Here is a 70,507-nt window from a genome sequence, read left to right on the forward strand (position 1 = left end):
CATCGTCGGCGGAGAGCTGGGGGCCGTGGGGAGCCCTGAGCGGGGCCGCGCGGGTCCGGGACTTCAGGTGCTGAGCGCGGCGGGACCCGCGGTGTCCGGGGACGGAGGGCGGAGCGGGCGGTGGAGGGGGCGGGGCGGCGCCTGGATCCGGCTGTGCGGGACGCACAGTGTCGGTGGCCGGGCGGGGCGGGTCGCGCGGCTCGGGGTCTGACGTGGGACAGTGCGGGGTGCGGCGGGGGCACGGGGGCGCGTGCGGCTCGGGGTCCGACGTGCGGCGGCGAAGGGCGGAGGGCGGGGCGGCGCCGGGGACGCGCAGGGCGGGGGCGGGGCGGGTGGGCACGCGGCGGGGCCGCGGGGCAGTGCAGGGGCGCGCGGGGCCGCGGGCGCGCGGGGGTGGCGGGCGCGGCGCCGCCCCTCCCGGCCGGGGCCGCCTGCGGATCATGTGGTGCGGCGGGAGGAAGTGCCGCTTGTTTTCTTTCCTGCGGGCGCCGGGCTCCGGGCGGGGCGCGCGGCTCCGAGACCCCCCCGGGGGCGGCGCGGGCCGCGAGCGCAGATGAGGCGCCCCCGGCCCCGCTCCGGCGTCCCGGGCCCGATGGCGGCTCCGCCGTGGGACCCGCTCCGCAACGACTCTCTGCCGCCCACGCTGACCCCGGCCGTGCCGCCCTACGTGAAGCTCGGCCTCACCGTCGTCTACACCGCGTTCTACTCGCTGCTCTTCGTGTTTATCTACGCGCAGCTCTGGCTGGTGCTGCGCTACGGCCACAAGCGGCTGAGCTACCAGAGCGTCTTCCTCTTCCTCTGCCTCCTCTGGGCCTCCCTGCGGACCGTCCTCTTCTCCTTCTACTTCAGAGACTTCGTGGCGGCCAACGCGCTAGGCCCCTTCGTCTTCTGGCTGCTCTACTGCTTCCCCGTATGCCTGCAGTTCTTCACGCTCACGCTCATGAACCTCTACTTCACGCAGGTGAGCGGGACCGCGCGGCGGGGGGCCCTGGGGGGCGCTCACCGAGGGGCCCGGCGCTCACCTAGGGCGGAGGGCGCTCACCTGGGGCGGGGGCGCTCACCTAGGGGGGAGGGCGCTCACCGGGCGGGATGCTCACCTGGCGGGGAGGGCGCTCACCTGCCCCCCCCCCCCACCCCCCCCGCCTCGCGCGCTGCGCCAGCTGCAGGGCTTATGGCTGCGCGGGGTGGTCGCGGAGCCCAGAGGGTGGGCGGAAGGCACTGGCTCTGGGGTCGCCCGAGTCCTGTCCTACCTGTAAGCCGTTCTCCTTCACCCCACCCCGCCCATTCCCAAATGAGGCGACAGAGAGAGAAAGTGAGGGCCTGCCCTCATAGCCACCGGTGGGTTTTGGGCCCGCCCTGTCTGGGCTCAGGGGCCGCTTCCCGCACACATTAGAAGGCGGCTGCCAGGGAGGCTCGACCTCTAGACTGACTCCTCCGTCCTGTCATCCCAGAGCACCTGACCTGAGCCTGGAAAGGTCATGTGCACGCTGGCCTCCAGATTGGGGTCAGACGCTGATATTTTTGAGTAATAATGACAAAACGGGACTGCCCCATTTGGGATGAGATGTTTTTGATCTCCAGCTTGGAGCCCTGCTGAATGAACTAGAGCTTCGGACTTCATTTCTCAGGGCTGCTGAACAGTCTGGGGGTGACACCCAGCTCCCCAGCTGCTTCCAGGGGAGGTCAAGGCTTGCTGTCTGAGCTGGATGGAGAGGCCCCAAGAAGAAGCCATAAAGTTTACCGGGGCTCTTTTATGGGCACAGAGGAGCTAGTTTATGAGGCTTATTTTTAATAAGCTAATGGGAGAACATGTGAACAGACTGGGCTGCTGTGACTTAAGGAAAGGATGGTGATTGTAAAGTGCTTTGTAAATACCATGGCAGGTATTGCAAAAAGGTTTAATTACACAACGCCCTCATCATCATCTCTGATTCTCATTAGCTTTCCAAGCCCTGAAATGTCCATTTTCACGAGGACTCTGCCGGTGTCATCTGGTGAGGGTAATTGAAGAGCTCTCTCACCGACAGACGCCCGATGCAGGCAGGCATTCTCCTTTTTTAAGTGTCCCTGTTCTCTAAAGAAAATGTCTTTACTTCAAAAAAAGAAAGGCAAGAAAAAATAGAGAAGGATTGCTGTGCTGTGGGAGCCCTAGAGACAATCGGCAGGAAACAGGTCTGGCTCCAGAATAGCTGGGTACTAGTTAGTAGCCATGATAGTCTTATAAAACAGCTCTGCGCTCACAGCCTTCTGATAAGACTGGTGTAGCCACATATTTTTCCAGTGCTCGAGTCATAGGTATTATCTGTCAAAAAATTACCTTTGAGCCCAAAAGCTGGTTACTCAGGCAGTCCTCAGCTCCACTGCTGACACTTTAGCTTTTTAATTGGATCCAAAAGGGTAGTTCCAGCAAGATACAAAGGTCAGGTAGGCTGACATTACTTTAAGAACTGTGACTGTGATCGTGTTTTGTATTTAGGAATTTGTGTTCCTTTCTAAGAGAAAAAAAAAGGAAAACGCAGGCCAGGGCCATGGCTCTCCACACTAATCACATGCAAATTCTGCACTAGCTGGCTTAGGGGCAGGGCCGCACATTTTCTGCACCATCTGCTGGTTGGCAAGTAAACGCTGAGCGAGGGAAAGAGTGACCAGGCAGACAGAGCCACTCCAGTCAAGAGGCCTCAAGCCCTGGCCCGGGCTTCTTTGTATCTTCCCCCTCTTGTTGCTTTTCATATCTCCCCGGGTGGCTGGCAGGAAAGGGGGTACCTAAGTGCTGGTCTTCGAGGCTCTGTAGAGCAAAGCCATCCCCTGGCTTCCTGACAAATACTCTGATATTTCTGGGGAACTAGAAAGGGGGTCACTCTTCCTTTGACTCTCAGCTCTGACGTCTCTCCCTAGCTCTCTCTCCTGCGTGCCTTCTCTTAGACTAGGTTCTCAACCACTGGAATAGCCCAGGGAGCTTTTAAGAATTACTGCTTCCCTGGGGCCCATCTCAGAACAAGTCCATCAGATCTGGGAGGGAGGGGGTGAGCAGCAGATAATGGAGAAGCCCGACTGGGTGCCAGGCTCCATTCGAACTGGTTTGGCCTCTTCGTAAGGGCCCTCTGATGGTAGTGATGAGACGGTCCCTGTGTTGTGAATGGTCAGAGAGGTTCAGTGGCTCGCTCAAGGTTACCTGGTCGGGGCATGGAGGCGCTGGGAGGTCCCCCACATCTCTGGCATCTAAGCGATGGCCCGTGCTTTGTGGTACAGTGTTCAGAGGGGAAACATACTCTACCGTAGTTGTAGCCCCTGTTTCCTGGGAGCCAAACCCCTGGCTGGGGGGTACGAATCTTATACCCCACCCAGTTAAGTGGTAACTCAAGGGACTTAGGTGGTGTATATTTAAGCTGTGGGAGGCTTCCATGGGACCTGAGCCCTCAGGAGGCGGGTTTGTAGCAGCTGGGGAGGCCGGTAGGAAGAAGGAGAGGGCCATGGCAGAGGGGCACCATGGCAGAAGTTTGGGGAAGAGCTAGAAGGTGCTCTTGGAGCTGGGACTGGCTTAGGCCTCTGTGTGGAGCCTCCCTGATAACTGGGGAGAAGGTGTTACCATCTTCCCTCTGGGGGGCAGGGTGGTCAGGAGCTGGCCCATCGTGCCCCGCAGCCTCCGAGGCACCTCCTCTTGCCCCGGCTGCTGGAGGGCCATGGTCCCTTCTGTCCAGGGCTCAGAGTGCAGGAGAAGGGTGTGTCCTGAGTGCTTAGCCTCGCCCCCCATCTTTGGAATCTGGCTCTTCTGGGGCTGGCCCAAGGAGGTGGTTTTACGGGACGCTCTGCCTGTTCTCTGCTGGCTCTGCTTCACCTTGGGCTCTGGGGGTGACCCTGTCATGGGGCCGCGGCCATATGGCGGACTCTGTCTTACCCTGGCTCCCTCTGCCTGTCTGCCTTCCACCCAGTCCCTTCTGCAGGTGCGGCCACGCAGGTCAGGGGCTGGTGCCCATCCTCGGTCTCCTCCCAGGTCCCCACCTGCCCTCTTTCCTTCTCTGCCACATACAGAAGTCCCAGGTGGAGGCAGATACCACCCTCTCCCACCCCCCTGCCGAAGTCCTGGTGCCATTAGACCTCCACAGCACAGGTGGGCCTCTGCTGGGACTCTCCAGAATCCACTTTGTTGTCATGTCTACACCCCTTGGGTCTGAGCCTTCCCATCTCAGCACGTCACTGTCCATGGAGTGGGGTGATGAGGTTCCTGCTTCCTAATCCCCCTGAGCAGTTCCTCTGGGGTTTTCTCCTCAGTGACCAGGGATGACGGTTGCATCTCCTAGCATGAACGCTGCTCTCCTGCCGGGGCTGATGACTCCTTTCTCTGCTCTCTAGCTCCTGGGACAGGCTGGAACATGGGAGGAGGCTGGTGGTAGGACTGGTTCTGCTGACTCTTAGCAGGCCCTGTGTGAGGTGTGTGACTGGCCCTAAATATCTGGGGCTGTCTTTGGAACGTAGGGTGTTGAGTACCTGTCCTATCTGGCTCTGGTCCCCCAGTATCAGTCCTGGGGACAGCCAAACTCCCACTCAGATCTTTTCTTCTTTTTCTTCTTTTTTAAATAAGATTTTATTTGTCACAGAGACAGAGCATGTATACAAGCAGGGGGAGTGGCAGGCAGAGGGACAGGGAGAAGCAGGCTCCCTGCTGAGCAAGGAGCCCGACCCGCATGATGGGATCCCAGGACCCTGGATCATGACACGAGCTGAAGGCAGAGGCTTCACCGACTGAGCTGCCCAGGCGTACCTCCCACTCAGCTCTTTGCTGCACCAGGAAGTGGCGGGGCCGAGGCTTGAACCGAGATCTGTCCTCTGGAGCCTGCTCTTCTGGCACTGTTTGCCTCAGACGGAGGTTTCGAGCAGAGCAGGACCCCGAGAGCAAACGGGAGTCTCTGCACTTGGGCTGTTGGGGTGCCTTCCACACCAGGCTGTGGGGTTGAGGCCCAGTAGAGAGGCTACCAGCTTCTGCACCGGGCAACCCCTGGGCCAGCAGGTCTGTCTGTAGAGCTCCTGGTGTGCCATGGGCTCAGCCATCCCTTCAGCCTTTTTCCCTTGGAATCACGGGTCTGGACCTCAGACTCTTAGGGACCTGAGTTTGGTGGAGTGGAGGGGGCTCAAGGTCTCACTGGTTCCGCTCTGTCTTGAGCCCGGTGACAAATTCCTGCCATGACAGGAGGGTATTTTGAGGAAGGAAAAGGAGAAGTGAACTCTGGGGACGGGGCGACATGGGGTGTGGTTAATGGATGCTGACGCAGAAGCCGGGATGACAGCGCATCTCGAGGGCGGCTGGGAAGCTGCTGCAGGGCCGTTGGGGGTGGGGAACTGTGGCTCGTGAGGGGTGTTGGAGCGTATCATGGGAGTCTGGGGGTCCTGTGTGCCAGCAAAGGCCTATAAATGAGGGGGCAGCACCGCACATGGAAGGAGGGGGGAACCGTGTGAGCAGGACCGAGTTCGAGTCCTGGCTTCACCCCTAGTGTAGCTCCCGTGGCTGGTTACTAACATTCCTCATCAGGAAAGCAGCGACCCCCGGGGGCACATCCCCCTGGTGGGAGCTGCTTTAAGGAGAGCCTGTCTGTGTCATACCCTCTGCACCTCAGTGAAGTGCCCTTTCTGCATCTAACAAGAGCGACTCTGGCTCTTGCCCAGATACCAAACCAGGTCTTAAAGGTCTGACCCCCGGGGCCGGCCCTGCCTTTTGTCCCCCCACCGTGTCATCCAAATGACTTGTGGTGCCATGCTGCAACAGTTGTGTTTGTAAAGTGGCAGGGACTCTCGGCTCTCCCTTAGCGGGAGTGTGGAAGGGAACGGCTCACCTCTGTGGCTCCTGGAGCTGAGAGCTGGGGGAGGGGGTCCAGCAGCCCAGCCCTTCCTCTTCCAGATGAACCGACCGAGGCCTGGAGGCTTCTAGGGACTTGTCCAAGGTCACCAGCCTGGGATGAAGAGTGGGGTAGAGGCCCGGCACCGGTGAGCCTGTTTTTGCTGCACACACCACCCTAACTCAAAATGCACTCCGTCCCCATCCTTGGTGATAGGGAACCAGGAGGCAGCCAGAATCTAATCAGGGACCATCTCTCCCTCCCCGACCAGGAAAAGGGGATGTTGATCTTAGGAATAAGTGAGTCTTGCTGGGGTTCTGGGCAGTCCATTTAATCATTTAATCAAGAAATGTTTACCATGGGGCGCCTGGGTGGCTCCTTTGGTTACCTTTGGCTCAGGTCATGATCCCGGAGTTCCAGATCAAGTCCTGCATCAGGATCCCTGCTCAGCAAGGATCTGCTTCTCCCTCCTGCGCTCCCCCTCTCATGCTCTCTCTCTCAGTCTCTCTCAAATAAATAAAATCTTAAAAAAAAAAAAAGGTTTACCAAATACTATTGTGTGCTGGGTCGAAATCCTGGAGGTGTGAGGAGGGACGCTTCTAGGCCTGTACGTGATTATGAAGAAGTAAGAAGCTTAGGAGCACACAGACAGGCCTTTGACAGTCCGCAAGTACCTTATTTCAAAGCTGGGACCAAACAGTCACACCAGGGCAGGGACTATGCTGGCCTCACCTCTGTGTGCCACACCCATGACCTCTTGGTCCCAGACACTGGTCCCTGTGGTCACTCAGTGGCTGATGTGTATGTACCTGTGTGTGTGCTTGTGTGTGTGTTTGTGTACGTGCCTGTGTGTGCCTGTATGTGCTCTTCTGTGTGCGTACCTGTGTGTGCGCTTATGGGCGTTCCTCTCTGTGTGTACCTGTGTGTGTGCTTGTGTGGGAGCCTCTATGTGCATGCCTGTGTGTGCGCTTGTGTGTGTGTGCCTCTGCAAGGGCAGGCACACATGGAACCTAGGAGTAGTTTCCTTATTTGCATTCAGTTGACTATCCACCATCAGCCCCTCCCAGGAAGTAGCTTTCGAGCCTCACTTCTAAAAATTTCCCTAAGAAGGGGCCTTCAGATTCTACAGCCCAGGGGTACCTGGGTGGCTCAGTGGGTTAAGGCCTCTGCCTTTGGCTCAGGTCATGATCCCAGGATCCTGGGATTAAGCCCCGCATCGGGCTCTCTGCTCTGCGGGGAGCCTGCTTCCTCCTCTCTCTCTCTCTCTCTCTGCCTGCCTCTCTGCCTACTTGTGATTTCTCTCTCTGTCAAATAAATAAAATATTTAAAAAAAATTCACAGATTCTACAGCCCAGTTGTCCAAGATCTCTCATGGGAATGCCAGCTTTTAATTCTCTCCGCTCCGGTTCTCACTGTTTCAGCGCTGGCCTAAGCTGAGCCATGTTTTGTGAATGCCCTCAGCACTCTTGGGAGTTGTCAGACTCAGCTGACCCCAAGTCCTGTTTCCCTGACCCTGAGGCCTTGATTATCCAACAGCAGGAGCAGAGCAGAGCCTCCTGGCTGTGTCCTTGTGTGCTGAGCATGGACCTGCAGCTCCCGTCTCCACCAGGAGCCTTGGTCTGGGTCCCACACACCCTGCCACCTACAACGTTTTGTGGCATCTTTTTGTGCCCCTGCCTTTCCCCAGGTCAGACAGGCAGGGCCTAGTGGGGTAGGGGATGCCCATGGCTCTGTCCAACAGCATGTGCCCTCCCCAACCAGGGACGGTCGTGTGTCCCTCATCTCGGCCCCCAAAGGCCTCCAGTACCGGGGAGGAGAGCGTCCCGGAGGTGACGCCATCAGGGCGGAGAGGGGCTGCCTGCCTGGAGGGGCAGGCGGCCATTGGCAGAGTGGAAATCTGCTCATCCAGCGACATTGCTCGGAGACTCGGGTTTTTGAGAACAGCGGATCATGTGATCTGGAGAACGGCTTCAGTCAGTTGGTTCCTGTTGTCCTTGTAGCTCTAGCGAGGGGAGAGGAGCCTCTTCCTGGTTTGTGGGTCTGTCTCAGGCCTGACATTCGGGCAGGTCAGGTTTTCTCGGGACAGAAATATTCTCAGCCAGTGGTCGTGATGATCCCTGCTGCACTCGCACTCAGGGAGCCTGCAGAGCCTTGTAAATACTTTACTTTTTATTTATCCCTGGCTTGAGGTTAAGAGTCTGTTCGCTAATGAGGATAGATGAAGGCCAAGTGGTTTTTCTCCACAAGTAGGTTGATTTCCTCAAATTTGTGTGCGGAGGGCCTCGAGAAAAGAAGGAGCGCAGGGAGCCTGTGTCCATATCTTGGGCCTTCTGAGCCCTGTGTGACCTGTGTGTGTGTGTGTGTGTATTTATCTTTCAAAAGATAAAAACTGCTCTTAGCTCACAGGCCATACAAAAACAGGTTGTGAGCTGGATTTGGTCCTTGGGATAAGGTTAGAACAGACCCAGCGTTTATCACCAAGCTCCCACCCCATCTTTATCCTGTTGTTTTTGCTGGGACAAGTTGGAAATGGGCTTGGGTTCTCATCTCCTACTTAAAGAGTGCCGTTCCAGAGGCAGTAAGTTGGAATTTCTTCCCCTAAGGGTCACTGACTATGGGAAGGACAGACATGATGTCACAAGACATCAAGCCGGTGCTGGGCCATTGTCTCTGTCTCCCCAGCCCCTGGCCGCCAGGAGACAGGTTCCCTTCTGTGGCCGGCGTGTAACATCATCAGCTCTCTACCCCTTTCACGGCAGACACTTGTTAAGCATGATCTTCAGGGCAGAAATCCCCACACACTATGGGATACACTCCCTAGGCTGCCCCCTACCTCCTGCTGCCCTTTTGGTGGATTCTAGACCTAAGAGCTGTGGGGGATTGCGTTGCCCATCAGGCCAGTGGATGACCGGTGGCAGACGCAGCAGGGAGAGAAGCTCACGGAATGTCAGCACCACGGCTCACTGCGGGCTGAGCCCCCCGTCAGGGCTGCACTCCTGCCCCCGGGGACGGTGCACACGTCTGTCCACGCATAGCTGTCACACGGTGGCCCCAGTTTCCACTGCAGCCTGGAGACTCTTCTGCTCAGTCAACGAGCATGTTTTCAAAATCAAGGTGGAATTCACACAACATAAAAGGAACCATTGTGTTTGTACAGTTTGGTGGCATTTAAGCCCCTCCTGTTCTGCAGCTGTCACTTCTGCTCACTTCTCAAACGGTTCCATCTCCCCAAACCCTTCCCCTTGCACCAGCTCCGGGCAGCCACAAGTGTGCTTTCTGTCTCCGTGCAGTGACCTGTTCAGTGGCCTTCTGGGCTCAGCGTCTCTCGCCTAGTGTGAGGTTTTCGAGGGTCACCCATGTTGTGGCACTTGTCATGACCTTGCTTCTTGAGGCTGGAGGCTGTTCTGTAGGTATCTGCCCCCGTTGGCCACCCTTTCCCCCACCGACAGACGTGGAGGTGGGTTGTCGTGTGTTTCTGGGAGCCTGTGACTCTCTAGATGCTGTGTAGACAGGACTGGGGACAAACGTGGCTCCTGCCTTGATGGAGGTGCGTGTTGAGTGGGAAAACAGACCACGTGGCGAACATCGCTTGTGCCACTGGCCAGCATTACTTGGGGACAGTCCTTACAGTGGTGACACAAAGTGGGATGTTTCCAGTGGAAGGTTGGGGACTTAGGTCCCTCCTTCATCTCTATGATTCTCACGGTAGGGTGCTTGTTGCATGTTTTTAAAAGAACCAGTGACATCTGTTACTATTTAAATGTAAGGCAAATCCATTTGCTCTGGTTTGTTCCCAGAGGCAGCTTCCTGGGGTTCAGAGCGCTGGGACAGAGAGGGGTTGCCTGGGGGACATCTGCTTGGCTCCCATTCCTGCCCTCAGGGCCCTTCTGAGCAGATACAGTCCCTCCTGCCGGGATAGCCCTTCACAGATATGGTGGCAGAGGTCTCCTCCAGGTCCTGTCCTTATGGGCTGTGCCATTCTCAGTTCCTTTCTTTGTTTCTGATGGGATGTGGGTTTGTCCCTCACCATCCTGGGCCCTGCCGGCCCCACCCAGTGGCCCACTGTGAGCCGGGGCAGCTCCAGGAGCAGAAGGAGGCCTCGGTCCCCATGTCCCGCCACGTCGCTTCCTCTCTGGGATGTCCCGAGGGTCCGTCCAGTCAGGGGTGGATATGAGGAGCACCGTCTGCGCTGTCTTGGGCTCCCCAGGCTGCTGTAACCAAATACCATGGGGGTTTTTGCAGCAAATTATTCTCTTAGTTCTAGAGCTGGGGGTCTGCGGTCAGGGTGTTACCATGGTGGTGCTCTGGTGAGAGCCCTTCCAGGTTGCAGATGGCAGCTTCTCCTTGGGTCCTCACGTGGTGGAGAGCAGAGAGAGCACTGTATGCCCCCACGAGGGCTTCATCCTCCTGACCTAACTGCCTCCCAGAGGCCTCGCCTGCTGACTGAGTGGTGGGACTCCACGTGATCTGGGGGGACACCCATGGGCGGCCCGTAGCCCACACTGCACTGCTCCCAGCCAGGGCAGGAGTTCCCGGGGAATGTCAGAATTCTCCCCACTTATGAGGCAGAGTTATTTTGGGGAGGGAAAGACACCCGCGGCATCTTCCGTGCTGTCTTTGTCGTTCTGGGGGATTCGGTGCAAGGATTATGGCTGCGGTAAGACGTGGGCCACTATGGTCACACGGGGCCTTTCTTCCTGGAGCCGTTGGGCCTAGCTGGCCGCTGACCCCCGGCTAAGCTTCCCGAGCTGGAGGAGGTCTCCTCCCTGCTACGAACGTGTTATTTCGTGTGCGTGTTCCACACATCTGGAACTGTCGCAGGCAGGGCCTCCACTGGCGGATCGTGACCTGGGGTGGCGGTTGCCGTAGGAGAGGTTTGGAAACGTAGTGATGATCGTGGCACCTTGTGTGGTCAAGGTCCTTTCCGTTCACGAGGCTGAAGAGAGAGGATCCTGCCTGGGAGGCCAGTCTGCACGGTCAGTCTCCATCTGTCCCAGCGAGACATGGGTCTTGCTGGCGATGATGGCGGGTCTTCTCCCCGTGGCCTCTGCCCAGCGGAGCTGGTGGGTCTGGGGTAGGACTGGGCTTCTGTGGCCTGGGCTGCTGTGGGGGCTGCTGGGCCCGGCTCCTTCCTCCCCCTGACAGGTGGGGCCCACGCCCCTGAGAAACAGGCTGCAGCAGCCCGGGTGGTGCTTCCCAGGCTGCCAGCTGCCCTCTGCCAGGGCCCTTTATGTCCTAGAGTTTTCAAGGTAGAAGGCACCTGAACGGGTTTTGGGACTAACCCTATTGTCTCACAGAGGAACACCAAGGCCCAGAAAGGCAAAGAGAAGTCATCAGGGCTGAACCAAGCAGGTTGTCGGTTGTCTGGCTAGCCACATCCCTGAGGCCACTCAGGTGTCTGCCGGCGAGGGTAAGCGGGGACTGAGGGCCAGGCTTGGTATGCTGCTGGCAGACTGCGAGGGGTGCTTTCCGGGCTTCCACTGCCCCTCCTGGGCTGCCTGCCGGCCTAGAGCCTAATGGGAGGTCTGGGTGGTGTGGGCACTGTCCGATGGAACCCAGTTCTGTTGACGAGGACAGGGAGGCTGTCCTGAGCCACTGGGGGTGTGGAGGTGGGAGCAGAACTTGGCGGAACAGGTGGAAACTGGAAACAGGAGAGGATGGGAGGAAGCAAGTGAAGGTGCCGCTTTCCTGTGAGACCTTTCCCTCTGCTCCCCGAGTGAGCACTGAGAGTCGGGGCAGTCCAGGCGCAAGACCAGTCCTGCTCCTTGCCCCGCTGTGCGGCATTTCGGGTGTCGGGTCATCCTGACGGGACAGGACAGCAGAGCGGTCAGGAAGCCGGGAGACAGCTAGCACCACTTGCAGGCGAGTTCAGAGGCGAGGCAGGGTCACGGTTCTTCCTGAGATCACGTGCAAAAGCAGCTCACTTCATTTCTGGGGACTCTGTCTGTGTTCTTCGGGGCAGCATGAGGCCGGGAAGTGAGCCGGACTCGTTCCTCTGGCTGTGAGCTGGCCAAGTTCAAAGGCAGGAGTTGAAATGGTGATGACCTGACCCTGGAACCCAGTCACCTCCCTGGAGGCCCCTCACATGGGGCCCGCCCAGGACCCAGACAGAGCCCACCTGTCTTCAGGCTTCAGGCTATCGACCCACAGAATTCTATGGCCTTTTTCCTCCATGGATTTCCATGGCTTTAAATGCATGGCCCGTCTCCGCACCCATGAAGACACCAGGCTCGCCCTCACTTTCGTAGATGGCCAACCCCCTAGAACTGATGCATGTCCTCGGATTCCTGCAGAAGAGGAGAAGTGCCCCCTTCGGGTCTCAGAGACTGTTGTTGTCCTGCAGCCCTGCTCTGGTGAGTGAGGGCGCTCAGCACAGGGAAGTTCAGAGGGAGGCAACTGACCGCCGACTCTCACCTGGGCAGACCAGCGTCTCAAGCTTGCATAATTTCCCCGACGTATCAGGAAGTGGGCAGCACGGAGGGTCCATAAGCACGAACAGCGAATGTGTCTTGGTTCCTAACCTTTCAGAGTGTGAAAGTTCCTTTTATGGTCAAGAAGGCCTCTGTGGTCACGGTTTAGTAGTTGTGCATTTAGAGTCATGGTTTGAGAACATGTACAAGGACTAGTAACAGCAGCAGGGCTAGCAAACACCTGAACCCCAAGTGTCTGCGAGGTGCCCGGCATTTGTCTCAGTGCTGGATGTGTGTTAGTTCACCTGATCCTCTCAGAAACCTGCGAGGTGGGTACTGTGGTTACTTTCATTTGACAGATGGGGTACTTGAGGCACAGAGAGGTTACATAACTTTTCCAAAGTCACACAGCTGCCAACTCTTGGAGCCAGGATTCAGGTCCAGGTGAGCCAGCTCAAGTCCACACTCTGAACCATATTTACATGTCTCTGTGCCAGAGAAGGACACACAGCTGCGGCCTGTGGACAGGGGACACTGGGCCTTAGTGAGAATGTGTATTCTAACGTTCAGATGTTGTGAACCAGTCAGGATGGGCAAACAAACAAGTTGCAGAAGGGTGTGGAGAGTGTTAATGTTGTTCAGATGAAGTGAAAAACCACCCAGGGTGGTACTCTGTGTTTTGTATATGTAGTATATTGATATACTGTGAGTTATTTGTGAATGCATGCACGCACAGTAGAAGCGTAAGCCTTCCTGGGAATGGTAAGGCTGGATTGGGAAAGTGATTACCTCTGCAGAGGAGGGAGGGATTAGAACTGGGGGGAGATGTCTGGGGCATCAGTGATACTTTTTTTATTTATTAAAAATAAAACTGAGCTGGAGCAAAGATGATTGTGTTGCAGGTTGAACTGTGCAATGGGTACATGAGTGTGAGCTAAATAGTTTTTTTTTTTTTTTTTGGTGAAAATTTTTTTTTAATTTGTCAGAGAGAGCACAAACAGGGGAAGCGGTAGGCAGAGGGAGAAGCAGAGTCCCCACGGAGCAGGGATCCCGGTACGGGACTCCAGTCCCGGTACGGGACTCCCGATCCTGGGACCCCAGGATCATGACCTGAACTGAAGGCAGACGCTTCACCAACTGAGCCTCCCAGGAGTCCCCAAGTTAGGTAGTTTCTTCGGGTATATGTGACATACTTTATAATGAAGCTTAAGCCTACCATAAATTTGTAACATTTTCCTGTTTTTCTTTTTTAAAAATTTTATTTGATAGAGAGAGACATCGAGAGATGGAACACAAGCAGGGAGAGTGGGAGAGGGGGAAGCAGGCTTCTGACTGAGCAGGGAGTCTGATGCGGGGCTTGATCCCAGGACCCTGGGATCCTGACCTGAGCTGAAGGCAGATGCTTAAGGACTGAGCCACTCACGTGGCCCAAAATTATAACATTTTCAAGTGAATTTGCATATACACATTTAAAGAGAGTGTGTGGAGAAACATACTGGTTTCTTTTGACTTCGGCCTGCTTGGCTGCTGGGAGGGTCTCCCCGGGGCCTCAGCCCGTGGCCGGCCCCCGGCACAGCAGGTCAGGTGTGTGCAGCCTGGAGCCTGCTCGGGCTGGGACAGGTGGGGAGTGTCTGTTCAGCCTGTTCATTTCCAGGGAGCAGTGGCCCCGAAGGGCAGACGCAGGGACCTGGGTCAGGCGGGGCGGTGTGTGGAGCAGGACGACTGCGTACAGAGCCTCTGAACCAAGTGCGAGTCTGGAAGTAAGGGCTCCATTCAGACGCAGACACCGCCTCTGGGGACAGCGGTTACTTTTGTTTAATTTCGCGGAATGCACAAGGGACACTGTCATACCCACAAGGAAGAGCATGGGACGTTCTGCCAGAAGCAGCCAGCATGACATTGGGAAAAATGATCGTGAGACAGCAAATGCCAGTGTGAGTGAGTGGGAGGAAAAGCAGGCAAGTGGGAGTTCAGAGAGGAGAACAGTTGCTGAGAGGGTCGGGCACTGTGATTTATGAGGGGAGGGGACAAGGTCAGCAGCTGCTCGAGAGACTCTTTGCTTCTGTCCCAGCGAGGACGTCATCCACTGGGCCCTCTGGCATCCTCTGAAAGGTGGTGCAAGGGACCTGGGGTTACCGACGGCCCCCAAGGCAGGCCTGCAGGTGGACCAGGGGTTGCTCACATTCTGCTGCAGCCTCAGGGGTCTGCCGGGGCTTCCAGCTTCCCCTCTTGCCTCCCTGGAACCTGGTCTTAAATCAGAACCCGAGGGGCCAGGATGGCTCACGGTGGTGTCTGCAGTCCTGGATGACCTCTTGGGAAGTTACCCAGCTTTCTTCCTGTGGTACAGTTTTGGGCGGGACTTTATACTGCAGTGGAAGTGATGCTGAGACCACAGGCATCTGCGAGGGGAAATGCTGTCTTTCTGAGAGGCAGCGGCAGTTTCTGAGGGAAGTGGCCACCGCTCCTACCCCGCCCTGCGCTCCAGACCTCACGGCGGTGACCGCTCTGGAAAACCCCGCTGTTCTCCCCGATCTCCCCGATGCTGTACACATCAACGGGACAGCAGGGAAAGACCTGGTCCCTTTGTTCACCTTTCTCTTTCCCCAGGAAGCACCTCGGACTGTCCCTGCACATCAGGGTTCCAGCCAGACCGCACAGTCCTCCAGGGCCACCGGCCGTCTCTGCGACCGCTCTTGGGCCCCCTCAGTTTCTTGCCGTCTGCCTCCCTCTGGGGCACCATCCACCGCTCTCTGCTGTCCGGCTTCTCCCTCCCTCAGTCTGACACCCAGAGCCCTTCTCATTGTCTGGGTCTCCCCATCCTAAAACCATGGTCCCAGCCCCTGTGCGGGGCCTCCCTCTTTCATTCCCCCAGAGCACCCCCGCCTGCAGTGCTCCCCTTCCCCCCCTGCTCGGCCTGGCCCCGCCCAGGCCCCTCCATCCCTGCTCCGCTGCTCATTCCCTGTCGCTCCTGCGTGTTTGTGGGGACACCCCCCCCTTCCAGGCGGCGCCCCGTTTCAGGGACGCTGTAGTCTCAGCCTTGCGCAGCCTTCCCGCTGCCGATTTTGGAAGATTTTCATCAGCCCCGAAAGAAACGCTGTAGCCTGAGTGGTCACTCCCTGTGTCTCCCTGACCCCCGACCGGACCATTCCTCACTTACCTTCTGTCTTTGATTTGCCTCTGTCTCCCCTTCCTGCTCAGCCCACAGAGGCCCTTTGCATCTCATCCTCACCCCTGCACCCTGATTGCTGACTGGGTCACCCCCATCCCATCCTCTTGCGTCCCGCTGCCCAGGCCCAACGGGCCTTCCCAGCCTTGGCCGCTGCCTCACGGCCTAGCCCTATGGCTGTGACACTGCCCTCCCCAGGGTGCTGAAGTGCCCCTTGCCCAGCAGCCTCCTTTCCTCACACCTCCCTGTCTCATGCCTCCTCGTGCCATATCATGTCTCCTCACACCCTCGCATGCCCCCTCCCACTTCCCATCTCTCACCTCCCCACACTCTCTCTTACCTGAGCTCATGCCTCATCATACCTCATCTGCCCCCTTATACCTCCCACCTCATATCTCCTCATACCCCCTCACACTTCTCATGCCTTCCCACATCCTGTCACACCTCCTCATGCCTCTGCATACCTCTCCACACTATCTCCTGTCTTCTCACACCTCCCCCTACCCCTCACACCTCACACCTCCAGAAATCCCCTCACACCTCCTCACACCTCCTCACCCCTCCCTGCAGCTCCCTGCACCACTTCATGCCTCCTTGCACCTCCCCACACCTTTTCACACCCCCTCACACCTGTCCACATCTCCCCCCACCTCCTCAGATCACCTCACACCTTTCTGCCCTCCTCCCACCTCTGGTGTGTGTGTGTCTGCTTGTGAGTTTCTTGAGGTCAGAGACCAGCTCTTTCTTATCTTTAGTTCTCGAATCCAGATTCCGCGAACCACGTTGCTGACCTGGTCTGTGCCCCGTCAGTCTGAACCCGAGAATGGCACGAGTTTTCGTCCAGCCTCAAATGTTCCTCAGCTGGGGCGCCTGGGTAGCTCAGTCGGTTAAGCCGCTGCCTTCGGCTCAGGTCATGATCCCAGGATCCTGGGATCGAGCCCCGTGTCCGGCTCTCTGCTCAGCAGGGAGCCTGCCTCATCTTCTCTCTCTGCCACCTGCCTCCCTTGCCTACTTGTGATCTCTGTCTGTCAAATAAATAAATAAATAATCTTAAAAAAAAATGTTCCTCAGCTTCTCTCACGGTCTCTGTCTTCGTCCTCTCCGATTTTATGGGTCTGGTTTTGTATCAAACAGGCAGAACCCATGCTGTAAGGAGCGCCATAAAGTAGGGACGGGTGATTTATCTTCGTCTGCCTCTCCCTCAGGAGCTGCCTCCTCCCAGCCCAGGCCCTGCTGCGGTGGAGCCAGTGCAGACCGTAGGAGATGGGCAGTGAGATAAGGGACCTCCAGCAGGCCAGAGATCAGCACTTACCCAGCGCATTTAGCTCCAGTTCTGGGCATGAATCAACATTCAATGACATCTCTTGAAGCACAGATTGGGGTGGGGGTGAGTAGGAGAGTTTGGATTTATTTTCCTGGAGACTCGATCCGGATATTTATACACCTTAAGTAACGGAGGCAGACACTGTGTTGTAAAAATGTGCATATGTATTTGTACGTGTGTGGGGGCGTGTGTGCCTGTGTGTATACATACATTGCAGTTAAAAAATGCCAGGAATTTAAGTGCAACTTGAAGGACCTTAACATTAAGAATTAACTTGAAGAATAAAGGAGGATTTTCTCAGCTTGAGTACACCCAGCTGCATTAAGACCTAGATGTGTCACGGATGATTGGCTGTGGATTGAGTTTTACAAATCCTGGTCAGGCTTGTCTTTTGATGTGGTTGTCACTTTGGCTGTTAGTTTCGAGAGCATCAGATGATTTACTCAAGATCAGGTTGTGTCTTTCCCTGGTGACGACTTTCCCTGTCCAAGCAGGGATGAGTTTGAACTCTGTGGGTGAGGCTCCGAGCCCCCTCAGGGTGGAACGCCTCACCCATAGACCCCTCGAGCTCTGGGGGCTGCATGGCTGGTGGCCCTGCATAATGGGGGGGGTGTCTGAGTATTGTTTTAAAGTTACCCTTCTTTGTTGTGTTACAATCACCGTGACTTTTACTAAGGCTCTGGTGAACAGTGGCATGGGCAGTGTCTGTCCATGCTTGGTGGCTAGGGCAGTGTTTCCCAAACTCTGTTCCTCAGAACACTCAGAAGACTGTAAATGGCCAAGTAAGTTCGGAAAACTGCTGCGTGCTACATGTTTTCTTGATGGTTTGCAGCAGTTCTTTAAAGACTGAGAAATTCCCTGTGGGAAAACCATGTAGCCTAGCAGTTTCTAAATTTATTTGATCATTTGATGCTTAATTTCTAGGAGCATTTATTAGTTCTCAATTCTGTAGGAACGCCCTGAGAAGCCCTGGCTTAGAGTAAGTGTGTGCAAGGGGAGGCGTTGGGGCAGAGCGCGTGATTGCCGACAAGGCTTACATGCTAGACCGTGTATTTGACCATCACAGCTGGAAACCCTGTCCTTCCCTGTGTTCCAGGAAGGGTGTTCCAGGTCCGGGCTGGCCTTGGACGCCGGCCTCCCGCACCTGGCTCTGTGCAGTCCACTCCCAGCGGAACATGTGCGGATGGGGCTGTGGGGGCTGGGCATGGAGGAGGCCAAGGTGCCCCCCACGAGGTGGTGCCCACCTGCTCGCTGCCTGAGCTCAGACCAGCGGAGGCTGCAGCCTTCTGGTCTGCGTCCCGGCTCGTCACCTCTAGGTCTTTCCTTTCTAGCTGTAGGCCTGTTGAAGGCAGGACTGTCACAGTTTTCTCTCAGTTCTGCTAGCGCTTTGCACAGAGCTGAGTTGGTTGTGACCCCCTCGTTGTCCCCTGTCTGGGGGATGCTGTCCTGTGGAGTGTGCTTGGGCCGTGCCTGGGAGCACCGGGGTAGGCCTGGCGGGTGAGTCACTCGGGCTGAAGTTACCCACCACCAACCAAGCCCACTAAGTGTGGCACAGTATTAAAAATATTTGCATATTGACAAGGTCAGGCACTTTTTAAAAATACTGTAGTGTTTTCTCTGTGCTTTGATGTCTGTGAATTCTTTTTTTTTTTTTAAGATTTTATTTATTTATTTTACCAAGAATGAGAGAGAGAGCACAAGCAGGAGGAGCAGCAGGCAGACGAGAGGGAGGGGCAGGCTCCCCTCCAAGTCGAGAGCCCAATGTGAGGCTGGATCCCAGGACCTCAGCATCATGACCTGAGCTAAAGCAGATGCTTAACCAACTTAGATGCCCAATATCTGTGTATTCTTAGTTAAAAAATACTAGCATTTTTAAATAATAAAGAATTATTAAAAGCAAGGTCCCCAAGTACTATTTAATGAGAATTTTTCCAAAACGATTGTTCTGTGTTGCGTGAAACGGTCATATTTTGTAGCAAATCTTTGGAGTCCCGCATTAATCTGTTCCTAAGAGAGGTTGTTTTGTAACATTTCTCCTTAAAGGCTACAGAGAAACACCAAAGCTGATGGGACTTGCCTAAAATCCCAGGGGAGATTGTCAGGTGAAGCCGGACTAAGGACCCCTTTACAGTAAGGGCAGTGTCCTTTGCCACATATTTGTCTAATTACCAGACATTTCAATTTATTTGTAATGTCAACTCCTACTTCCTACTTCTTTCAAAAAACAGTGTGGGACAGATACAGAAGTCATGTCAGAAGCAAAATCATTTGTAGGTTCAGAATGCTTACCTATGAAGCTTGGAAAGTGTGGTTTAAGTGGGGGCAGGGGGATGGGTAGATTTGTTTCCTGTAAAGTCTGTGGGAGTATCTGCGTGTCCTGCTCCCCAGATACGGAGTCTGTTCCTGAGAGTCTCTCGTGGCAGTGCGTGACTGGACATCGGAGGGAGGTCTGGCTGGGGGGCTGTCCGTGGACCCCCAGCATCCCCTGATCTCTGCACTGTGCCCTGACTCTCCGTGTCATCCGGTTACTGCGATCGCCTCTTTCCGTGTGTTGTAAGTGAATGGTTGCGAAGCTACTCAAGCGGTGGTCCTTGGACTAGCTGAGTCAGAATCACCTGGGCTGGGGAATTTAGTGACATGGAGGTTCCTGGGCCCCTCCCCAGAGTCCTCCCTAGGTGGGGCTGTGGGATTTGCATCTTTAGCAAGTTCCCCAGGTGATTCCTTCTTCCCCTTTAATTGAAGTATAATTGACACACAGTGTTATAATAGTTTCAGGTGTACAACATAGTGATTGGGCAAGTCTGTGCATTACTCCGTGCTCACCATGAGTGTGGTCACCATCTGTCACCGTCCCACGTCATTGCAATAGCGACCATCTTCCCTGTGCTGTACTTTTCATCTCTGTGAGTTATTTATTTTATAACTGAAAGCTTGTACATCTTAAACCCCATCACCTATTTTACCCATCCCCCCACCCACCTCTCCTCTGGCCACCACCAGTTTTGCTGCATTGCAGAGTCTGCTTGTTTGTTTTTGTTTTTTTCAGATGCCCCATCGATGTGAAATCATACAGTCCTTGTCTTTCTCTGACTTATCTCACTTAGCATAATACCCCATACGTCCATCCACGTTGTTGCAAATGGCAAATTTCATTCTTTTTTAAGACCAAGTAATATTCCATTGTGTATACATACCCTGTCTTCTTTATCCAGTCATCTGTCAGGGGATTCTTAGGTTGCTTCCATATCTTGGCTGTTGGAAATAATGCTGCAGTGAACATAGGGGCGCAGATATCTTTTCAAATGAGTGTTTTCGTTGTCTTTGGGTAAATACCCGGTAGTGGAATTACCAGATTATATGATCTTTCTTCTTAAATGTTTTGAAGGCTCTCCATACTGTTTTCCACAGTGGCTCTTGTGCACATATAAGTCAGAATTACCTACTGAGGGTCCTCAGGGGAATGCCTTTTAGAAGGCCCCCAAGGGAAATGGCTTCTCCTGTTGCAGATGTATTCTGGAAACTGACCCAAAGAGTCCCCATGGAGGCTCCCTATGACCTCCGCGTCAGCACGCTTAGCCACATACTTGGGATCCACCAAAGAATCTCCTGGGGTTACTTCAGATATCCCTCTTGCACACATATTTCTCACTGAGTCTTCCTGAGGCAGGGGGGCAATGATATTTAACTCCTGTGTGGCCTCAGAGGTCCCAGAGCTGCCTGTTCTCTCCTCCCTTACCCCGCTCTCACGCTGCCCACCCTGTTCTCCCTTGTCCTTCCCTCCATCCAGCTCGGGCAATGTGTCAGTCCGTTAGCTATTTTCAGGCACTGAGCAAAATGTGGGAGAAGCCCCGAACGCAAAAAGAGCTGAGAAGTGGGAGAGCGTGTGTTAGGTTGGTGGGGAGGGGTGGGTCCAAGAGGGGCCAGGGCCAGGCCAGGCTGGGAGCAGGTCTGGGAACTCAGTGCAGAGGCCTTGCTGGGCAGCAGGGGACATGGGTCCCGATACGATCCACAGCAGGGGCTTCGCCCTTCTTTCAGGGTTGCCCCCACCCCATGGACACCAGGGATCTGGGGAGAGCACAGCCATGAGCACATTACCCCATCTCAGTCCCCCGGCCAGCCCCCCAACACCCCTGGGGGCCACCTGCCCTTGCCTCAGAAGCCCCCACGTGCACGTGCTGTGGCCATAGAGACCACGTCGCAGCTGGGGCTGGAGTGGGAGCTGCCACCTACCTTCCCTCTCCTCTGCCTCCTCAGAGGCTCTGCCAGGCTGGCCGCTGTGCCCTGTGTGGACATAATCGGCGATGGGGCAGCACATGAAAGATGTGGAGAGATTCCGACACATGATGTTTTCTCCTGTAAATAATGGTCATTTGATGCTTCGATAGCCCACAGACTTTGGAAGTAGGCTGCCGAACTTGAGACCTCTGTGGGTGGACGCTTACGTTCAAACAACACAGATTTGATGCCAGTGAAAATTCTAAGGAAGGGTGAGGGCGGACTGTTGATCTTTAGGGGAAGTACAGGTGTGAATCTTATTAAGAGAAGTACTTGGCTGTGGTAGACCAGTAATACCTTTACCCCCCCCCCCCTTTAACCCTTTCCATTATTTAAAAATTTTTTTTTCTTTTAAGATTTTATTTATTTACTTGACAGACAGAGATCACAAGTAGGCAGAGAGGCAGGCAGAGAGAGAGAGGAGGAAGCAGGCTCTCCACTGAGCAGGGAGCCCAATGCGGGGCTCAGTCCCAGGACCCTGAGATCATGACCTGAGCTGAAGGCAGAGGTCTAACCCACTGAGTCACCCAGGCGCCCCACCCTTTCCATTATTTAAAAAATATATATTTTATTTATTTGATGGAGAGAGACAGCGAGAGAAAGAACAGAAAACAGGGTGAATGGGAGAGGGAGACGGAGCCTTCCCATTGAGTGCAGAGCCCGATGCGGGCCTCAGTCAGGATGCTGAAGGCAGGCACTTAATAAATATCTTTACTTTTGGAACTGTGTGGAGAGCTTGAAGAGTCTTTAGCTTAACAAACAGTCTCACAAAGCCGACGTCTCAGTTTCAGAACCAGGCCCTGGTGGCTGGTGTAAAGGGAAAGAGGACTTGCGAGGGATGGTGCTGGGCTGTTGGTGACAGTATACTGTGTCCCAGCTCTGATGCTGTCTGTCGTTGCAGGTGATTTTCAAAGCCAAGTCAAAATATTCTCCAGAATTACTCAAATACCGGTAAGTACCTGGGGGGATTTCCATCCTCATTTGGAAAATATATTTTCGACTATTTAGGACTTGGTTAGGCAGCCTGAGGCAGAAATGTAGCTTGTGTTCTTGAGGAGCCAACACCCTGTGCAGGTATCCTGAACAATGCTGAAACTCCCAGAATCCGATGAAGCAGATGATGTTTGGGGTATTGGGCAGTCTCTGGCCTGGTCTGTTGTGTACTGTGAGAGCCACAGGAGTTTCGTGGAAAGTCAGTCAGTGCTGGGTTGAAAGGGTGGGCTCGTAACCTGGAAGGGAGCGCCTTAAATTATGTGGCAAGTTTACATGAAGGGGTGGATAGGCTTGTTTTTCCTATAGAGAAGGTTGTAGGTTTCCCCAAATTTTTAGAGGTCTGTGACCCCAGCACCCCCAAGAGCAAAGAAACCGGTGGCTTAAAGAATGGTCAGACTTGGTCAAAGGGGAAAGGATGCAAGGCATTCAGAAGACATGGGGCAGCTGTGTGGCGTTCTGATGTCCCTGCCCAGGCGAGCTCCAGTGCCATGAGCAGACATTTCTGGGAAAGCAATTTCGGCCACTTACCTTCTTGAATCAAAATGAAAATTTAATTATTTTGTGGCTTTAAAAATATGTAAAAATGTGTGCATATTGTATTTTATTTAAATATGTAATTTTAAATTTATGAACACTTTTTATTTAAAATTCTGAAAGTGTATTTTTCTCGAGATATAATTGACATACAACATTATATTAGTTTCCAGTATCCCACAGGATGATTTGATATTGGCCTATTGCAAAATGACCACTTCAGTAAGTCTAGTTAACATCTATTACCGAACATGGTTACAAAATTTGTTGTTTCTTATGATGAGAACTTCTAAGATCATGAAAATGTCTATTTTGATCTCCATTTTATATCCAAAGAAACTGAAATTCAGAAAGTAATACGACAGTACTGGCACCAAGAGAGAAGTCATGAGACTCAGGGCGCCATGTTAGTTTTTCTCACCTAAACTTGAAGTCTTTGTTAACTACTTTTTGGGTAGTTTGGTGCATGTTTCTACTAGACTACTCAGCTGGGACTTGACAGTCCACCATGAAAATATGTTGGTCTGAAGGAGAACCCTTTAAAGGGGCAATTCCAAGTACATAATCTCTTCCCTTCTCTGGTAAGAAAATAGCTGGCCTTTCCTCCACACCCGTAATCTAACCCTCCAGCCTCTTGACTAGAAATATGGATCAACCTGGGGACTGGGGAGCCAAGAATGGGTGAAGACTGGGAAGGAGGAAGAGATTCTGATTGGATCGTGGAGCTGGTCTTACCTTGGAAGTGGTTGGTTGAAGCTGAGGTAATGCGGTTTCTCATAGAAGTGGAATATGAAAGCACTGGTCAGAAAGGAAGGCTGGTTCAGAAGTTTTCAGCCTCTGAGCCTTGGGCGGTAGGGTCCATTAGATGTGAGGGAGTGTGTGTGTGGGGGGTGCAGTTCTTGATCCTGGAACCGAAGTGCAGACACCAGGATGGGCTGTTTTCAGTGGGAGGGGGTTTGCGGAGATGGAGAGAGAACACCAGGAGAAATTCAGCTGGGTGAGATGTTCAGGCTGGAGAAGACCGAAGAGTTTCTTGAAGCCAGGAGGGTGAGAGTCCAGTGGGAGGAGCCTCTTGACTCCTATGTCATAATAAAGAAATGCTCAGAGTTATTCGTGTTTATGCCCATCTTCCATCTTCTCTGTTTGATCCCCCACTTCTTTTTCTTTTTAATATTTTATTTATTTTTTGAGAGAGAGACAGCAAGAGAGGGAACACAGGCACTGGGGGTGGAAGAGGGGGAAGCAGGCTCACCGCAGAGCAGGGAACTCGATCCCAGGACCCTGGGATCATGACCTGAGGGGAAGGCAGATGTCCAGCGACTGAGCCCCCCAGCTGCCCCGATTCCCCACTTCTCTTAGTCTAGATGTTGCTGCAGACATTTCAGGCCATGATTTATCCCTCAAGGTGCTTTGGTATGTTGGCTTTTGAACAGGCTGGCTTCCCTGACTGAACTACAGCTCACTTGGAAAGAAGCACAAGCCATCACTCTAGAACGGGTGACAGCTTCTCCCCCGAGCTGCTCCGGTAGCCGCTCCGTGTCTCTGAAGATGGTTTATACTCAGCCCCACCAAGAACCACTTCATTTCCCCTCAAGTCCCCTCTCTCCCTGACACACCCGCACACTCAGCTTTGCTGGAGTTGGTGCCCATGTGATTCAGTTTTTCTCTTTCCCAGGCTCTGCTTGTCAGTCTTTGGCTTAGGAGGCGTGAATACCGCGCAGCGGGGGCTCAGAACACGTCGATTTTCGGCGGGTTTTTTTTGTTTTCTTTTTTTTTGTTTTTTTAAAAATTTATTTGACAGAGGTCACAGGTAGACAGAGAGGCAGGCAGAGAGAGAGGAAGGAAAGCAGGCTCCTTGCTGAGCAGAGAGTCCGATGCGGGGCTTGATCCCAGGACCCTGGGATCATGACCTGAGCCGAAAGCAGAGGCTTTAACCCACTGAGCCACTCAGGCGCCCCCGATTTTTGGTGTTTTTAATTGTTTTCCCTCCACCTTTGAGTTAAAAACACAACGAACCAGGCTTTGCTTTTCCCATTCTGGAAGGAATCTCAGATCTCAGAAGAGAAATTTAAACCACGCTTTACAAGCCGTTGACACTCTCCCCTCACCGTCGGAGGGAGCAGAATTCTTGCGCATGGAGCTCATGGTCAGCCCACAGGCCAGGCACCGCGGTGGCCAGGCACCGCGGTCCCCAGGCCCTGTGGTCAGCGGCCTCAGCGACTGTCTGCACTTGCAGACCCGCGTGAAGCTGATCCTTCTGGGCTCACAAGCAGAGTCATCCTCCCAGATGCCCGGTCCCACTGATTTCCTTTTCCTTTGGTCTTTTTTCTCGTTATAGGCTGTTTATCCTGACCCTATGTTTGAGCTGAGAAGTAGTCATTCTGGGGCAGGTGGTCAAACACTGTTGCCGTGGAAATGCCCCCTTGCCATAGGATTTGTTCTGCGCCACCCCTGCCCCACGCTCTCTCCACACCTCCCGATCTCTCTTCCAGAGCTGCAGGCCCCAAGGGAAGAGTTAAGTTTTGCAAGATTTTTTTTTTCATTATGAAAGTTATATAAGCTCATTAGAAAAAAAACAGAAAATAGAAAAGCATTGGAAGTTTGTGAATAGAGACATGTGGAAAGAAAGAAACCAAATCTAGTGCAGCCCCTGCCCCCGCCCTGCCCTACAGAAACCCCGTCCAACTCTGAGGAGACACAGTAATGTTTTCCGTTGTAGGTTTTCATCTACCTTTCCCAGAACAGAGTTGTTTTGCCACATTTACGATTGTTCTCTCTGACGTTGACCTTAATGTTGGATTATAAGTACTTTGCCCATGTTGTCTTAAGCCTCACAACACAGCTGATTTCTTTGAGACAAGAACAGGCAGTTCAGCTCAGGTCATGATCCCCGGGTCCTGGGATCCAGCTCCATGTCGTCATCAGACTCTGTGCTAGGAAGGGAACCTGCTTCTCCCTCTCTCTTTGACCTTCCCCCTGCCTGTGTGCATGAGCACTCCCTCATCCTCTCAAAAAAAAAAAAAAAAAAACTAAAAAAGAAAGAACTAAAAAATACTGGATGGATAGGATTCTGTTTAGCAGGTGGTCCTAGAGGCTCACGGAGTAGGGTAGGTTAGAAAGGGAAGGGCAGGAAGGTTTTAAGCAGAAAGCTCTGCTTGTGTAAAGATGGGGAGATGGGGACACCTCCTGGATGGGCTTCTGGCCAGCACACAGGCCGGCTGTTAGGATGGGGGGCGCCCATCGGTTGACCTGGCTCTGGAGACTGATTGGAAGTATAGGGGACTGGAGGGTGCTGGAGTGGAGTCGAGGGTGGGGGCGGTCAGTCTGGACACCGTCACGTTGGTTTTAGACAGAAGCACGAGGCCATGCAGTCGGTGACGATGGGAAAGGGGGGCCCACAACGAGGGGAGCAGGAATAAAGAATCTGTTGAACTTGACAGCTGGTTAAACTGGGGTGGTGAAAAAATAATGAGTACACTGGTATGCTGAAAATCAATAAATTCATAAAAAAAGCACTGGGGTATAATCTTTATCGTTTAGAACTACAAAGAAACTGTGGTGCCTTTCGGAGAAATAGGAAAGCCGAGAGGAGTCCTGGAACAGGAACTTAGGGAGTTAGGCTTGGACATGGTCTGAGGGGACAGGGCTCCCGTGGCGGGCTGTTTGGAATGTGAGTCTGGATGTAGGACAGGGCGGTGGCTTTAGAGGAGCAGTAGGAACCTGGGCGCCCGAGGCCATATCTGAGGATGCATGAGTAAGTGCGTTTCACGGGGTGGAGGAGAGAGCATGAGAGTCGTCACTTTGGAGGAGGAAGAGGAACCGGGGCTGTGCAGGGGCAGGTCAGGCAGGGGAATGGGAGGCAGGTATAGGGTCGTGGAGTGATTGACAGCGGGGCTCTGGGAAGGCAGGGAGAGACGGCGACCAAGAGCTGACCCCTTTTGGTTTGGGAGTAGGTCCTGGGGGCCTGGGAGAGTGTGGGGTCTGCAGGGGATGACCTGGGAGGTGAGGGTGATGGGGTGATGTGAAGACTTTCTAGGAGCTGCTGCTGACCGAAGGGGAAGCTGGGGTGAGGCCGTGAGGCCCCGTGGGGTGAGGACAGAAGACTGACACGGTAAGAAGGCACAGAACCCAGTGGATTCTCACGGCGGCCCTTTGAGGCGGGCTGGGAGAACTCATCTCTCTTCTGTAGATGAGGAAACACAGCCCACAGTGGGCAGGAGAGACTGGCCTGATGTCTTGGCTCCGTGTGTCTCTGGGTCACACTGGGCAGTTGAGGGGAGGGGGAGGGGAAGGAAGGAGGGTGGGGTGGAGCCTGGGTTGCCATTGTGTGAAAATCCAAGATGGAAAGGCACGGCAGGGAGCTGGGGACATCGACGGTGCTAGTTGTCATGGGCAGCACACGGTTGGCATCGAGTTATGCCCGGCTTCTTCACACTTTCCTTACACTTCTCTCTCTCCTGTGTCCCCTCCCCCCTGCCATGGGTCCTATCAGTGACAGTGTCTGGAGCTGGGACTATCATTCAGGAGTCTTTTTTTTTTTTAGGATTTTATTACAGGAGAGAGAGCAGGAGAGAGAGAGGGAGCACGAGTAGTGGGGAGAGACAGAGGGAGAAGAAGAAGCAGGTTCCCAACCGAGCAGGGATCCCGACATGGGGCTCAATCTCAAGACTCTGGGACCATGACCTGAGCCAAAGGCAGATGCCTAATGACTGAGCCAGCCAGGCGCCCTGTCATCCAGGTTTTTGCGTCCCGGTCTGTTACATCTTTAGAGGATACTCTAGCTTCAAAACCGTTTTTTTTTGTTTGTTTGTTTGTTTTGTTTTTGTTGTTGTTGTTGTTTTTTAAACGATTTTATTTATTTGATAGAGACACAGCAAGAAAGGCAACACAAGCAGGGGGAGTGGGAGAGGAGAAGCAGGCTTCCCACCAGGCAGGGAGCCTGATGCAGTACTCGATCCCAGGACCCCGGAATCATGACCTGAGCTGAAGGGAGACACTTAACGACTGAGCTTCCCACACGCCCCTCAAAACTGCTTTTAGTTGAGAGATTTCTTTTTCTGGATTTACAGACGTAGTCAACGTAGACCCAGTCTGATTTTGAGCCCTGCACGTCTGTTCCTTGTTGGCTTGTTTACCGAAGGAGGTAGACACCACGGGCCGTCCTGAAGCAGTTGGAGGCTGGGGCCTTGGGTTTCAGTCCGTCCGAGAAGTCCATTGGCCGTGCGCCGGTCACAAGGAAGCGGGCAGCTCCGGGAATCTGTGGGTCACAAACGGCCAGGGACCCAGCCAGCTGTTGTCTGTTCAGCCCTGGGCAGGGGCTGCGGCAGATCTGACCACCTCCCAGTGGCAGGAAAAGCAGGGCTCGGGCAGCTTCCTGAGGGCACTGTCTGTAGCTGGTTTGTGATCTGCACGTGAGAGCAGCTGCTCCGCAAACCTGTGCTCTGCGTGTCCGCGCTGGCATGTCCGCTTCCAGCCGTTAATGGAACCGGCCCCGCTTTCCTTGCGGGTCGATCCAGAAACGCAGCCAGCAGGCAGGGCGTGGGGCTGACTGCGCTCTCTGTTCTCCCCAGGCTGCCCCTCTACCTGGCCTCGCTCTTCATCAGCCTCATTTTCCTGTTGGTGAATCTGACCTGCGCGGTGCTGGTGAAGACAGGCGGCTGGGAGAGGAAGGTCATCGTCTCGGTGCGCGTGGCCATCAACGACACGCTCTTCGTGCTGTGTGCTGTCTCCCTCTCCGTCTGTCTCTACAAAATCTCGAAGATGTCCTTGGCCAACATTTACTTGGAGTCAAAGGTATGTGGACATGTGGTCAAGATCCCTTTGTTAAGCCGACTCCAAAAACAGTCTCCCAGTCACAGACAGAACTCAGCAGACACCTTCCACACCTGACCTGCAAATGGTTGGCCGCATCCTGCTGCCCAAACCCAAAGCGGTGTCGTTCTTTGAACTTCGTACGTGAGAAGAGTTGCTTTGATGTGTGGGAGTGTGAGGAATTACTGGCAGGGAGGCGGCCTGTGTGTAGACACAGTGTTTAACCAACATTTTAAAGGACTCGCTGATTGCTTGTGCCGATGAGACTAGTAGAAACACTCGCCTAGTGTGCCCTGTGTTTCAGGCATTTTGAGATCTGCATTCGGCCTGTGTAAGTTCATGGTGTCCTCCGAGATCTCTGGGAGACCAGGCCCTGGAGGTCAGTACCTGGCGTTGCCCTACGCAGCCCAGAGACAGAGAGCCAGGCTTCCGATTCACGGTCTGGCCGCAGGCTCTGCAGATGTGGATGGAGGCTCCCCTCAGGACTGACTGATGCGCCCAGGAGAAGACCATGGACACTCCAGGGAGGACACTGCCCCCTGGAGTTCAGGCCGGCCCCTGCACCGTGCTCTCAGTCAGAGATGGAGGCAGCTGGCAGGAGAGGCCAGCTTGGTTTGCTGTGTGCTGTGCACCCTAGAATGCCCGTTTGCTCTTCCTTTCCCCAGAGTTCTAGGGAAGAGCTGATATACTTCTGGGCCCCCGATCGGCCTCACCCCGAGTCTTCCTTGGTTGGGAAGCCCAGGGAAGAATGGAGGCTGGGGAAGGGGCCTTGGTTTTTGCACTTGTGCAATGATTGAATGATTTCTCTAATTCCTCTGCTTCTAACCATATCCTCTGGTAGACCCCCTGTCTGGCCGACCCCCTGTCTGGCCGACCCCCATGTCTGCCTTCTTTGCTACCTGGCTATAAATAGTCTTATGTCTGAAAACCGTGGGGAGCTCTGTGACCCATGATATTGTGCCTTCAGTAGTGACCAGTAGACTAAAATCTGACCTCAGAAACCCCAAGCCTTCACAAGGCATCCGTGATCAGGCTGACCTCTGGCGAGATCCCTCGAGACTTGAGTATGGCAGGAGTAGTTTTTTCATGTATGAGTTTTGACAGATTTCAGACTTGATTTTGACACAAGTTTTGTCTGTTGTCTCCCATGTGAGGGCTATCCAAGGCTTTAAAAAAAACAGAATTGTGGGTTTTATGGGAAGAGTTACATTTTGGTTGTCAAATAACTATTTAGATCAGCCCTGTGGCAAATATGCTGTTAAACTGCTGCTGGCAAAATAAAATAGTATCTTGTTGATGTATGATTTCTCAATGCAAATTTCAAAATCATGTTTCATTTTTTTTGGTCACATTAACTATATGTTTCTAGCTTAGGGCTCTTTAATGGACTTTAAATTGATAGCTTCATAAATGGGGGTACAAATCACCAATTTCCATGTAATTCCAAGTCTGGAGTGAGACCAGGGCTTCCAGCCTAGAAGATTCTGGAATTTGAGGAAGTGCTCCCTGCCCAGGGCCATGGTCCACAGGACCGCTCCCCCACCTTGCTAGGGTTGGTTGCCACCTTGCTAGGGTCTGTTGTCCCTGGGCTGGATGCTGGGCAGTGGGCTCCCAAGTTGGGAGATCCTGGAGATTGAACAACATAAACCACCTGATTTTCTCATTCTTACAAACCTGGGCTTTAGGCAAATGGCCTCTATTTTAAGGCTTCTCCAAACCAACTCCCAGATTTGGAAGCATCTGTATGGAGATCCTTTGACATTTGAGGAGGGGGTGTGGGGTGAGGTGAGGTTTGGGTGTGGGTTTATTGCTGAGAGCGGACACCGCGGTTTGTGGCCCCGAGAGCTGAAGGGTTTATCAGGTCTGAAGCCAGGGCATGATGAGGCTGGTGTGCTGGACCTGGAATGGGTGCTCCCCTCATGGCTCCCTCTTTTCCAGGGCTCCTCTGTGTGTCAAGTGACAGCCATCGGAGTGACCGTCATCCTTCTCTACACCTCCCGAGCCTGCTACAACCTGTTCATCCTGTCATTCTCCCAGAGCAAAAATGTCCATTCCTTTGATTACGACTGGTACAATGTCTCAGACCAGGTCAGTGGGCACCGGTGACGTGTCCCCCGAACAGCGACCCTTTGCTTCACAGCACCCCATGTGGCAGAGAGAGGCTCCTTGCTTTTGCTGCTGCATTGCTGGGTGACCTTGACCGTCATGTACCTGGGTGGTATCTGTGTCCATGTCTGTCAGATGGGATCATAGTACCTGGCTTGTCCCAGCTCACATCTTCTGAGACAACTAGCATCTAGGTGCACAGGCACGCTTGCACATGCGTGCGCGCGCGCGCACACACACACACACACACACACACACACACACACACTAATTTCTGGGGCTCTTGGCAAACGGTACTTAAAACATTTTTAAGTGCTTCCATATAAATGTAAGATGGTTTTATTAAAAGTGAAGTTTGCCTCGGTGAAACAGATTGTATGCAGATTTCAGAAAATACATAAAACCATGGCTTTATTTTTTTAAGATTATATTTATTTGTCAGAGAGAGAGCAAGCACAAGTGGCAGAGGCAGAAGCAGACTCTCCACAGAGCAGGGAGCCCGATGCGGGGCTTGATCCCATGACCCTAGGAGCACAACCTGAGCTGAAAGCAGATGCTTAATGACTGACCCATGCAGGCATTCCTAAAACTATGGTTTTTTAAAAGTGGAGCATGGAGACAGCATTTGAGAAGATTGAGACAAAAATGACTGGGGGGTTGAAGGTGTGAGCAAAATCTCATTTTACCAGCGGTGACCCCATGATATTCTTGCCCTTTTAATAATATGCTAGAAACTCCTGAGTCGTAAGTTATAAAGCCACGAACAAAGGTAGTGACATATCATCTGGCATTCTTGTTCACAAAAGCCAAAAATAAAAAAAGAATGGGAATGAGGTCACATCCTCTCGTTTGAGAAATACCGGTTCTTCATCTGTCATGCAGGACAGAGCGCTGGGGGTACAAACGCACACAGATGGCCTGCCTGCCCCACAGCAGGAGTTTATGTCCCCTGAGGAAAACAGACACACAGATAAGCCATTACAACACGCAGAACTTCTGCTTTATAATAGGCTCTACTGGATTGAATTACGGAAAGCTCCTTAACTGTCCCTAGGAAAACACCGAATGCTCAACTCTAGAAAACGCACGTCTCCAGTCCCAGCAGTGCTCCCTCCCTGGGCTGGATTCACACTCCAGAAGAAGACATCAAGTGACCCCGCTAAGCGTGGGAGGACAGGATGAAATTCGGAAGGGGCACAGGGAAGGGGCTAGAATTCGGAAGGGTTCAGACCACCACTGCCCAGACCAATCCCCTCTATATAGGATGGGAGAGATTTGGGCAAGGCTCTGCCAAAGGTGTGCCCTGTTTGGGGAAAATCAAATATATAAAAATTGAATCTTGGAACAATAAATGAGAGACTTACTCATAAGACCTGAAGGATTTCATTGTAGTGAAATGTCCATCAATGGCTACTCTCGTAACAACTTCCGGGCAGATGGCAGCAGCCTGGCATTCAGCACTGTCCCCTTGCTGGGCAGCTGTCACCGCTGTCTATCTCGAGAATGTGCTCGTCCTCCCAAACCGCTACCCCATACCCTTTAAACACTAGAGGTTAGGTTTTAACAAAATAATTATTTTGGTTTTTCTTTCCAGTAAGGGCTTATAATGGTAACAAACTTAAAATAACACAGTTTTAAAAATTCTGTTGTTTTTAGGGGGAATGTTTATTTATGAATATCTAGACCCGTGTGTTGCTGGCCCCAAGCTGTGCACTATCCATGTAGAATGGAAGGGGCCAGCGTGCTACCCAGCTGAGTTAGAGAAGGGAAGCGAGATACAGAGATGGGGAGACGGTTTCCTGGAGGGGCTACTGTCACCAAACACGATGCACTAGAAGAAGGTAGAAGGATTATTTAGGTGATCGGCTTTTCATGGCTTGGTTTTGGTGCACTTTGTCTGAAACACTGCCCTTTGTGGGAGAGCTGCCCAGATGTGACCCTGTGCATATCCTGGGCCCTGCAGACGGGGGACAGACTACACACCAGGCCTGTTCGGCCATCCCACTGGTCCAGACAAACATCCTGGTCTGGAAACAGTTTTTTTCCAGGTGATCTCCCCTGCAATCAGCTTTAAAGGATAAAGAATAGGATATAGGGAACAGGAAGAGAAGATTAAAAAATTGATGGGTTTATCCCAGGGATGAGACAGAGGGTGACAGTTACATGCTGTCCTCAAAGATATGGGAGGGAGGGCACCTGGGTCGTTCACTGGTTAAGCAGCTGCCTTCAGTTCAGGTCATGATCCCGGAGTCCTAGGATCGAATCCCGAATCGGGCTTCCAGCTCTGTGGAGAATCTGCTTCTCCCTCTGACCTTCTTCCCTCTTGTGCTGTCTCTCCCACACTCTCTCTTTCTCTCGCGCAAATAAATAAATAAATAAATAAATATATAAATAAATAAAATCTTTGAAAAAAATGTGGGAGGGAGAGACCTAACATCTCCCTATTTGATTGTTGAAGGCAAGAAGACTTACATTCAAGAGATTTAGCTTGGAAATGAGGTTTTGGAGGGTGATGTAATAACTGTCAGAGATGGGCAGTTCCCACGCTTGACTGTTTTGAAGATAAGAATTCTCTGCCCTGTGTGGTTGGAATGACTCCCCACCTGGGTTATTACCTGATTTCCACATGCACGTTGCAGGGGGAAGGAATTGCACCGTATCAGAATTAGCCTTTCTTCACGTTAGTAAGAACCAGAGCAAAACCTCAGTGTGCTGACTGCACGCCTCCCCTCACTTCTCAACAGGCGGATCTGAAGAACCAGCTGGGAGACGCCGGATACGTGGTGTTTGGGGTGGTCCTCTTCGTGTGGGAGCTCTTACCCACCACCTTAGTCGTTTACTTCTTCCGAGTTAGAAACCCTGCGAAGGACCTTGTGAGTAAACCATTTTCTAGTTGTGGAAACTGTCTCCTGCTTCTCATCACAACGCATGCCGTTGGGGCTTGACCTTAGATTTTCAGGAGCAGGCCTCTTTCGTCCTGTTGTGATGTAAAAAGTTCCCTTGTCTGCCTGAGATGGTCTTCTCCCTTAACTCTTTATTTAGTTGTTTGTTTATTTTTATTTTTATTTTTTAAAATTTCTTTTCAGTGTTCCAGAATTCATTGTTTATGCACCACACCCAGTGCTCCATGCAATATGTGCCCTCCTTAATACCCACCACCAGGCTCACCCCTCCCACCTCCCCTCCAAAACCCTCAGATTGTTTTTCAGAGTCCATAGTCTCTCATGGTTCATCTCCTCCTCTGATTTCGCCCAACTCCCTTCTCCTCTCCATCTCCCCATGGCCTCCATGTTATTCCTTATGCTCCAAAGATAAGCGAAACCATATGATAATTGACTCTCTCGGCTTGACTTATTTCATTCAGCATAATCTCTTCCAGTTCCATCCATATTGATACCATAAGTTGGGTATTCATCCTTTCTGATGGAGGCAAAATACTCCATAGTGTATATGGACCATATCTTCCTTATCCATTCATCTGTTGAAGGGCATCTTGGTTCTTTCCACAGTTTGGCAACTGTGGCCATTGCTGCTATGAACTTGGGGATGCAGATGGCCCTTCTTTTCACTACATCTGTATCTTTGGGGTAAATACCCAGAAGTGCAATTGCAGGGTCGTAGGGAAGCTCTATTTTTAATTTCTTAAGGAATCTCCACACTGTTCTCCAACTTGGGCTTCACCAACTTGCATTCCCACCAACAGTGTAAGAGGGTTCCCCTTTCTCCACATCCTCTCCAACACACATTGTTTCCTGTCTTGTGAATTTTGGCTGTTCGAACTGGTGCAAGGTAGTGATCTCAATGTGGCTTTGATTTGAATCTCCCTGATAGCTAATGATGATGATGAACATTTTTTCATGTGTCTGTTAGCCATTTGTATGTCTTCATTGGAAAAGTGTCTTTTTATGTCTTCTGCCCATTTTTTGATGTGATTATCTGTTTTGTGTGTGTTGAGTTTGAGAAGTTCTTTATAGATCCTGGATATCAGCCCTTTGTCTGTAATGTCATTTGCAAATATCTTCTCCCATTCCGTGGGTTGCTTCTTTGTTTTGTTGACTATTTCCTTTGCTGTGCAGAAGCTTTTGCTCTTGATGAAGCCCCCAAAATTCATTTTTGCTTTTGTTTCCTTTGCCTTTGGAGACATATCTTTATGTCTTTATGAAGTTGCTGTAGCCGATATTAAAGAAGTTATTGCCTATGTTCTCCTCTAGGATTCTGATGGATTCCTGCCTCACATTGAGGTCTTTTATCCATTTCGAGTTTATCTTTTTGTATGGTGTAAGAGAATGGTCGAGTTTCATTCTTCTACACATAGCTGTCCAATTTTCCCAACACCATTAATTGAAGAGACTTTTTTCCACTGTATATTTTTTTATCTATTTTAATTTCTTTTTCCTTTTTTTTCCCCCTTAACTCTTTTTAAGGGAAATTCATTTTTTCAGCTTTCCTCTTTCAGAAGAAATGAAAGTTGCCTCTCAAGGCCTAAAGATAGTGATTTACTGTTTTCCTAGTGCAACAAATCTCACTGGTATCTGAGCCTTGACTTGGGGTGAACCAAATATATAAGCTTCTATTTTTGGAAAGGGAAATAGAAAATGGTACTTGAGGGCGCCTGGGTGGCTCAGTGGGTTAATCCGCTGCCTTCAGCTTAGGTCATGATCTCAGGGTCCTGGGATCGAGTTCTGCATCGGGCTCTCTGCTCAGCGGAGAGCCTGCTTCCTTTCCACTCTCTCTGCCTGCCTCTCTGCCTACTTGTGATCTCTGCCTGTCAAATAAATAAATAAAATCTTTAAAAAAAATGGTACTTGAGTTCTTCAGCCCTGTGTTATGTTGGACAGTGAGTTGGGAACTTGGTGACAGGGAAATAAAAAACATCATGAAGGTTGCTAACCCCACTCCCCTGGTTTGGTCCTGTTTCTGCTGGGCCAGCTTTGCATAATTGTCTTTCTCAGGACATGACAGAAAATGCACAGCTTGCGAGAGTGAGAAAACCCCTGGGCGCTTGTGGTCCATGAATTATTCTAGCCACACTAACGAGGGGTAGTATTTTGAGTCGCTGATCTATGAAGCCCCCAGAAAAGTATAGAGAATGGCTTTTGGCCAATGCGAGCCAAATGTGGGCGGGCAACAAGGAAAGCAGATACAGTTACAACCAACCAGTTGTGTTTTACCCTGTTTCTTTTACTTTCTTTTCAAAAGATTTATTTATTTGAGAGAGAGAATGCTAGAGGCAAGGAGGGGCAGAGGGAGAGAGAGAACCCCAAGCAGATGCCCCACTGAGTGTGGAGCCCAATGTGGGGCTCGATCCCATGCCCTGAGATTATGACCTGATCCAAAACCAGGAGTTGGCTGCTTAACTGACAGAGCCACTCAAGCACCCTGACCCTGTTTTTTTCTTACTTTTCTCTTATTCATATCTCGATAGTCACCATGAGCCAGAAACAGTGGGTTGGGGGTGGGAAGCTTGCCTAGCCTGGGGCATGTGGGGCAGGCCTGACTGTGGCCCCTGCAGAGAAGGCAGTGGGTAGTGTTTTCTAGACTGTGGGATCCGCTTCCTTCACTTCTGTTATTTGTAGCTGCAGGACCGTGGCCGTGCGCTTCCTCTGACCTTCACTTGCTGTGGAAACAGCTGGAGGCTTCTGTAGAGTCAGATCCTAAACACTTGAAGCTCCCTGATGGAGAAATGGGACAGGCGGGCTCCAGATTCTAGGCTGAGAGACCAGGTCCTTATTTTCCTTCCTTCTCTGAAGTTTTCTGGGCACCTTGTGGGACTAGGGGATTGTGAGGGGTCACTGAAGCTGACTCCCGGAGCTCATGGAGGCCTCCCCCGGCCTCTGTGTGTACCTTTTTATCAGCTCGTGTCTCGGAGGCTTCAGAACTGGGCTCCCGAAACCCAGAGTAGACGTCCAGATTTAACAAGAGGAAGGCTAATGTGATAGTGTCCACATTCTTATACTAAATGAATACAGAGTAATGTCTGCTGTGTACTCGCAGATGTCATTATCCAGGGACACCTGTCTTAACATACTCCATGTAGATGCGGTTACTTGGTTATTGGGCTTGAATAGAGTTCAAGATGTTCAGAGTATTTTTTAGAGCCATGGTTCTTGAACATGGTGGTCTTGGGACACTTTACACGGGTTGATTTTTTTTTTTTAAGATTTTATTTGTTTATTTGACAGAGAGAGAGAGCATGAGCAGGGGGAGCGGCAGGCAGAGGGAGAGGGAGATGCAGGCTCCCGGCTGAGCAGGGAGCCCTATGCGGGGCTCAATCCTAGGACTCTGGATCATGACCTGAGCTGAAGGCAGACCCTTCACCAACTGAGCCACCCAGGCACCCTGTGATTAATTTTTTTACTGAGTGGTAATTGACGTACTAGTTTCAGGTGTACAGCGTAGTGAGTGGGTATCATAGCTGTTACACAGCGATCCTAACAAGCCCAATTGCCATCTCACGACACGGTTATGATGTTTCTTCTTGAGCTAACTTTCAAGGTCTGCTCTAACTGCCTTCAGACATGCAGCACACTGTTATTACGTGTGGTCAGCATGCTGTACGGGGTCCCCAGGACTTAGTCATTGCATAACTGGAAACGTGTAACTTTGACCCCTTCCATGTGGTTCGCCCACTCCCCATCCCCACCTCAGGTGACCACCGTCTCCTCTCTGTACCCATGCTGGGGTTTTCTCTGCATGCTCCGAGATTCCACATACACGAGATCATAAGTGTTTATCTTATCCTGACTTATTTCACTCAGCATAATGTCCTCAAGTTTTATCCATGTTGTTGCAAATGGCAGGATTTGTGTGTGTGTGTGTGTGTGTGTGTGTGTGTGTGTGTGTTTTGATGGTGAGTAATATTCCAGTATAGTTTCTTATCTATTCACCCACTGACGGACTTTTGGGTCGTTTCCGTCTCTTGGCTCTTGTAAATAATGCTGCGGTGAACACAAGGGTGCAGATATCCTGTCGGATTAATGTTTTCATTTCCTTCAGATAAATGCAGAAGTGGGATTGCTGGATCACAGGCTGGGTCTACTCTTACTTTTCTGCGGGCCTTCCACTGTTTCCCATGGTGGCTGCGCCCATCTATGTTCCCACCAGCAGCGAGTGTGAAAGGGTTCCTGTACACATCCTGGCCAACACTGGTTCTTGCCTGTCTTTTGATTTCAGCCATTCTGACAGGCGTGAGGTGATCGCCCACTGTAGTTTTGATTTGTATTTCCCTGATGGTGAGCAACGTTGAGCATCTTTTCATGTACCTGTTGGCCATCTGTAGGTCTTTGGGAAAAATGTCTGTTCGGGCCCTTTGCCTGTTTTTTAATTGGATTATATTTTTCCATTGAGTTGTAGGAGTTCTTCATATATTTTGGGTATTGACCCTTTATCAGATACATGATTTGCAAACATCTCCTAGTCAGTCTGTTACCTTTTCATTTTGTTCATGGTTTCCTTTGCTGTGTGGAAGCTTTTTCATTTGATGTGGCTTTACGTGTTTATTTTTGCTTTTGTTGCCTTTACTTTGGGTGTCAAATCTAAATCATCATCCCCAGTACTGATGTCAGGGAGCTTACCACCTGTGTTTTCATTTAGGGGTTTTATGGTTTCAGTTCTTACATTCAAGTGTTTAATCCATGTTGAGTTAATGTTTGTGTGTGGTATAAGAAGACAGTGGTCCAGTTTCATTCTTTTCCATGTGGCTGTCCAGTTTTCCCAACACTCTTTATTGAAAGAATTGTCATTTCCCCCATTATATAGTCATGGATGCTTTGTTGTGAAACACTTGACCATGTAAGTGTGGATTTCTTTCTGGGCACTCTGTTCTTCCATTGATATGTGTGTCTGTTTTTATGCCAGTATCATACTGTTTGGATGACTGTTGCTTTGTAATATTGTTTGAAACCAGGGAGCATGATACCTCCAGCTGTGTTCTTCTTTTTCAAGATTCTCTGACTCTTCAGGGTTACACTGATAAATTATAGAGGACCTACAAAAGGTCTTATTTGGAGAGGGGTATGCATGTGTGTAAAATTAAAAAAATTAATTCTCTATAAATAATAAACCCATTATATGTTACCATAAAAATTTTTTCTGAGAAAGAACATTTTTTCCAAAACAAAGTAGGAGAGTAGCATTGTTGTAAAATTCTCAGATTTTTTTCGTATCTGATTTAATAGAAGACAGCTGGGTTCTGTCTGCTTCTGCATTCAGTCTGTTGTGATACATTGTTTTGGTGGAGTATGTGAGGAAAATCCAGCCTTACAGAAATACATATTTGCAATAGAGTAATTTAATACTCTTTAACAAAATTGTGGATATTTTTCTTTGAAGTGCATCAGAAGTGAACTAGTTGTGGTTTCCTAACAGTCAGTTGCAGTGCGGAATCTAAAATCATAGCAGTAAACTCAGACTGTATCAACACTAACGTCCCTCAGTTTATCTTGCATTTTGAATGGATCTTCTACCCACGCATGGCCTTTTATATTGGTCACTTGGAAAATACTGGTGTACCGAGTTACACAGATCTTTCAGACATTAAAATTCACTCACTAAATACCACCAATGATCATTTCAGGAGAATCTTTGAAGTCCTGGGATGCCCTGCGGCTCGAGGTGGGGGATACCAGTGTTCCAAAGCTTTTTCATTGTTGCTGAAAAGCTCATATTTGATCGGTGATAAATACTGTCCACCTGCCTTCAGATCCTTTCGAGACAGGGTCTGCCAGGCACTCATGTCTGAAAAAGCCTGGTTTGTAAGAGCTGTGAAGTGGCATGAAGAAATGTAGCTACGACCCAAACAGCTGCATGAGGTCTTTCCCTGAAAACAGCTTCTGCACAGTAGATGCGCTGTGTGCATACTTCCTGTCTTGTCACGTAACCTATTAAAAACACAGTGACTGAGATCTAATATAACTAATAATGTTTAGGGCTTTGTTACAGCTGTTTTTTTTTTTTTAAGATTTATTTATTTTTGAGAGAGAGAGCGTATGCAGGTAGGTGGTGGGCAGGAGCAGAGAGGGAGGGAGCAAGAGTCTAAGCGGATTCCCCACCGAGTGTGGAGCCCTGTGTGGGGCTCGATCTCATGACCTTGAGGTTATGACCTGAGTTGAAACCAAGTCAGACACATAACTGACAGTGCCAGCCTGGCACCCCCAGCAAAGGCATTCTCCAGGAAAATGGCCTCTAACTGATAGTGTAGCTGTGGCAATCCAGGGTCGGCCGGGGCGGTTGGTGCCAGCGTTGCAGAACAGCCGGCGCTGCAGGCTGGCGCACCATCCGTACTGGTGTTGAGACCATGGAAAGGGCAAGTCACGTCTTAACCCACTAATCACAAAAATAGTTACAGCCTTGCAGGTGCCGGAACAGATCTCAGGGACACACTGAGGCTAAGCCCCCATGGACAGCAGCTTAGTAGTGAATTAAAATGATTCTCTATGCCCTGAACAGTGTTTTCTCCTGATTTACCACAAGGAAGTGACTTCAGTAGGAGGGAGGCATAATCCTAAATAGAAAAACATTTTCCCTCTTCTACTTAGGAAGGAACTCTCATTAGCAGGGAATGTGGGTATCAGATTGGGCTTGGGGTGTTCGTGAAATCTCCGTAGGCAAGTCTCCTGGAGGGAAGGCCATCTGGTCGCGTAGAGTTTGGTCAAGTGAGCCAGGCACGGTGGAGCACTTCCGTGTGCCAGACATGGTGCGGAATGGCACTTTAGATATATTCCGTGTTCTAATGCTCACACTCAGCCTCTGAGCTGGAAACCATTATCACACTCATATGAGGAAACAGGTTCCAGATCACGGGGCTTGTCGGAGGCAGAGCTGGGATTGCACCATGGCAGTCTGGTTCCTGAGTCCGTAAGGATAATTACTGGGCTGCGCTGTGGCTTTCCTTGGCGTAAGGTCTGGAGAAACTAAGTTGCTGCTGTGTGTGACTCGACAATAGTCTTACCGCTGTCTGTAATTCCTATGATTGCTTGGAGAAAAAACAGTCTGATATCCCTCTGCGTGGGTGGGCAGAGCGATTTATAACCCAGCTCCTGTTCCTGGACTTTAAAAGAGCCCGTTGCAGGTGGGGACTTTCTTCAGCTGTGATCGACTGTCTGGATGTGCAGCGCAGTCGCTGTGAACACGCCTCTCCCCTGGCGGCTGAGCCCAGTATGACCGTGTTCAGAGCGTGGCTCTCTGCCATCCACATCACAGTCCTGGGGGCCCTTGGGGTCAGGGCAGATTCCTAGGTCACAATCTCCGGGGCAGGTTCTGGGAATCCACGTTTTAAATACGAAGAAGCCCCGGTGATTTGAGTGTGCTGTGAAGTTTGAGAATCTCCCTGGGTTTGTTGTTCTTGCTTAAACAGCTTTACCGGGATAGAATTCCCATCCCATACAACACTCCCATGTCCTGTGTGCAGCTCAGTGGCTTGGGGTGTTTTCAGATATGTACAGCAGTTTTGAGAACATTTTTTATCACCTCAAAAGGAAACCTGTTCCCATTAGCTGTCACTCCCCTCCCCGGCCCCAGGCACCTGCTTGTCTGTCTGTGGATTTCCCTGCTGGAATTCCACGGGCATGGGCCGTACACTGTGTGGTTTCCTGCGACTGCCTCCTTGCATAGGGTTCATGTGTGTTGTAGTGCGTATTAGTACCTTATTCCTTTTTATGGCTGAATAATACCGTATGGCGGTCTCACATCTTGTTTCCAGTTCTTTACTCCTAGGAACAGTGCTGCTCTAGATATCCATGTGTAGGTTTCTGTGTGCACACGTCTTCCAAGGCGCCTGGGGGCTCAGCTAAGCATCGGACTCTGGGTTTAGGCTCAGGTAATGGTCTCAGGGTCCCCTGAGTTGAGCCCCACATCAGGCTCCCTGCTCAGCGTGGCGTCTGTTGGGATTTTCTCTCTCTCCCTCACGTTGCCCCTCCCCTCTGCTCCACAGGCACACTTTCTCTCTCTGTCTCTCAGATAAATCAAACTTAAAAAAAAAATATGTCTCTTAGGTATATATCTAGGAGTGCAGTTGCTAGGTCATATGGTAACTCTATATTGAAATTTTTTTTAAAAAGTCTTGTCTGGTTAACATGCAGTATTGTGTTAGTTTCGGGTGGACGGTACAGTGACTCCGTCCTTCCACACATCCCTCACAGCTCATCAGGATAAGTGGCTCCCACTTCTCCTGACGAAGCTCCCCATCCCTCACCAGCCTTGCTTCTGGTGACCCTTTGTTTGTTCCCTGTAGATAAGAGTCCGTTTTTTGGGTTGTTCTTTTTTTTTTTTTTCTTCTTTTGCTCATTTGTTCTGTTTCTTAAATTCTATATGAGTGAAAGCACGTGGTATTTATCTTTCTTGGACTTACTTTGCTTAGGATTATACTCTCTAACTCCATCCATGTGGATGCACATGGCAAGATTTCATTCTTTTGATGGCTGAGGAATGTTCCATTGTATACGTACACCACGTCGTCTTCATCTGCTCATCCATCAGTGGACACTTGGGCTGCTTCCACAGTTTGGCTATTGTAGATAATGTTGCTATGAACATAGGGGTGCAGGTATCCCTTCAAATTAGTGTTTCTGTATTATTTTGGTAAATACCCAGTAGTGAAATTACTGATTTGTAGAATCGTTCTGTTCTTGATTTTTTGAGGAACCTCCACTCTGTTCTCCACAGTGGCTGTACCAACTTGCATTCCCAACAGTGTAGGAGGGTTACCCTTTCTCCACATCCTCGCCAGCATCTGTTGTTTCATGTGTTGTTGGTTTTAGACACTCCAACAGGTGTGAGGTGATCGCTCATCATGGTTGCAATCTGCATTTCCCTGAGGATGAGTGATGTTGAGTATCTTCTCATGCATCTGTTGGCCATCTGTTGGTCTTTTTTGGAGAAATGTCCGTTCATGTCTAATGTCCACTTTTTAATTGGATTGTTTTTTGGGGTGTTGAGTTGTATAAATTATTTATATGTTTTAGATGGTAACCCATTATCAGATATGTCATTTGTGAATGGCTTTTCCCACTCAGTGGGTTGTCTTTTAGTTTTGTTGGTCTCCTTTGCTGTGCAGAAGCTTTGTATTTTGATGAAGTCCCTGTAGTTTAGTTTTGCTTTTCTTTCCCTTGCCAAAGGAGACATGTCTAGAAAAATGTTGCTGTGGCTGGTGTCATAGAAATGACTGCCTCTGCTCTCTTAAAGGATTTTTACAGTTTCATGTCTCATATTTAGGCCTTTAATCCATTTTGAGCTTATCTTGTGTATGGTGTAAGAAAGTGGTTCAGTTTTCCTAATACCATTTGTTGAAGAGACTTTTTCTTATTGCATGTTCTTACCTTCTTTGTTGGAGATTAATTGACCATATAATTGTGGTTTTATTTCTGGATTTTCTGTTCTATTTTTTTTTTTTTTTTTGAGAGAGAGAAGAGAGGGCAAAGAGGGGGAGGAGCAGAAAGGGAGGGAGAGGAAGGGGAAGAATGTAAAGCAGACTCCGTGCTGACGGCAGAGCCTGATGTGGGGTTCGAAGCCGCAGCTCTGAGATCATGACCGAGCTGAAACCAGGAGTCAGATGCGTAACCAACGGAGCCACCCGAGTGCCCCAACATATGTGTATTTTGTGCCAGTCCCGTAGTTTTGATGACTATAGCTTTGTTATCGACCTTGGAGTCTGGAATTGGGATACCTACAGTTTTTCTTTTCCAAGATTGCGTTGACTGTTTGGGGTCATTGGTGGTTCCATTCAAATTATAGGAGTGTTTGTACTCTTGACTGCAGACTTTCCTCTTTCAGCACTTTGAATATGTCAGGCCGCTCCCTTCTGGTGGACAAAGTTTGTGCTAAAAAAGCAGCTGATAGTGTTATGGGGTTTCCTTTATATGTAATGGTCTTTTTTTCTCTTGCTGCTTTAAAAAATGTTTTAGCAGTATATTTTGCCATTGTAATTACCATGTGTCATGGTGTGGACCTCCTTGGGTTAATTTGTTTTGAAGGGTCTCTGTGCCGCCCGGATCTGGATCTCTGTTTCTTCCCTCAGAGTGGGAAGGTTTCAGCTGTTCTTTCTTCAAATAAATTTTCTGCTCCCTTTTCTCTTCTTGTTCTCCTGGAAACCCTGTAGTGCTGTGGTTATTACTATGCCTGATGGAGTCACCGAGCTTCAGAATCTGTTCTCATTTTCCGTGTTTGTTCCTCACCCGCTCAGCTTGCTTTCCATTGCTCTGCCTCTGGGTCATCACGCTTCCTGTAGCCTGTGACCTGTTACACCAGGTGTGTTTTAAGTGTCATGTATCCTTGCCAACTGGTTCTTTTTTATCTCTGTGTTATGGGTCTCACTGATGTCCTCCTCTCTTTTCTCAAGTCCATTGAGTCTCTTTACAATGTTACTTTAAGTTCCTATTGGTCATACTACTGATATGTTTCACTTAGGTCTTTTGTTGGGGTTTTGTCCTTTCATTGGGGACATAATCTTCTGCTCATTTTATGTAATTCTTGTTGTCTGTCTCTGTGCAGATAGTCCGTGACCTCTCCAGCTCTTGAAGGTAGTAGGTGGGTGCACACTTTCAGCACGGTGGCCCTGTCCTCCTACAGAGAGGTGGTGCCCCTGCTGCCAAGCCCAGGCCGCTCCACGAAGTGTGCGAGTGGGATGGGCAGTGCCTGTTTTGCGCACCAGCACTCTGCCAGGGGTGCCCACAGCTCCGAGGAGACAGGCTGGCCAGGGCCGCTCTGCAGAGCACGTGCGGGATGTGCATTTTTAACAGGGAGTGAGTGTCCTCCATGGGAGGTGACCCACGGCTGCTGCTGGGACCGAGGCCCTGCAAAACCCTCAGCAGGGACACAGCATGTTGGCAAGGTTTGCATGGTCTTCTGGGGAGGGGACCTGCCGCACCAGGGCTGAGGCAGGCCCAGCTGCGGGAGGGCAGCAGGGTACCACGTGAGCAGGTTACGTACTGGATGCTGGCCCTGTCAGGCCGCTCCCTTCTGGTGGACAAAGTTTTTGCTAAAGGGTGGGGCAGTGGTGCCTGCCAGCTCCTTTGTTCCTGGAGTCGTCTCCCGGGGAAGTCCGTCCCTCTGGTCTGGGCTCTGAGATCAGTGAGGAACTCGCTCTCCCGTCCGCCCCAGGCCTCTCTCACACTGCCCTTGCTGCTTCTCTGCTCTCCCTCCAGCCTCTCCAGAACGGAGCCTGTTGGTTTTTAAAGTTAAGTTCCAGGTGGTTGTAGGAACTTGCAGAATTTGGCCCCCCTGGTTTGCAGAGACAAATGTTATGGGAATTCATGCCCTGCAGGCTCCCAGGTGTGAGGATCTGTCATCTCCCCTCCCTGCACACTCTGGTCCTTCTTGGCTGCAAGTGGCCTTGGCCCTTAAGCTCCCAACCACATGTCCACTCTCCCCACCCGCCCTCACGTGTCCTCTTCTCTCCATGGCGCTATGGTCTTCGGGTCGTTTTCTGGGCGATTTAAGTGGACGTGTTATCCTGTGTCCGTACGCCGAGGTGCGCTTAGGGCCCTTCTCTGCCATCTTCCCGGAAGTCAGAGATGCACTTTTTTTTAAAAACCTGCCAGACTGTTTCCTACAGTGGGTGTGCCGTGTGCCATCTGCTTCTGGGTCCTCCTCCTCTTCCCCAGCACTTGTTATGGAGGTTTTGATTCTAGATGTCCTGGATCCTTTTGCCCTCATCTCTAATGAGGTCAAGCATCTTTTCATGTACTTATTGGACATTTATATCTTTATCCAGATTTTTTGCCCATTTTAAATTGAGTTGTCTTTGTATTGTTTTAAGTGTTTTTTATGTATTTTAGATCTAAGTCCCTTGTCAGATATGATTCTGCAAATATTTTTTCCCCTTCTTGTGGCAGTTTTTTCATTCTCCGGATGATGTCTGTTGAAGTTTTTAATCTTGGTGAATTTTATATTTGTTATTTATGCTTTTGGTGTCTATTCAAGAATCCTTTGCCAAATCCTGGGACATGATTTGTCCCTATATTTTTCTTCCCAGAATTTCATAGTTTTTACTCTTACATTTAGGTTTTTGATCTATTTTGAGTTACTTTTTGTATAGGTGTAATGAGGTTAGGATCCAACTTCTTTCTTTTACATGGACATTCTTGAACTGCTGCAAATCCTAAATTTTCAGGCATCCCACCTTATCTAGGTTATATTATGTTTCCCGTATTTGGCTAGATTAGTCTTAGAAAAGGAGGAGTTTCCGTATCAATACTCATGGTATAGTGAGCATCCTTGTTTCATACCGTTGTTTAACTTTAAAATAGACCACTGATGATAGGTCCAAGGACTTCAAACAAATTCTGTATTTTATGCCAGCTTTGATTTGCCTTATAAGACAGTTCTGATCTTTTGCTTACTTGAAACCATTTGAAATTTTTTGAATGGTGAACGCAGCTTGAGGACAGAAACGGGGGAAATGATTATAGAAGCAGGAAATGGAAACTTATTTGATCATTATGATCATTTCATTATTTTAGCTTGTAAATATCCACATTACTATATGGTTTTATAGCTAATTTGGGACTATCTAATTTGGTTAATTTGGGCATCGCCTTGTGTTTCATTAAGGGATTAAAATGATGGTAATTCGGGCGCCTGGGTGGCTCAGTGGGTTAAGCCGCTGCCTTCGGCTCAGGTCATGATCTCAGGGTCCTGGGATCGAGTCCCGCATCGGGCTCTCTGCTCAGCGGGGAGCCTGCTTCCACCTCTCTCTCTCTCTGCCTGCCTCTCTGCCTACTTGTGATCTGTCTCTGTCAAATAAATAAATAAAATCTTTAAAAAAAAAATGATGGTAATTCATGGCTGCACGTGGAACTGTGAAAGAAGACTTTGTCCATCCTGAGAAAAGAAAAAGATAACACCACTCAAATATAAATGCAACTGGGGCGCCTGGGTGGCTCAGTGGGTTAAGCCGCTGCCTTCGGCTCAGGTCATGATCTCGGGGTCCTGGGATCGAGTCCTGCATCGGGCTCTCTGCTCAGCGGGGAGCCTGCTTCCTCCTCTCTCTCTGCCTGCCTGTCTGTCTGCCTACTTGTGATCTCTCTCTGTCAAATAAATAAATAAAATGTTAAAAAAAATATATAAACGCAACTGAAAGGAGCACTGTAGTGGAACAGGTCCATCCTCCTTTGAGACGAGAACAGCATCTGCAGTCTTCTACAAGAGAGATCTTGTCTATCTTTGTCTCCAGCACACTGAACAATTAATTGTCTTTCTAGAGCAACCCTGGAATGGTCCCCAGCCATGGATTCAGTCCCAGATCTTACTTCTTTGACAACCCTCGAAGATACGATAGTGATGATGACCTTGCCTGGAACATTGCCCCTCAAGGACTTCAGGGAAGGTAAGACCCTGGTTCGTGGTAGAGAGGCACAGTGAGGAGGCTGAGCACGGCACCCATGAAATCGGTTCAGTCCAAGAGAAAATCCCTGGAGTCGGAGGGAGGGTGAGGCACACAGGAAATGGAGGAGAAGCCCCTGAGAACAAGACAAAGTGTCACCAGAGTAGCGCCCCACTCCCGGGATTCTGCTTCCATAGATGTGTGGCAGACAGGAGGGGTGGGAGCTACTGGGGTTCCCTGCACTCTCCTGTGACACTTCAGCCACCCTCCATGGCCCAGTGGTCATGATGTCCCCTCCTCCTGCCTGTGAAGCTGGGCCTTCAGGGTGAGCAGAGCAGAGAGAAGCAACAAGGGCTGAACCAGGGCTCCCTGAGCTCCCTCCGCTCTCTGCTTGTGCTCCCAGGATCTGGTGCAGTTCCTGGGCAAGGGAGGCTTCCGGCTGTGTTTCTTGGAAGTGAAAGCTTATTGTTGGTCATCCTTTTTACCTTTAAAAGCAATCATTAACATTTTACTATAAACCACCCCCCAGTCCCAGGTGGAATGATACAAGAGAAGATAGCCTGGCTTTTCTGCTCCTTATTATGAACAGTGAATGTCCTTAGAAAACTTTAAAAGAGCTCTGAAAAGAGCCTTTGTTTGGGGACCCAAGAACAGAGAAGCTGGGAGGGTATCCTGCTTTCTCAGTAGACAAGGGTGCAGGGAACCAGAAAGAATGTAAGATGGTGCTTGGGGAAGAGAAAATGCAGCCCTGCACAGACTAAGCCAGCAGATGTGCAGAGCACAGAGGTCTGGAAGCAGGCCAGTAAACAAGGACTCCTGAGGTCCAGAGCTGTTCGAACCCTCACCCCAACACTGCTCTCTTACCCAGTTACCCCACTGCACATCCTTCTGGGGCCCACGGGAGCAGCCCTACCCTCACATCTGCCCAGGGCAGCCTAGAGCCAAGTGCCCTCTCTCCTGAGGTAGAAGATCCCCCTTCCACTCCCTGCAGGAGGAGAATGAGGAGATGCACATTAGTGAATGCTTACTGTGTATTAAGGTACTGTTCTAAGCACTCGATAGGTATTAACTCACAGAAGCCCAGCGAGGCAGGTACTGAGATCGCTGGTATTCTGCAGGTGATAAAGCTGACACACACAAGTTCTTTTTCCAGACGTACCAGATACGATTTTTTGGCAAAATATTTTGTTACACGTAGTGATTGGTCTATGGTTCTAGTAATACTATGCTTCTGGGCTCTGTGGAGCTCAGTGTTTGTTTGTTTCTTTGTTTTTTTAGCGTGAACAAGCCTAAGTAGGGGCGAGGGGAATCATAAGCAGGCTCTACACACAGAGCCCAAGTAAGGCTTTATCTCTCAGGCCTGAGGTTAGGACTTGAGCCAAAATCAAGAGTTAGATGCTTGATGCTTAACCGACTGCACCCCCCAGGCGCCCTGAATTCACTACGTAGGTGAATTTGTAGCCACTGCACATGGGCTTCAAGAAGCCACTTTAAAAACTGGGATTGTCTATAGTTTATACAAAATCCCAGTTCTGTCCAACTAAAATACAGATGTCATTGATAGAAAGTATAGTGTTTCAAGTCACCAAACTATCTCTTTTTTCAAGTTTTGCTCCAGACTACTATGACTGGGGACAACAAACCAACAGCTTCCTGGCATCAGTGGGAACTTTCCAACCAGACCCAGTTTTGGATCCTGACAAACCAGGCCATGGGTAGTATCAGTCAATTCTGTGGAAGATTCCTCAGTGAAGACCTTCAAAGAGATTAACTTCATGACAGCTGAATTTTTGTAAGGCACTTTTCCTTAAGAAATCGGACTTGATTTTTGTTACAGGTTTCTAATGGCTCCTAGGACTAAGCAATAATTTAGATTGATAAAATCTTATTTTAGTACTAAAAAGTGAGCCTGGATGCCTTTTTCAGTGGGTATAATTTAAACTTTAAAAAAAACTCTGTACTTTTATAAAGATGTATTTTATATAACTTAAATAATAATGCTAAAATATATACTAGGATTTTTTGAGAATGTTATTGCAATATATGTTTGTAGTTTGCACGGACTTTTATGCATAATCCACTTTAAAAGTCCACAGTACATGGTCTGATGGTTGTTTCAGGCTTTCGGACTAACGTATCTTCAGATCCTTACCTCTTCAGGCCGTGCAGGGGCTGAGCCGGGTAGATTCGAAACCCAGCTGACATCTAGAAAGCCAGTTTCGACTCCAGTGTTAAGTTATACTGTAGCAGATTATCAACAGACTACAGACAAGGTAATTGGCTCCTTCCTTCAAGTTCTTTAAGGTCGAGACGGTTGTTGTCTCAAAGAATCTAAATTTTGACAAAAATGTGGTACTCCTTTGAGCAGGGCCCTAATGTGTACCCTTCAGCCATAAGTGGATCCCTTAGAAGCATGGATACAGCTAACCCACTGGTAAGCCTCCTCTGCTGTATTCGGAACCTTTGCCTAGTTTTTCAGCCCAGGGAAATCTAGGCTCCGTTACCTCAGTCCTTCCCAAGACGTCACCTTTCCCAAATCACGGACCATTCATTCCAGTCCAGGAGCGCAGGAGAGGTTCTCCGCCCTCCATCCGGCAGGCTGTATGCAGTCCTCAGTCTTCCTGCACTTTCCCATGTATTTAAAATAACGGCCTACATTTCTAAGTAGCTCTGAAATCAGGCTACTGGCAATAGCAGCTTTAAAACGGGAGTGGCTCCCTGGTACCCAGGAGCATGATTCCTGTCCATCAGCCACGTGAAGAGGCACGTTCTAGACGACGGCTTCAGTGAACTCAGCTGGGACTCCAGCCCCGGTGCAAGTCTAAAACCTCCAAGATCTATCAAGGTACCACTGCCTACGATGGGAAACTGTGTCAGGGAGGTTAAATGCTCGGATATTCCGTAAAACAGAAGGTCCTGGAGGAAGGATGGTTACCAGCGAGATGTGACCTGCTCTGCCTAGGAAATCTCACCTCTCGGGACAGGAGGAGGAGGAGCAGATGGACAGACAGTCATGCTCTGCCTTCAGGATGAAGCCCATTGCCAGTATCTCTTATTTCTCATTATGGTCTTCAGAAAGGATTTCTCTCTGGGCATTGATTTCACAGAGATCAAGTCTACTTCTCTTGATGGTGATTAAAATTGCCATCTCAAGTTGTAAAAAATGGCTTGTGACTGGGTTTTTCATTTGTACTGCATGCCTTTGTCCTGCGTCATCCAACACAGTAGTGTTCTTGCCTTTCAGTATATGGAAGAACTGGGGTCACATGTCACTGAAAATAGACTGTCAGAGAAAATTCTACACTGAAGCAAAATTTGCACTGATTATTTGGGTTGCCTTAAAATATTATAAGTTGTTATTATTCTAAATAGCTTTAAGAACACCCTTACTTGTCATGCTATCTTTGTTACTAGTACTTAGAATTTAAAGGCAGACCAAGCATAGACTTAAAAACTTTAAATCATGCTTTCAGAAAGTACTTCAATTAGGTCATTCAAGGGTAGGTATATTTTAAAAAATACAGTAATTAAAAAAAATCACTCAAATCATCCAATTATTATACTCATGCTGTATTAACACATTATCCTGTTATTACTGGCAGGAAAGTCGCAATAACCAGCATTAAGTGATAAAGGCCATAATCTATTTTTATGATAAAGCTGCTACTATTTGAACTATCTTCTTACTGGAAAGGATAAAAATGTTCTAAGAGCTTATTTTTCTCTTTCCCTTTTTAAAAAGTTTTGCTTAAGCACAAGTATTGTAAACCCATCTAGAATATTAATAGGATTGTATTAATCTTTTTCTCATAGTAAATGACCATGTGTACCCTGTGAAACTTTATAGGTATGGTAGGTACGAAAAGGGAAATTAAAATTTCTTCAGTTTCCTAATTGTGTTACAGTGTTAAATAGGTTCACTAACAAAACTTCTCCTTAATGTGAAATATTAAAGGCCCAAAGAAGGCAAAGAAAAGGGATTACTGGTTATAAAACACCGAAAACGTCCTGTTTTAAAGCAAAATAATGAAATTAAAACCTTGGTCAATTGAAAGTTAAAAATATATGGGGAAGAGGCAGTGTCACTGGAAATTTTGTACTAAGTCTGATTCAACACTAAAGGCTGCATGGGAGTATTTCTGGACACGTGCTGGAAATAGGCATAAAAGGGGTCTTCTTCTGCAGGTAATTGTCTAAAAATGCCAACTGATTTGTGTAGATATCTTGCACTGGCTCTTTTTTTCTACAATTAACCCATTTAACTGAGCCACTGATTACAACATCCAGAGTATGTTACACAGGGACCTGTGGACTGTAAGGAGTTTTTTTTTTTTTTTTTTTTTTTTTTTACTTTTACAGTACACACATCATGGTTATGCCAGTTCTTTCTTGGATGCATCAGGTGTGTTGTTAAAACTATGCTGGTTACCATGTTTAGTGGTGTAGATCATCAGGCACATTCACTAGTGTGTCCCCAAATATCCTCTTTACTCAAAATCCAATAGAACTGTTCTTTAATTCCTTGAATATTTAATTCCTATTAAGAAGAGAACAAGCATTACTAAATTCCAGAGCATGAAAAGTGCTTAGAGAAAAAGGTTCTCATTTATATTTATATAGTAGATATTACTAGAATTTTTATTTTTTAGAATGAATTTTTAATAAGGGTAAACTTACATGAGAATTAAATGGGTCTAAATATTTGTTTTTTTAGCATTTCCAAGTGGAGAAACTTTATTAAAAATTCTTCACTTTAGAGGACTGTATGATAAAATCTAGACAAGTGTAGGTCTGATTGAAGACATATATAATACACTTTTCCATTTTTTGTCCTGGGGAGAATTTTATTTAAAAAAAATTCTAACTGTGCATAATGCTATTTAGGACTTCTCATCGTCCAGAGGAACTGCTGGAAAGGATCAGGCTAAAAAGTGGAGTTCTCATCAAAAACTCTAATCCAAGTGAGGAAACATTTAAAAAGGAATGAAGGGAGTGGAGTTCAGTCAGTGTCTACCAAGTGCCTACTACATGCCAGATGCTGGGACAACTAGGGGTTTGCCAGTCTGTAAGTTCAGCCACATCTTTCTTTTAACCCTACTTTAGAGCCCAGTAGGGATATATGGAAAGCCCTTGCACTAATGGGTCAGAATACCGGGAAGTATGCCAAAGCCGTACCTGTGCCCCCAGCGGCTCTCTGGGCCTGGGCACTGAGGTGGGTTCCTTTAGTGCGGAGCTCTGCCTGGGTCATCAAGTAGGGATCAAAGTCCTCAGATTCAAATCCACTGACTCAGCAGCTCCTAGTGGTATTTGCCTGTTTCCTCTAAAGCCAGATTTCTTTCATCTGTTCCTTGATCTGGGACTGAAACCTGTCCTCTACTTTTCCAGAAACAGGTTAATTCCCCTGTAGCCTCTAGACTGGTCTTCCCTTTTGCATCCTGGTTGCCCGACTACTTAGAGCATTAGACACGATCTCCAGAATGTATTTCCTGCCTCTGAACTTTGTTGTAGTCGGAACAGACCAGACGCCTCCCCATCTAGATTTGTGACCTCCTCCTCTTTAGTCCATGTCAGCCTCAACATCCCTCCCTTTCTCTGAACCTCATTTTCCCATCAATCTTATTAACGTGCAACTGTCCCTCCGGTACCTAGTCATGGTGCTCCTTGAAGATTGAGATATAAAAAGGCATGTCTGGGTTAAACAGATGGTTTGCCAGGGCCATTTTGTGTTGCTGAGGATCCTTGGCTGTCCCTGTACTGAATTCACTAGCCCAGAGCCTAGGCTTTAGGTCTGTAGGCTCAATACCTACCCAAGGGAGAACACTTACCATTTAGAGGTATCTTCTGTGAAGGAAATCCATATGGAAAGTGACATAATGTACCCAGGTGCTGGCTGAAGAACTGGAGACTCTGACCCAGGAGAGTTAGTTGGATGGTTTTACTCTGCGACAACGGGTGGGCACCATTAAGCTGACACTAAATTTCACTCACACTGAGAGTATCATCTCACTGAACAGGTTTCCATTAGCTGTTCCTCTTCAGTTGGTCTGTTCCTCTCTGGTGAGCTCTCACTGTGAACCAGACCCAGCCTAGTTAGGTTACAGAATTCATAAGCTGTCTGATGGCAGGGATATCTGTGTTTTATTCACTGCTATGTTCCCAGCATCTACAACAGTGAATGGTCAAACCCTGTTCTTGTGATAGGCTGTGTCTTTTTTTTTTTAAAGGTAACTTCTTTCACTTGCACTTTCATCCACTGAGTATGGATTAGGCAACTATAATACTCATGTAAGGGCCTATCCCTATTTTCTCAGATATCCAACTTTTGGGTAGAGAATTCATAATGGAATAAAAAAGGACATAAGGACTTTACATAAGGATAGTCTCTGGGAATGATCTGAGAACTCAATCTTAAAACAGAAGCAATGAGATAAAATTCTGTCTAAACAGGCACCTCACGTCCTGTCTCTGCCCTCGCGTGTTTGGGCACCGGCAAACAGAATCCTGAAATAACACAACAGGGAGTATTTGATAAAGTATAAAATTAAGAGAAGAGGGACACACTACAGTGGTTAAAAGTCCAACTCTCAAGGGGAAACACTGAACGGGGCAGAGTTCCAGCATGATCTATAGGTTAAAGAATTTTTTTTTAAAGCTCATATAGAATGCTCAAGGCCAGCTAAAGAAAACTGCTTTTACTTTTTAAATGTTTTTTTTTAAGATTTTATTTATTTATTTGAAAGACAGAGATCGCAAGTAGGCAGAGAGACAGGCAGAGGGAGAGAGAGGGAAGCAGGCTCCCTGCTGAGCAGAGAGCCCGATGTGGGACTCGATCCCAGGACCCTGGGATCATGACCCGAGCCGAAGGCAGAGGCTTTAACCCACTGAGCCACCCAGGCGCCCAAGAAAACTGCTTTTAAAAAGGGCAGGAGGGGTTGGAGCGAAGAGAAGATATTTAACCACAGACCCTGAGTAATTAAAATGACTGTGGTCCTGGTGTCTGAGTGAATAGACCAGTGAAACAGAAAGAGAACCAACCCCAGTGTGGAGCTAATGCTGTGTGCAATGTCATATACGATAAATGTAGCATCGCAAACCAGGGAGGACGGGACAGACTGTCCCGTAATAACTGGTCACCCAATTATTCCAACGGTATTGGAATTATTCCAATACCGTTGGAATAATTGGGTAGCCACCTAGGAAACCTAATTAGGCTGGATCCATAATTTACACCCTACATGGGGGACACACTCCAAAGGGATCAAAACTTAGATTGAAAAAACCATGAAAGCTCTAAAAGAAACTGTAGGTGAATTACTGCCGTGCGAGGAAGGTGTTCGAACTATGACTCAAAGTCCAGAAGCCACTGAGAAATTTAAAAAAATTGCAGGGGCACCTGGGTGGCTCAGTGGGTTAAAGCCTCTGCCTTCGGCTCGGGTCATGATCCCAGGGTCCAGGGATGGAGCCCCGCATCGGGCTCTCTGCTCAGCAGGGAGCCTGCTTCCCCCCCCTCTCTCTGCCTGCTTCTCTGCCTGCTTGTCATCTCTGTCTGTCAAATAAATAAATGAAATCTTTAGAAAAAATTGCATAACAACCACCATCATAAGCCAACTCAAAAGACAGACACCAAACTGAAAAAAAAAAAAAAAATTAGAGCTCCTCACAAAGGATTACCATCTGTAAGCAGTACTCATAGAAACTGATAAAAGATCAACAATGCAGTAGAAAAAGGGGCAACATTACGAACACAAGTAACTACAAGTGGATCTTAAACATGTTGAAGGGAGTTGGCCTCATTTTAAGAAAAATAGAAACTAAAACACAATGATATGTAATTTTGTATTGATCAGAATGGCAAACATCAAACCCATGTCTACAGAGGTAAGGGGGTGGGTTAGCAGGTGCGGTCTTTAATTGCAGGTGGATATGAGGACCGGTAACTGCCTCTAGGGAGGGAAATATAGTAGAATATCATGGTCTGTGACCCCAAAATTCTATTTTGGGGACTTTATTCTACAAGTACATATTTATGTGTGAAATGACATATACACAAGGTCTGGAAACAATCCAATGCCCATTCATAGGGGATTGGTTAATTAAACAATTATACATTCATAGAATGGAATACCAAGCAGTTGCTAAGAAAACTTTAAGTAAGCTGTCTAGGGAGGTGGGAAGACTACCATGAAAACTAAAGTGAGTAAAAGCAAATGGTATGTATAGGGTGCCACTCTGGGTAAAAATGAGAGGGAAGGGGCGCCTGGGTGGCACAGTGGATTGGGCCGCTGCCTTCGGCTCAGGTCATGATCTCAGTGTCCTGGGATCAAGCCCCACATCAGGCTCTTTGCTCAGCGGGGAGCCTGCTTCTCTCTCTCTCTGCCTGACTGCCTACTTGTGATCTCTCTCTGTGTCAAATAAATAAAATCTTTTAAAAAAATGAGAGGGGGGGCGCCTGGGTGGCTCAGTGGGTTAAGCTGCTGCCTTCGGCTCAGGTCATGATCTCAGGGTCCTGGGATCGAGTCCCGCATCAGGCTCTCTGCTCAGCAGGGAGCCTGCTTCCTCCTCTCTCTCTCTGCCTGCCTCTCTGCCTACTTGTAATCTCTCTCTGTCAAATAAATAAATAAATAAATCTTTAAAAAGAAAATGAGAGGGAAAAACTAAGACTTTACATTTGTATTTGTTTGTATATGCCTAAAAATGTATGGATGGAAACATAAGGAACCAAGAGCCGAGTCACGGGGCGAGGGGTTGGGGGAGATATGCAGTATGGACGAGGGGCTGAGGACAGGAAGACATTCCCCTGTACAGCCTTTCCTATTTCTTGGTCTTTGAACCATGCGAATGTATTACCTATTTGAAAAATAAAGGAGATTTAAAAAGCCTTACGACTCTGCACACATCAGAAACTACTGAAAGTCCCCAGTTTTTAGTGGTATAATAAGCGAACTTACGTAGTAACACAGATACAGGACATGCTAGCTAAGGACCTGGGGTCAGACTTTTTGGTTTTTGCTTGTTTTAAGATTTTATTTATTTATTTTACAGAGACACAGTGAGAGAGGGAACACAAGCAGGGGGAGTGGGAGAGGGGGAAGCTGGGATGTGGGGCTTGATCCCAGGACTCTGGGATCATAACCTGAGCTGAAGGCAGACGCTAACAACTGAGCCACCCAGGCGCCCCAGACTTTCTGGTTTTAAACTCTAGCCCCACAACCTAGAATTTGTGACTACAAACGAGTTAGCCACTACTATCCTCAGTTTTCTTATAAAACAGGCTAGTAATTGTACCTGCCAACTAGTCCCACTAGCGCAGCTGTGAGGATTAAGGAACCCATAGAAAGCCCTTCGGACAGTGGCTGCTGACGCCTGCCACGGTAAGAAACAAGCTCACGCTCCTTATGTACTTCCTCCATTCTCCGCAAGTTATAATCAAATCCTCAGCTCCTGAGGGAGATCATTTCAAAGGGGGGAGGGGGACAAGAAAGAAAAACTGCAGAAACATTTATTTAACTCACATTCGCTACAGTCTGGTGGGCACAACAACAAATTAGTTGAACAAATGGAGTTCAGAATCAAAGCTGCACCTGTCGACAGACATTAAACCAGAACACTTGCCCACCTGTGTGTGTGTCTACGTGTGTGATTTTGTTTTACCAGAAAATTTCCATGACACCACATGACCGGTCTGTGCCCTTGTGTGAACAGCTATGGTTTCTGCAGGCACTTCACTCTGCATTCTGCTGAAAGGTTTACTGTAAACTGTTCCCAGACTTCCAGCTGAAGGCAATGCTGATAAAGATAAAACAGCTGTCCTTTTGGGGTGCCTGGGTGGCTCAGTGGGTTAAGCCTTTGCCTTCGGCTCAGGTCATGATCTCAGGGTCCTGGGATCAAGCCCCACGTTGGGCTCTCTGCTCAGCGGGGAGCCTGCCTCCCCCTCTCTCTCTGCCTGCCTCTCTGCCTGTGATCTCTGTCTGTCAAACAAATAAATAAAATCTTAAAAAAAATAGCTGTCCTTTCTTATTTACACTGGCACCTGGGTAAAGTTGGAGAATATGGCAGTGTTTCATGGACATACAGAGACTGCAAGTATCGAGTAAATTCACTATGTTACAATGTCACAGCATTTGACTTAATCAAATTCCAAAACTGGGAAAACTTTTACTATTCTGTCTCTTTGTAATCTAAGAATCAGCACAGGAGAAACATTCAAATTTCACCAATTTTAATATATAGTATTTCTAACTTACATAGATGCCACTTAAGGAAAAAAAAAAAAAAACTCATGCCATTGAAGGAAGGAATTCTTTTCCTTCATTTTCATGACTCTGTCAGCTGGTACAATCATTTCTGTCAGTTATATTATCAAGTGCTGGACTTTGAAATTAGGTGATGAGATAAAGACAAAATGAGAGAGGAATTACCAGCCAAGCGTTTGCACAAGGCAGTCAGTCCTCTAGTGTCTCTGCATGACAAAGGGTCTGGGACATAGAAAAACAGGTTATATCACAAAGATCATACAGTACCACCAGGCTACAAAACAGTCCTACACCTATACAATCATTTAAGAAATACACACAGACACAAAAATGTAGGCTTACCCCCCACAATCCAATTTGTGGTAAAATCAAGTTAATCAAATTTCAGCTTAAGAATACTTCATTCGTTTATTTTCTCGGTGGTGCAAAAATTCATTAAACACTTGAGAAGAACTTTTAATATTAACCTTTTAGTTTCCTAGAACTCATTCTAATATACAATTTTTTCTTAAGCTTGAAACAAATCATAGTAAAGAAAAAAACAAAACAAACAAACAAAATAAAACCCAACAATCACTGGAAATGACCAAAGATTTTCCCTGGTTAACAGAATTTAAATAATAGCTTTTAACTGAGGGAACAGTGAAGTAACACTACCAAAAAGATTTTTAAACTTACAGTAATAATAGACATAGTGCAAAGCTTTCACATTTTCTTAAACTCTGAATGAACACTAAGAATAATTATTTTTAATTTACCAGCAAGATTACTATTTCACTTTTTAGACAAGTTTACCTTAAGGTTCCCCTCTCCTACACACAATACTTACATCCCTAAAAATGAAGAAACGGAGAAGGCTCCAATCAAGCCTGTTTATTCAACTTAACAAACAAAAAGTCACCACCATCAACAACAACAAAAAACCCTGGGTCTATAAAGGTTGAAATTGGGCAAGAAAATAATTAGTGAGACTTTACACCTTTCAACCATATCCCTCCAAGGGATGACCAGATATTTTTAAAAGAGGGTTGAGCCGACTAAAGACAGTTTAAAATAAACCACTAAGTCATGGCAGAACATGCTTCAGACTCTGGCAGGTAAGGTGTGGGTTTAAGAGCACTTACTTCATAAAAGACTGAAGAGTCGAAGGAGAAATGAGGTTTGGTACCCGCGTTACTTCTCCACAGATGCCTCCTTCCAAATTAATCCCATTCTATCTCTAAACAGCTTTTAAAAGAATATTTTAAATATTGGAGGATATTTAAATCGCAGCTTTAGAAAATGAGCTTAGGACATGAATCTGTTGGTACAAGTCACACAAAGTCCCATTTATATAAGATGAACCAAAATGAAAAGAAAGGTAGGGAGAGGGGAAGCTTCACGGCTCGAACTCCTCTACCTGTTCAAATAACCTACCGAAGAAATTCAGGTTGAGAGAGGATTGCATAGATTGTATTCTAAAATAAAATCCTTAAAAAAAAAAACTTAAAAGGGTAAATTTTATGTATACTGTTTTAAAGTGGCATTATAAGTCCATATATTCATTCAAATTTTATCAAAGTGAAACTTAAATATTTATGCAAAATTTTTTCCCCAAACTAGACAAAAATTTTCTAAAATTGGAGACAGGACAAAGAAATGCAAAATCAAAAGAAATGGATACATAGTATGGGTTCTAAGTAAAGAACCCTCTGGAGCAGCCCACGACACACATGGGCTGTCTGGCTGGGCAGCTAAGGGAAGGGATAGTATACATTCGCCTTTACTGAAGCAGGGCCTTTAGACCAAAACAAAACAGCAACAACAGCAGCAACTAAAAATCTTAACTGAAAACCAATGAAACTGAAGTCGAAGTCCTAGGGATTCTTCAGTCCCTCCATAACCACACACTGAAAGGACCGTTCACCACACTGACACTTCCGGCTTACAGAAGGTGACATCAGGCAAGGCTAAAAACACAAAAGTCATTGAGAAATTTTTATCACTGGTCCTAATCCGAAGCCACATTTGTTCTCTAGCTCTCATTTTCCATAACAGACTGCTAACAGTGTTTATTAGGATGGCATTTAAGTCCGACAACTGGAAGTAAAGAACAGAATAAGAAAAAAACAATTCTAAACAAACAGAACAGCAGAATATTCAACAGATGGAAACATGAAATTAAACACAGAATTAGTATAACTTACATGTTTTAAAAGTATATACTTCATTTATAAATATCTCTAATTGACAATCTATTAAAAATCATAAATATTCAAGTGAACATTTGAATTTTCTCTTTAAGAGTTCAGAATTCCTTCTTCAAGTCTTTGAAGATTAGTCTCCTTCTGCTGAATGTCCAAGACCAACAGGCTTCACACAGTCAGATTATGTCTCTAATTAGACATAGAAAAGCCTTTATTACCTTCTGTGTTGCAGTAAGACTTTGAAATTCTGTAACTCTCTTATACTTGTAGAAAGCCTATAGAAGAAAAAAAGAACGTATCCGTATAGTTCATATGTGCACATATTTCAAATAAGATACTATTCTATGAGCCATAATTTGAAAGCAAAATTGAAAATAAAAGAATATATACAACACTGACCAATGAAACTTCCATTTTCAAATGCATGTGCTGTAATTACTTATTAAAGACTGATGAAACACCCAGCTGCAGTTCTTCACTCTTGGGTTATAAGGGGCAGAGGGAGCCAGGTACTTGTTATCAGTAGATTCTAGATTAATGATGGCAACAGTGATACGAATAACTCATTACAATAAAGAATCTCTAATCATTTACAAGTGGTCTTATAAGTTCGTTCTGCACATTCCTCTCCAAATGTCCACTCCTTCCTTGTTGTCCCCCAACACATGACCCTTGAACACTATGAGTTTGAACTGTGTGGGGCACTTACAAAGATTTTTTTCAATAAAGATAGTACTATAAATGTATTTTCTCTCTCTTTTTTAAAGATTTTATGTATTTATTTGACAGGCAGAGATCACAAGTAGGCAGAGAGGTAGGCAGAGAGAGAGGAGGAAGCAGGCTCTCTGCTGAGTCCAATGCGGGGCTTGATTGATCCCAGGACCCTGGGATCATGACCAGAGCCAAAGGCAGAGGCTTAACCCACTGAGCCACCCAGGTGCCCTAAATGTATTTTCTCTTGTGATTTTCTTAACACTTCCTTTTCCCCAGCTTACTTTGTTTTAGGAATATAGCATATAATACATACAACATATGAAATATGTGCTAAATGACGGTATTATCAGTAAGGCGTTTCTGATCAACAGTAGGCTAATTGTCATTAAGTTCTCGGGGAATCAAAGCTGCATGGAGTTTTGACCACATGGAGGGTAATGTTAGCTCCTCGGGGTAACAACTGTTTATTTATTTATTTTTTATTTTTTTTTTTTAAAGATTTTATTTATTTATTTGACAGAGAGAGATCACAAGTAGGCAGAGAGGCAGGCAGAGAGAGAGAGGAGGAAGCAGACTCCCTGCCGAGCAGAGAGCCCGATGTGGGACTCGATCCCAGGACCCTGAGATCATGACCTGAGCCGAAGGCAGCGGCTTAACCCACTGAGCCACCCAGGCACCCAACTGTTTATTTTATCTACTGCTGAATACCTGTGCCCTACATCCACCACTATTTACAGTGTTAATAATAAGTAATTATTGAACGGGTGAATGAATGCTGGCATGCTTTTGGGCCCAGGCCCAGAAGTAAAACTCTGGAATGGGAATAATAAAAAAAGCAATTCTATAAGCTCAGTTTAATGATAACATACAATTCAGGGTTGATAATGATAAAAATCTAATGTTTTTCTTTCTATGACATAAGATGACGTAGTACACAGTGTTAAGCTTCTTTCTTTAGTCTAAGTACTTAATAAATAAGAACTTCTCTTATACCAAGAGGTTAGTATGTCAGGCAATGTCCTGAGCATATCACACACATATTCTCAATCATTATAAAAAAATTCTACAAAGTAGATAAAGTAAACCTGATGTTCCAATTTGAGGAAAACTGAGAATGAAATAAATTAAGTAATTTTTCAGGGTCACCAGTTCATCCTGTCTCATGATTATATAACCTCTCAAAAAGTCCGTGCTCTCTAGAGTTTCAACATTTTCTTTTTACTCTTGCAAGTTGGAATTAGCAGAAAATGAATTCTTACTCTAATCCTCAGAATATCAAAGGATACAGACAGTTTTTAATTATTAGGAAAAACAACAGAATATGATTATTAAACAAATTAAATGTGTAAAATCATATGCTATACCTTAAATTACCTATTAAAAAAAAACCTGTCAAATATATATGAAGATACGGTAAAAAGACCAAGGCCTAAAATTAAAAAAAAAGAGAGCCCAGGTAAGCAGCAGGAGGTGTGTTCAGAATGAAAAAGTACACTCAAAGTCTGAATTAGACACAAATGGGAGATGATCAGAGAAGTCAAAGGTGACAGCCAAATTAAGGACAGGAGGACTGATAATCAGGTAGAAGATAAAATGAAAAGATCCCATTAATAATTATTAAGAAAAACTGTAACATTCTCTAAGGAAAAAGTAGATGTACAGAATCCATATAAATTAAAAAGAAGGGCTCAACTAAGATTAAAAGGAGAGTGGCTAAGTAAATTGTGGGATGTCCTTGTAACAGAATATTGGCATATAGTGAAAAAAGAGAGCGACAAACCAAGAAACAGACACTTAACTACAGAGAACAAACTGATGGTTCCCAGAGGGGAGCTCAGGGGGGATGGGGGGAAACAGGTGATGGGGATGAAGGCAGGCACTTCTGAGGGGCACTGGGTGTTTTGGGGAACTGCTGAATCACATATTGTACAACTGAATCTAGTATTACACTCCATGTTAATTATACCAGAATTTAAAACTTAATAAAAAAATAAAATAATGCTTATGTATTTGGAAGTTGCTAAGAAAGTAAACCTTAAAGCTCATCACAAGAAAAAGAATTCTATAGCTGTGTGATGGGGATATTAACTAGTCTTACTGTGGTGAAAGTTCCACAATATATATACAAGTATCAATTCATTATGTTGTGCACCTAAAACTAATATGTTACAGTTTCTTCTTAAAAAACAAAATAATGCTTATGAAAAAAAATTAATAATATCAGGAAATGATTATAATACAATGCCAAGTAAAACAGGAGAGTACACAAAAAAACTGCTTTCTGTTAACTCTGTTAACACATACATATATAAACATACACATACAAACACCTAAATATTTTATTTACAAGTCGGGGGAAAATACACATTAAAAATACATCAAATGCTGAAACAGTCCGGGGTGGTGGGGATAGCAGTGATTGTTAATTATTTTTAAATTATACTTTCATATGTTTTTCTAAAATTTATGATGACCTTGAATTATTTTTATAACCGGGGGAAGAGGGAAAGAGGATTACTTTAAGAGCTTTAATTAGTACATGGATAAACTGGTGTTTGTTTTTCCCTGGAGGGGAAAAAGGAAATTAAATTAGGCTGTACCCTTACTTGTGTAAGCATCCCACTCCAAGTGTCACTGCCCTTAGGAGAAGAACAGTTTTCACAGACAGTATCTTAAGCACTGAAAAACAAGAGCACCAGCCATCCAGGGGTTTGTAAAGCAGCATCACAGCCCCAGCTGCCATCTTGTAGTTTGGAAAGTGCACTGAACCTCAGGTCATCCTCATGTTCACTCTGGAGAAGGCTTTCTATTGCCCTCACTTCACAGTGCGTGGAGGGGAGCCGGGAGAGTGGAGTGACCCGCCCAAGCCTGTGTGGACAGCGCACAGCAGGCCCAGACTGCACAACTCCAGCACGGCTGGCTCGAAGCCAGTTCTCTGCACTTTCCTTCAGCAGAAGGAAATACCAGACTCTAGATGGAGACCTGAAGCCGATGGGGTTGCCTTTATGGATGTTTTCTTTGAGATTCAGAGACATTCTGAGGAAGTCAACGTCAGTTTTTTTCTCAATTTAATCTTATTTGAATTTAAAATGTGTAAATTGTTGAAAATATTTTTCACTTAAATTTCATTTAAATACTCTAAATTTAATTCAATTTTTCCTGTTTTATCTTATTTACAGGCCTCATGAGTGAGTGAATGAAATTCTTCAGGAAGTAGTAATTATTGATGGACACCCTACATCTAGCTTATGCTTGAAATCCCAACCTACAAAGCCAGCTGTAAATACATGGCAACAACAGGAGAAATACACAATGGGGAAGGAACTATTTATTTTTCACTTCACTGCCCCTTTTTAGCTCACAAATGCTTGTTAAGAAAACATAAGAAATAGGGGCGCCTGGGTGGCTCAGTGGGTTAAAACCTCTGCTTTCGGGTCAGGTCATGGTCTTAGGGTTCTGGGATCGAGCCCCACATCGGGCTCTCTGTTCAGCAGGGAGCCTGCTTCCTCCTCTCTCTCTGCCTGCCTCTCTGCCTACTTGTGATCTCTGCCTGTCAGATAAATAAATAAAATCTTAAAAAAAAAAAAAAAAGAAAGAAAGAGATAATCTCTGTGTCACTTGGCTCCCTGGCCTTTTAAAAAAACAAAAACAAAAATAATTCTTCCTTGACTTTTTATTTCCCAGGGCAGCACAGTTTTCTCTTATTTTTCTCGGATTCTTTTCCTTCTGTTCTATATTCCTCAGTTAGTTGGTACCATATATATCTCTGCAGGCAAATTCATATTGTTTGAAACCATGTGTGGCATAAACCAAAAGTAAACTATAGGTCTATACAGGGGAAAATGGGGTTAAGAATGAACAGAGGGAAAATGCCTCCTCAGTTTAAAACATAAAGAGCAGTGTGTGCACACTGGGTGGCTCAGTGTGTTAAGCTTCCAAGCCCTGGTTTCAGCTCAGGTCATGATGATCTCAGGGTCATGGAATCGAGCCCTGAGATGGGCTGGATGGAATCTGCTTGAGATTCTCTCTCTCCCTCCTCATCTGCCCCTACCCCCTGCTCCTGTGTGCATTTGCTGTCTCTCAAATAGATAAAATTTTCAAAAGAAAAAAAAAAGCAATGAGGTTTAATCTCCTCTTTTTTCATTTCTTTCATCACCATCTCAACCAAGCTTTCCTTTCCTGATGCGTTATTGTACTTGACCAAGCTATAACCAGCTGAATATTAAAATATCTTCCCCACAAAATTGAGAAGGTTATCAGAAACACTGCCAATCTCACACTAAATTTTTCCCGTGACCTGCTGAGACTCTGGCTTGTGAGTGCAGATACAACAGTATATAACTCTTTCTCTTTGTCGACCAAATAAAGCAAAACAAACTACTTTAGCAGAGAAGATGATCTTTGAAGTTTGCTGAAACCAGCAAAACCCAGCAAGTCCTCACTGTGAAAACCATTCTTACCTTCCAAAAGCATTTAAAAGAGCAACTATTTCCTGTCGAGTGAGTTGGAAGCCTTTAGATGGGCTGTTTTCTGGAAGCTTTTGGATTTCTTTTTCAGAGAATAGTATCTTCAGGGCAGTTCCTAAACCCTGAGTCTAAAGAAAATAGATACACATAACAATTAATCTAATAATTACTATAAAGGTTGAAAGGAATATGTAGCCGCTGTGATGAGAGTCATGAAATTCGCGTGAACTGAACTTCTCACCAAAATGTTAAACTGCATAATACAGTTTCTACTTCCTCATACTTATGCATGATAAATTTATCTTAACTGTTAAGGAACCTGAAGAGTTCAACATTTATTGGACATAAATTACTAAAATGCCTTTTCTTAACCTAGAAAATATCACATTAGAATTATAATATTCAATATGTAACCTTGAAAGCATTCTTGACAGCTCCTAGCAATTCAAAACTTAGAAATTATTAGTGATAACTACACTTAAAAATTTATTAGAACTAGAGAAGATGTACTAAAATAAGTAAAATAATTCTGTCTCCTGATTTTTCTGACTTATCATCTTTGTGAGAAAGTAAGCCAAAATATCAAACAATCCTTTTTACACTGAATACATAGAGAAAGGGGCCTTCTTGGCACAACTTTATTTGTGACTAGATGGTCTTCTTTTGATCACTAAAATAAATTCAGTGATGGAAGCCTGATAATTAAGCCTTTTTATATTTTATTTTTATATGGGTCTACAAAATACTAATATTCTATTTATAACCACCAACTTCAGAAATGAATCTTAAGACTGTACCAATAGAAACAGATACAATAAAGCCAGAATCATTAGCATAGAATAGGGAAAACATTCTTACACATACAATACAGATTTAATATATTCAGCTTTTACAACAATAAAGCAGAAACGCCATACATACTTCAGATCTTCTGTTTCAACGAACAGTGAGGGTATTATAATAAAAACTTGCAAGTTCCCAGCAGGAATATTTAAGGTTAGTAATAGTTTTAAAACAGAAAACAAAACACAAACCTGCAACTTTCCCCATAATCTGCATTTGTCGCATCCAACACAGTCCATTATACGGGAGATATTCTTGAAATGTAAGCGGAATTCCTCCTAACATGCAGAAAATATTTTTATTCTCATTAGAGTTTTATAAATTAAACTGCACTTGTATGATTTACAAGAAATAAAAGCTCTGAAGATTAATGAATGACTTGAGTTTTTCAACAGTCAAGAAGAAAAATGATTGGATTTGCATGGCATAACATGGCACTAAAACAACTAGCCATGGAAATTCGTAACATTCATTCCACATGCTGATTCAATGAACTTTTTATTGAGATGCTACTCTGTGCAAAGCACCAACAAAGGCATGATGGGAAAAACAAGAGTAAGTGATACATGGTTTTTACTTTTAAGGAACTTTACTGCTGCCCCCATTTGATATCTGCATACAGCCAGTGGTAAACATATCTGTACTATGTTTGACTTACTTTTCTTTTTTAAAATTTTTTAATTTTTATTTCTTTTCAGTGTAACAGTATTCATTGTTTTTGCACCACACCCAGTGCTCCATGCCCTCTCTAATACCCACCACCTGGTTCCCCCAACCTCTAACCCCCCTTGACTTATTTTTTATGTATTGCTCATGTGAGTCCAAATGGGAAAGTCAATCTTAGACCAATGATCAGTTTTCATCTTTTTCCTTAGGACCACACACTGTTTGCAATGGGGGCTGCATCAGCACCAGTGATCCCAGGACTCTATGATGGGTGTGTTCTCTCTGTCCCCTGCATTTGCCAGTAGGCCTCTCCAGGGATGTTTGCTGACTGGATCCTTGCTTCCTGTTGTGGGGGTGAGGAGGGGGGGTACTATTCTGCCTGTGAGCAACTGGGCATGGTTTCTAGGACTCTAAGGCCAGTCTCATCTGAAGCTAACAGTAGCTAAGCGTTTCCTTATCTTTTCCATGTGATAAACATAGAAAATAAATTTCATCTTATTGTTTACCGAGGTAAACATTTTATTGCAAAAAGCTAGAAGGAAAGCAGCCCAAAACTCTGGCCACCAGAAGTCCTGCCCGCTGCTTTCTGAAAAAAGGTTCTGAAGAAACAGGACCCTGGCTAAAAGACAATATACAGAACACAGAAGTCCTTTGCTCCTCATTCTCATGTAATTCATGTTTTTGGGAGGAAATGGAAAAAAAGGACTTAAGTCCTCCTTTATACACCTTTGAAAAATAGAAAACACAATTTCCAGCAATTCATAGACGACAGTTAAGTTCTTTTCTCACTCCTATCTTCCTCCTCCACAAAGAGAACCAGAGTTACTTATATAAATATTTAAAAAATAGGAAGCATGAAAAAAACAAATTAATGTTATAGTCAATACCACAACAGCAATATAAAAATAGCAAAAAAAAATCACAATAAAAATAAAATAGCAAAAAATAGCACAATAGCAAAAAAATCATAAAACAAAACCACTTTCCAAAACCAAAATACAGTTGTGACTAAGTTACTTCACTTCAGAAGCACCAAGAGACTCTTACCAGTGGAGGATCACTTGTTGCTCATTTATCAGTGAGCATCTAAAACATCTCAGGGCCAGATGTGTTTGAGAATTCCAAATTTTAGAAATATAGTACATGCATTATTTATGAAACACCCCACCAGAGTGTGTAGCAACACCTAGCAATTAACATATACATTAACGGTTCTGTAGCAAAACACAATATTCAAAAAAAGCAGAATTTTTAAAAAAGCACTATAAATAGTCTTACATCAGTACAGGTCAGGTTTTGCCAACAAATTAATTGGCACCAAACATAAGAAAAATGTTTCAGGTTTTGTAGTTTTCTGGATTTCAGAACTACATATATAAGACCTTGGAGCTACAAACAGAAGACTATTTGCCATTCAATTTCAAATACTTTTATGAACATTTTAAGGCTATAATGTATTCCTTGATATGCTGTAAGCAAATGAAAACAAAGAGCTCCCAACATGAAGTTTGAAAATGTTCCTAAAATACATTCTCCTTTGATATCACAGGGTAACAGGTAATTTTTGCCTTTTATGTTAGAGTCTATAAAGACAAAAGCATAATAGTCCAGAAACTTGAACATCCCATAAAATACTCCATAAAATAAACTTTAGGAAAATACAGTACTTATTGCCTTCAAAGTGGTGAATGGTCATGATTTTTAAAATCAAAACAATATGCACTGTGATTTTAAAGTAAGAAAAGTTTCTCTCAAAATAATACCCTTTAAAAAACATTTACAAAGTTGCCATATTCACTGGTCAGTTAACAACAGAAGCTTCACTAAGAGGTGGCCAAACTTTCTTAGAAAGGCGAAAGGAATTGAAAAGTCTGGAGAAGGGGCTTTCTGTGCCATTTATAGTAAAACCCAGTCAGACCAACTTCAACGAGGTGCAGGGCTGGGCAAGAAGTGTTTGGATGTAAGGGATTAAAACACAGCCAGTCAACCTCTCTCCCCTCCCCAACCCCATCCTCCAATCAAGAACTTTTTACCTTTAATGACTTGGCCCCCTTTTTGTCACCTGCAAACATGGATTTCTCGTCAAAGTGCATGGGAAAGGACCTGATGAAATGACAACACTAGAAGTTACAGACGAAAAATTCACGTACTATGTAGTAGAGTTCTGGCATAATTTTCTATCCCCACAAGTATTTACAATTTGTAATTTACTTGTGCGTAAAGTTTAATAACACAGAAAGATGGCACATAGTTCACATGTAAACTACTCAATAAAAGAGTGAAGCAACATAGGATGGCTTTGTAATTTATAAGACTATAATGTTTTAAAGAAATTACATGATAAAAATCATCAAAAATTGAACTTAAAAGCAATTTATGTGAAAAATGCGCAACACTCTGTTAAAAAGATGTTTTAAGTTTTAATGCATAATTTGAACACCTTTTTTTTTTTTTAAAGGTTTTATTTATTTGAGAGAGAAAGAGAGCAAGTACACCAGAATGGGGGAGGGGCAAAGGGAGAGGGAGAGGCAGACTCTCCTGCCAAGAAGGGAGCCTGACGCCAGACTCAGTCCCCAGGATCCAAGGACCCCGGCATCAGGACCTGAGCTGAAGGCAGACGCCTAACCAACTGAGCCACCCAGGTGTCTCTAAACACTTTTTTTTTTTTTTAAAGATTTTATTTATTTGGCAGACAGAGATCACAAGTAGGCAGAGAGGCAGGCAGAGAGAGAGGAGGAAGCAGGCTCCCTGCTGAGCAGAGAGCCCTATGCGGGGCTTGATCCCAGGACCCTGGAACCATGACCTGAGCTGAAGGCGGAGGCTTTAACCCACTGAGCCACCCAGGCGCCCCTTCTCTAAACACTTCTTCTTTTTTTTTTTTTTTTTAAGATTTTATTTTTTATTTATTTGTTTGACAGAGAAAGATCACAAGTAGACAGAGAAGCAGTCAGAGAGAGAGGAGGAAGCAGGCTCCCCGCGGAGCAGAGAGCCCGATGCGGGACTCGATCCCAGGACCTTGAGATCATGACCTGAGCCGAAGGCAGAGGCTTAACCCACTGAGCCACCCAGGCGCCCCGCTAAACACTTCTTAATCCAACTTTGGTTCATGCTCATTTTAACAACCAGTGAACTGAAATTCTATAGAGAGCATTTTTTAAGAAGAGGTATATTCTAGAAGGTAAAGCTAATGTTCTCTTAGGTATCTACTTTCATGTGGATAGCACCATCTGAATTTAAACAGCAACTGAGGGTTTTGGAGGGGAGGGTGGTTGTGGTGGGTATTACGGAGGGCATGTATTGCATGGAGCACTGGGTGTGGTATATAAACAATGAATCTTGGAAACACTGAAAGAAAAAGTTAAATTTTTAAAAATTGGTTTTAAAAAACCCCATTAAATCACATTTAAGCTTTGGGGCACCTGGATGGCACAGTCAGTTAAGAATCCTGCTCTTGGTTTTGGCTCAGGTCATGATCTAAGGGTCGTGGGATCGAGCCCCAAGACGGGCTCTGCAATCTGCCTAGAGTATGCTTAAGACTCTCTCTCTCTCTCTTTCCCTCTCATTTGCTGACGTCCCTTCCCCTCACTTGCTCTAAGATAAATAAATCTTCAAAATAAAATAAAATAGCATTAAACTTTGATACTACATAAAACTCAAAGTTCTGTTTGAAAACAGAGCCGACTCTGAAGTGTGACTAGGCTGTTCTCCTGGTCTACTGACCACGATCCTTCTCAGTTCTAATTTTCCCTCTTCCTAACTTTCCAGAGTCAGTTTCGGTTGTATTTCAAGCACTACTTCATTCCTATTCGGAGTGCAGAATTTCAGATCACGGATACCAAATTCTTACTTTGTATCTTGGAAGATATTCAGTAGGAGCGTTTTTGTGTCAGCATCTTCTTCTACATTTCCAGTATAAAGATCGACAATTGAGCGCTCAAAATACGGGGCCACCTTTGATAAAGCGCGAAGCTCAATTAAGTATAAGAAGTATAGATTCTTAAGCCTTCTTGGACCTTCTCCCTTAGTTTCCACAGGGTCAAAGCGGCGTTTAAATTCCTTCATATTAGGTCCCCAGCTAGGTTTACCCCAGGTTTCTAAAGAGAAAATGAAATACAAAATACAGCTTTAATAAATAGGATTTTTTTCTCTAGAGAATATATATACCCCCTCCAAGAATTTTTACACTAATGGAAGGCAAGGTTTGTAGATAAAAATGTGATTACCTTCCAAAAGATAATTTGCACACAGATGTAAATTGATACTAGCATGAAGTCCGGATATAAGCTTATAGAAGACTCTCTTCTCCAGGCACAAACCTATTCAGAAAAATATTGAAAAAGAAATAACATCCATTTAGATAACGGAAATACTGAATCAAGAAGATTCAGTACACACGCTTATTTTTAAAGTTAAGGTTCAAGGACATTAAAAATAAGGAATAATATAAAATTATTAGACCAAGATGCTCTCCCTATCAGATAAAATAAGATTCTGACTTTAGAATGGAGTTATGACTATGATAACTTAATGCAGAATGAGACAAAAAATGTGGGGCTCTGGAGGTCAAAGCGTTATGGATGTACCTGGCAAGCTCCCACGCTACCTAGAAGGCAA

General features: G+C 47.1%; 2 protein-coding genes across 12 annotated transcripts in view; one reads left to right on the top strand and one right to left on the bottom strand.

Annotated features, from left to right (window-relative positions):
• The first annotated feature begins 406 nt into the window (after positions 1-406).
• GPR137B (G protein-coupled receptor 137B) lies at positions 407-49,929 on the top strand. Of its 4 annotated transcripts, XR_004278772.1 has the most exons (8): positions 414-961; positions 21,905-21,954; positions 28,101-28,323; positions 30,280-30,429; positions 33,192-33,320; positions 46,644-46,768; positions 48,373-48,557; positions 49,495-49,929. XR_004278772.1 is itself a non-coding variant. In XM_032313484.1 (7 exons), the coding sequence occupies exons 1-7, from the start codon at positions 554-556 to the stop codon at positions 48,482-48,484; spliced, it is 1,197 nt and encodes a 398-aa protein (XP_032169375.1). In that variant the 5' UTR covers positions 414-553; the 3' UTR covers positions 48,485-49,929. The 4 variants fall into 4 exon arrangements, 3 of the variants coding, with proteins under 3 accessions (XP_032169377.1, XP_032169375.1, XP_032169376.1); XM_032313484.1 differs by having other exon boundaries at positions 48,373-49,929; XM_032313485.1 differs by lacking the exon at positions 49,495-49,929 and having other exon boundaries at positions 416-961; positions 48,384-48,478.
• Positions 49,930-57,400: 7,471 nt separating this feature from the next.
• The window catches only part of ERO1B (endoplasmic reticulum oxidoreductase 1 beta), a 358,900-nt gene continuing 345,793 nt past the window's right edge, over positions 57,401-70,507 (bottom strand). For 4 of the 8 annotated variants that reach the window (XM_032313477.1, XM_032313479.1, XM_032313478.1 and 1 more), the window contains 6 exons: positions 70,117-70,209; positions 69,741-69,987; positions 67,927-67,996; positions 65,419-65,505; positions 64,379-64,512; positions 57,401-59,479 (listed from right to left, as the gene is read on the bottom strand). In XM_032313477.1, the coding sequence (XP_032169368.1) occupies positions 59,419-59,479; positions 64,379-64,512; positions 65,419-65,505; positions 67,927-67,996; positions 69,741-69,987; positions 70,117-70,209 (692 nt within the window). In that variant the 3' untranslated portion in view covers positions 57,401-59,418. Of the gene's footprint in view, positions 59,480-59,650; positions 59,734-64,378; positions 64,513-65,418; positions 65,506-67,926; positions 67,997-69,740; positions 69,988-70,116; positions 70,210-70,507 lie in introns of those variants that run through there. The other 4 variants (XM_032313482.1, XM_032313481.1, XM_032313480.1 and 1 more) reach the window with 3 other exon arrangements.

The sequence above is a fragment of the Mustela erminea genome, chromosome 14 (genome assembly GCF_009829155.1).
Source record: "Mustela erminea isolate mMusErm1 chromosome 14, mMusErm1.Pri, whole genome shotgun sequence".
In the NCBI taxonomy this organism is placed as follows: Eukaryota; Metazoa; Chordata; class Mammalia; order Carnivora; family Mustelidae; genus Mustela; species Mustela erminea.

What these genes read in the sequence shown, in the direction of transcription:
- GPR137B (XM_032313484.1), top strand. Translation starts at nt 554, where the DNA reads ATGAGGCGCCCCCGGCCCCGCTCCGGCGTCCCGGGCCCGATGGCGGCT. An exon ending in CCAGAATTACTCAAATACCG is followed by an intron (nt 21,955 to 28,100) that starts GTAAGTACCTGG and finishes TGTTCTCCCCAG; the next exon opens with GCTGCCCCTCTACCTGGCCT. An exon ending in CCTCAAGGACTTCAGGGAAG is followed by an intron (nt 46,769 to 48,372) that starts GTAAGACCCTGG and finishes TCTTTTTTCAAG; the next exon opens with TTTTGCTCCAGACTACTATG.